The 72089-nt window shown below is 38.9% G+C and overlaps 1 protein-coding gene across 1 annotated transcript; it reads right to left on the reverse strand.

Moving 5' to 3' along the window:
* Nucleotides 1–36363: 36363 nt before the first annotated feature.
* Nucleotides 36364–54982, reverse strand: SHCBP1 (SHC binding and spindle associated 1). Its single transcript, XM_075766075.1, has 13 exons — nucleotides 54815–54982; nucleotides 52937–53104; nucleotides 52248–52363; nucleotides 50322–50530; nucleotides 49130–49222; nucleotides 46338–46571; nucleotides 46068–46236; nucleotides 44683–44803; nucleotides 41494–41625; nucleotides 40456–40574; nucleotides 39610–39696; nucleotides 39153–39294; nucleotides 36364–38385 (listed from the first exon to the last, which is right to left on the reverse strand). Exons 1-13 carry the CDS (start codon nucleotides 54939–54941, stop codon nucleotides 38063–38065), a joined length of 2040 nt encoding a protein of 679 aa, XP_075622190.1. The 5' UTR covers nucleotides 54942–54982; the 3' UTR covers nucleotides 36364–38062.
* Nucleotides 54983–72089: the final 17107 nt, after the last annotated feature.

The raw sequence follows: 72089 nt of genomic DNA on the forward strand, positions 1-72089 counted from the left end.
AAGCCTAAAGATGCAAGGAACCTTCCTTGCTGTGCACCTATACTATGGAAAGAACAGTTCTATTCCACAACGTCAGGTTACCCTTGCTTTCTGCAGTTTGGGTTTGTTTGGTTTTTACCCACTTACATAGAGCACTTCCTTGGGAAATTTGTTCAGGTTTGGGGTTTTTTTACCCGTCCAGGGAGAAGTCACTTGTTCTTAAGATAACAACATAAGTAACTGCTTTAACAAAGTTCAAACTTGCAAAGGCCCTCCATTCCAGCAAGCTGACTTGGCAAAGTTAACTTGTGGATGTCTAACTGTTCTTATGCTTGAGAACAATCAAATGCCCAAGTGCCAAACTGCAACCAGAGTGTTCAGCATCCTGCAGGATCAAGCCTTGAATCCTTGAATATAAATAAAAGCTAGTAAGGAGTTTTCCAAGCATTTAATCACTTTGGTTCTTCAAGGTGGCATAAAAGCTGGGGGTGGGGGGTGTTTATTTCTCATCATATACTACACTATTTTATTCCTTGGTTGTGGAGTCTCCTTCTCAGGAGATACTCAAAACCTGCCCGGATGCCATTCTGTGCAACATGCTCTAAGTGACCCTGCTCTAGCAGGGGACTTGGACTAGATACTCTGTAGAGGTCCCTTCCAACCCCTACCGATCTGTGAATCTGTGATTTTATGTCAACTATACTTTGCACTTCAGATTTGTGAAAAAAAGCATATGCTGTGAGGTTTTAATTTTAAATGTCAGTACATTCTAAACAGTCCTGCACTTCCACAAAAGCATTGATTTCAACTTTATCCCATCTCAGTGAGTGTTCCCTAGGAACTGAATGGAAGCAAAGCAACAGAACTGTTTGTAGATAATGCATTTAGAGCCAGTTCACATAAACTTGTATTAGGCATAATTAATATATGTGCAAACAGAGAGACCTGCCTTTCTAGATTCAGTTACGGAAAGAGCGACCTATGGCATATCTTTCCAAATCTGTATTCCTACAACTGAGAAAAAATTATGTCTAAAAGCAACAAAATATGATATATTCCTCCAGAGCAGCGATATTAACTTTCCCTGAAACTAAACTGCATGAAGTTTAAAAAAATTAGCATAGGATTAACATATTTTAAGGACTCCTAATATGCAAAATTATTTTATTGACAGCAGTTAGCTTTGTCTCTTGATGTGGTACTAGTGATGGAGAACATCAGAGGGACTGATGTTCCAGCCCCAATAACTAACAAAGATGCAGATGCTTATTAGAAGTAGTAAAAGGATAAGTAGTAAGTCTTTTGGAAGAGATTTTTCCCTCTGTCCTCCCAGCGTTTAAGCCATTTCTTTCAGACCAGATAGATGTTGGTTTAGTGATACTGGGGGGCTGGGGGATGATAATCATAAAACATCAAGTATAAGGAAAAAGAAGAAAGTCAGGATTAATGAAAGTCACAAATGGCTCAAGTTCAAGATCTCCTGATTTTTTGTTATTATCTCGTAAATTCTTTACATTTTTCTAATTATGTGTTTTCTTTGCCAAAATGCAAACTTTTTACTAAAACAAGAAGGGAGAATAAGTACATTCTTATTCAAAATCATATCATGTTTAAATTAAAAAAAATATATTTCTGAAGTTTCAGATTTTGACATTCAACATTTAGCTATACTAATTATCAAGTTTAATGCTGACATATACTGAATTTCACTAGTCAGATGGTTTCTTCCAATATGACTGTCTTTTCTGATCAGGATATATAGTCCTACATGTCTTTTCAGTAAATATTGGCAAGTATCAAATGCACTATAAATAGTTTCACAGAACACCTTTTTTCAAAAATATTGAGACTCAAAGTGATGAATTCCAGTATGAATTCCAGAAATCTGGGGGTTTTTAACCCAATATACAACACTGCAATGTATAGAAACAGAAAATTAGTCTACTACACATGAAGAAAAGAAAAAATAAGTAGTTATGTATCAGTTCTTTTTAATAGTGTTTTAACTTGAAACCTATTGTTTTCCAAAGTACTCACTAAACTAGAAACATCTCATAACCTCACAAAACAGAAGCAATTTCAAAGTGCAACCACTCGACATACAAAACAATTCAGTGTTACTATAGCAACATATTCACATTTCTCAACTTCTGTGTTGATTTTAACTGTGAATCTTAACACTGCCTGAGTGTACTTTCACGCAAATACACAGTGGTGGAGCAACATCACTCCCACAGAAGCCAACAGAGAGATTCAGTATTGAAAGCAGTTTGGTGGGTGAAAAATTCCACCTGGTATCACATGTCAGCAACGTATTTACTATACACATGTGCAAACCACAGAACGCGAGGCAACTCAACCTCTTTCTGCTTTCTAAGCACTACCTGATGAAACAGCAATAATAATCAACGCACTGTTTACCTTGCATATGCATGCTTGTAGTATGTGTGCAGTTGAGTGTAAGTTCTGGTGTACCTGGACAAACAATAATTTGAAGGTTACCATCTCACATAAGAGTGAACACAGCTATCTTTAGAAGGAAATTGCTTAAAACCAGTCATGTTTGTTTATGTTTTGTCCTTACTCAGATGCAGGTTTTATAAGCTGTTAAAGAGGAAGTTTTATACCAGAGTGCCTCCTAGTGGTTATGGAACTACAAACCTCAGCTTGAAATAGAAAACCTAACATTTAGTAAATAAATCAATACAAATATATATTTATAGATGTCTTATTGGAAATATTTGATGCATGTCAGAACCACAGTTTTCCACGGTAATACAGTTTATAAAAATAGAAACATAATTTAGGAATGAAAAGATATTACTTACCAAATGAATAAGCGAGAAAACAACAGATAATAAATACACTGTTGAACTTTGGGAATATACTTGACCTGGACTGCAGATTTACGCAGGTGGTAAAAATCAGCAATATCATGAGTTAATTTCATTGAAGAATTCTATTAGCAGTATTTATCAGAATTACTTTTATCCAGACCAGCCACGTGTCAAAAGTTTATGTAATATTGAATCATTTAAAAAAAAAAAAAAACGGTAACACAGAAGTTTATGCTTTGATCTTTCAGCCAGCCATCTGTCACCACAGTAGCTCAACACTTAATAGACCAACCCTGCATCGAGCCCAACCACACAATTTTCTTTTTTAGATCCGAAAATAAAATCTCACTGGTGAGTTACACATATAACAGCCCATTCATGTTACTTTAAATAACCATCTAAATTCCTGTTCGTTTAAGTCTTTCCTAGGAAAAGGAAGCATGAAGTAGTGAATGGATTCTGCTGGCCCCTCTTCAGAAACCCAGTAGCTCCAGTAGCGGAGCTAATCATTGGAAAGGGAATAACTATAGACCACTGTTTGATGCTGTAGTTCGTAACCAAGTCCAGGCTCTAACGCTTTCATCAGACTACAGAAAAGATTGACCAGTACAGAAAAAAAAGGCCCAAAAAGTACTTTTATTACGACTTCCTCAGGCATACCAAGCACTATTAACATCATAATCAGTACTTAGGAGTTTACAAAAGTAAACATTACAAACACCACAGTCACAACTGAAAATTCCCCAAGGTATAAAACTGCCTGAAAACATGAAAAAAAAAAAGGTCAGATTGTTAAGAGATTGTTGCATCTTTCTCAGCCTATCAACCTTATCTGTAAAGCATTTTGCTGAGACTTTGCATTAAGTTATATATAAACTGCAGGTGTAGATCCCTGGCTGCTGTGTTTAATGTGCTTTCACTAATGGCAGTAGGCTTTGGACCAACCCTCTAGCTTGCAATGTTATAGGAAGAAATGGAAACTATTAGTGAGGGAATGGATGAGGGAGCAAAGGGAACTGTCTGTTCAAAGAGATTTGTGCATCTTCACCTCACCTGTGGGCTAGTGCACCAGCACTATACTGCATTGAAGTCACTCCTTCAAATATCATTTTCTTTTCTGGAAACATAACAGACCAGTGTACAGACACTACTGGGAATCTGTGCCATATCAAAGGAAAATCAAAAAAGCTCATGCACCAAGCTGACGCTAAATTCATTTGAACGTTTTGATATGCATTTCAGTAGAGATGCTTAATGCTTACAGAAAATCTAGGGGGAGGGCTTCCTTCAAGTTCAAGTTACATTATTAAAAGTTAAGCAAGATTCAAAGCCAATTGCAAATTAATTTCCATAGACAACAGATTAACAATCCACACTTTCCAAAATCACTGCTGTGACTAGCAACTAAGTTATCATACACACACCACTGATAATTATCTTACTTAAGTCCAAAAGTAAATGTTGCTGCTCCCATAATCCCCAATGAAGGCTTTTCAATTAGGACAGCTTTATACCAGAGAATTTACCCCTCTCAGATAATTCTGTGATTAACTTATTTACATTAGTTGAAATGTAATTTAGGGAATTATGCATGTAGATAAAAACTGATAATTATAAACATCAACTGAAGTATTAGTCGTACTAGAGTGCCCTCAGGTGATCTGTAAGCAAACCACCTAGTAGGCAGAAAATTAGGAGGTTTTTTTTCTTTTTCCCCTGGGGCCACCACCACCGAGCACACCTCAGCACCTGCCACGGGCCGATCCCCCTCGGGACGGAGAGGTGCCGAAAGCCTCACGGCATCCCCAGGCGCGTACCTCGAGCATCCCGCAGCCCTCGGCCGGAGGACGAGCTCCCGCCCACGGAGCCCGCTCGGGCCGCCGGCCGGGAACGTTCTGGAAGCCGCGAGCGCCCTAACGGCTCCGAGGGCGAGGGCCAGCACGAGAGCCCGCACACGAGCCGGCACGCGCCCGCGCCCCCGCCCGCTGCTTCGAACGCTTCGCTCGCTTCGCTGCTCGCGACGAAGGCCCGCCCGAGACCGGCACTGCTCGAGCCGAGTACGCGCCGGCCCCGCCCGCGGCACCGCAGCTCATCCTCGCGGCAACCACCACCCCCCCAGCCCGCGCTGCTTAAAGGCTCGGGGGCAGCGCGCGGCGTTTGCGGTACGCGGCACCGCTGCCCTGCGCTGCCGTTGGAACCGCCCTGGGTGGGGCCCCACGTCTGGGAGCAGCAGCTCTGCTGCTGATTTGTTCTCGGTTGTGATGCTGGTGTTGCGCAAATCTCTGGTGTCAGCAGGAGTGGGTCCCCGATGAGCCAGATGGTGAGGGTTGCCGGATTTACCTCCAGCTCTCTACACAACACAGTGCTTGATTCTGACGGTGGAGAGTCCCCATCACCTCACCACAGCCCATAGCGCTGCAATAAATCACTCGTGTGCTTTGTTGCACAACATTCAAATGGCACAACGCAGCCGTTGTGCAGGCTCCCTCTGTAAGGACTTGCTGCCTCAGTCACCTGCGTAGTAAACAACGTACCTAGCATATTATTAACTAACTTCACTGAGGCTCAATGAAGAAGTCACGTAGTTAACTGCATACATAGTTTCTTAATAGCTGTCAGGCAACTAAATTTTTTTAAAGAAAGTTGTGATCTAGCTCAGCATACCTGCATTGGAAATACAAGCCAGGCCAGGTCTTCTACTGTCTTCTACAGTTGCGTGGATAGGCCTGGACCTCAGCAACATCTTCTTGCAGGAACTGTTTTTATCAGCCCGTTCATTCTCCACAACTAGTCCTCTCTCCTCTAGAAGCACCTTCTAGTGAATTCATAAATGCAAGAGGTCTTCAGTGCATAAATGTTCCTGCACCCTTCCGGACGTATGTAGTTCTATATGTATGACAATACTTAATAATTTCAGATGAGCTTTAATTAGCATACAAAGCCAGGGGAAATTGCTAATATATGACCACACCTGCAGTTCCACTCTCTCCAATCCACCCTGTTCATCAGGAGAATTACCTTTTAAGTCCCCCACAGTAACCTGTGTACTGGTGGTTATATACCCCTTCCAGGTAGAGGAATGATACCAAGATGAGTTTTCCATACCAACACTTGAGCCAACACTTTGTAAAAGAAGAATACTTGTCTAATCCTGTTTCTGTTTCTCCTCTTTCTCTCAATATATTTGTAATATATAGTGTAATATGTATTTCTTATATTAAGGAAGAGCAGCCAATATTGGTCACAGACGTAAAAGCAGTTCTTAATCAGTGAGCTTGAACAGTTGCATAGAACACAATTTCTAAGACAGAGTTCTTAAAGCTTCCTGGTGAAAGAGGGAAGGGCAGGAGTTATGAACTCCTGTATTCTCACCTTTTTGCTGGTGCCATATAGTTCAACAAGACACATGAGCTCTTCCCAGTTGTAAGACAGGAGAACATAATTTACCACATTTAGCAGATTAGTGAGGAGAACCGATAATTGATGCTTTCAAAATATTTTTAAGTTAAAACAGGAGTATTAATTTTTTTTTTTCTCCTTTCTCTGCCTTCAGCTTTACTAGAAATTTCTCCTTCTATATGCTGGTTATGACTTTTAGCTTTTCCAGGAGGTTCTCTGCTAGACTCAGAAGTTTGTCTTCTACAACCTTCCTAATCCTCTTGTGAGCTCCTACTTTTTAATCTAGAAACAATTGTAGTGGATCCATTCTATTCTACAAACTGCATCTGGAACAGCTATTTTGTAGAAATGCTAATTCCTTAATGATATATGCTGCATGTGAATCATCAAGAGACATTTTTGCCCCCTTTCATAGATACAATCTTTTTCATTGCTGATGCATTTCATGTCAATAAAGACACCTTTTTACTGATATCAAGTCTTGAGGATGGGAGTTGTTAATTTTAATAGATGCGCTGACAGCATATTCGTGAGATTCACTTCTGTTTGGCACCTTGTTTTTATATTTCATACTTAGGGCAGGTAAGCGTAATGGTAAAATCTGCAAGAACAAGGCAATATTGTGACAGATTGCACTCTGGCAACAATTACAGAGCTTGAAGAGTGTGGCAGTATTTTCGGAACATTTCATTTCAAATCCCAACGTTTTCTGAAGAGGTTTGTTGTCTGATTTGTTTCAAATCCATACAGAACTTTTGCTGCATCATCATTATACTCTGTACCACTGCTGGAGTATTCAAATACCAAAAGCGCAGAAAACAACCAGTAAAAGCAGCTGTTCAGAGCTAATCTATATCTGTTAGCACGGCAACTATGCCAGCCACAGGCAACTGAAACACTTGGAAATCAAGAGATTGATTTTCAGACATCAATGCTTTTAAAAATGGTGCATTATGGTTCTTTTGGCTTCTTGGTTTTGATACTTTAGAGATGTGAAAGACAGCATCCTTTCCTGTTGTTTGCTCACAGTCAATGTAAATTATGTTATATTCTAAAAAAGAGGTCATGCAGATTGATGGTTTGCCTTGCTGTCCTGGATGAGAAATTGTTGGGAAGGAGAAGGAAACACACCTTCCCTAAGAGCAACACTTAGAGTTGGCTGGAAGAGCGTTGTACAATACACACGTAGGTGAGCAGGAAAGGGCAGGGCAGCAAGGAGGGAGCCTGCAGCACAAGGGTAGGCTGGGAGAATCCTGGTAGACACAGGGCATGGGTACACAAGCAGAGCATTGAAGTGGCAGGGGGGAAAGCCTTTTATTAACTACCCAAACTACACTTTTTTTTTTTTTTTAATTCAAAGAAAGTGTTAACTAAGGATGGAAAGGATCTGTACTACAAGAACACAACGGGCAAGGGGAAATAATTGCCAGAATGCTATTTTCATTCCATTTTACCCAAGTGACTTGCTTTTCTTTTAATTTCCAGATAGCTCGTATTCATAAGTGGTTTTTGAGATTAGTACATTCATGCAAAATATTTCTAATTTAAGAAAACAGAATTTCCTGGCAATAGTTCTTTTAAAAAATTACTGACAAATCCTAACAAAGTTTTTCATATGCCCCACATATGTCGATAGTACCTCTAGCTGCATGTCATGATTAATGAGATGGCTCCCATCTAAGACAACAAGAAATAACAGATTTTGTTTTTACTGAAGGAAGCAAGTGAATGGTATACAACACTTAAAAAAAAAAAAAAGAAAAAACCCACGCATAAAAAAATGCAGATCTATAATTATGGAAATATAAAGAGTATTTAACCAAGGGGAAAGTTTCAACTGGGCAGTGCATGGATTTGGCAAACGCTTTGCTAGCACAAATAAATTCTGTCTTTTCAGAGCTTCATTGAAGAGGAACAACATTGCTACTGCTGAAGGAACTCTCAAGATTCTGGACTGGTGGTATGTGCATTACTTACATCAATACCAGAGGAAACGGTTTAGCTCAACTGAAATGGAAAAAAGGTAATGTTGGCCTGCTTTACTAAAGTAACTGATGAAATCCTAGCTTTACAGTTTTGCTCTTTATCAACATTTTTTGTTTAATTGCTTCATAGTCTTACTTGCCTCTGAAATTAGCAAAAGCTTATATTACTGCAGGTAGTGAATCAATGGAATGAATATCCATTTCTGATTGCTATCAGGTAGACAGCAGTTCAGTAGAACATTTAAGCTTTAAAGAGCAAGCTTAAATCTTACTGGAGACAATTACGTCCTTTGCTAAATTTAAACTGAAGAAAATGGTTGTAGTACCTTTAACAAGCTCATTGTTATGTTCAGCAGTAAGATAAATAGTGTTAGTAAAAGGTAATAATGGAGTAGCCTGGACACAAAAATACATAATACAAATACAAATTACCTACTGAATAGGTAGGTACTTTGCTTCATAGTAGCCATAATAATGTCTTGGTTTCTGTATTCCTACCCTAATTTTCATCATCCTTTTTCAAACAGGGAGGATTTCCAACAAACACTAGGTCCAGGGCAAAATTAGTCAGTGTTATTTAGAATTAAATTTTAGTTCATTTTTTGAACTGAAAGAAGGTTAAGCCAATCTAAGCTTTAATGACATACCAGTCCATAGAAAAACATGACATTAGTGAAGGCCAGACTCTCAACAGGCATCAAGGCTATAAAATACAATGCTACATAATAGGATCCCAGTCTCACAGGATGTTTCATCTTGCACGTTGTGATACTGTTATGCCTCTGCGCTTCTTTAACCCAATCAGATGGGATTTGTAGACATCTTTCTAATTTGATTCACGTGCTGTCTGTTAGGTGACAGTTTTGCCACTTGAGTGTCAGGAAGATTTCTTTAGAACTCAAAATATCCTGATGAAAACTTTTGTTGGGAAGTTCCCACAAAATCTATTAAGAGGGCTCGGAAAACTGTTTACTTTTCTTTTTTTCTCTAAGTTTCTACCAGCTGTAATATCCACCTCTGAAACCTCTTAAAATTTAAACTGAAAGCAAATATTATCTGTCTTTAACTCTACCGTTTTACAAAGGTCTTGGAGCTTACTGTAGAAATGAGGAGGTTTTAGTCATATTCTGCATTAGAAAGGATTTAAAGCAGCCACAAATGTCTGACCAATTATACCTGCAATTGTGGAGTAAGGGTAGGATTTTTGTTTCAAACAATATGCAGTATTTCACTGTCAAATTATTAAGAATATTGGTTGAAAAATCACACAAACTGGGATGCTATCAGCAAATCAGAAAGCAATTAAGTGGAATACGGATTTATATATGTAGTATGGAACTATAGAGAAAAGTTTACATTTTTCAAAGTAGTGATGCTAGTTTCACACTAAATGCACACACCAAGAAGTTTCGTTTTACTGGGACATATTCATATTAACATCTTGATCTCCGTTAATATCCAATTATTCTAAGCGTATGCTTATTTTAAAAAGGTACTTCACAAACCACTAAGTATAATTCATGACAAGGTACCTTCAAAAATATTTTAGTAGGCCAAATTTGCTACGAATGAATTTCTTGCACTTAATGGATTTTAACTAGTAGTGAATTTAGCCTGATGTGCTTTGTTGTCTTTGGATATTTATTATTTGGCTCCCTAATGTCCTTTTGTCAGTGTAGTAGCTTTCTGTAACACAAACTCTTCCAACAGCCTTTCAGAATGGCTTCCCATACCACTTCAAAATGCATGCCCTAGTTAAATTTGGAGAGAGGCCACTGATAACCAAACAAGACAGGGATCCAGATAAAGTTGCCTAATCTTTTACTGCTAATTTTTCCCCTGGTTCTATGAGAAAAGCCCGGGAGCATCTGAATCAAGTGAGCACCCGATCTATAGCAAGCCTGAATTAGTGCTGAGATATGTTGGCTAACATGCTCACAGAGAGATGGTTTGGTTAAGAAGTTTACAGTGGAGTTTCTGCCAGCTCTGATTTCCACCACTGAAAACTGGAAATTGCCTTCCAATACAATTAATTATTTTTGTCTGTTTGTTTTTCCAGTACAGGTGGAGAGAAGACTCTGAAACTTCTTTTCTAAAGCAAAAGGATAAATACCTCTGTATGTTTTTCCCTCAAACGTCTATTTTCTTCTCTTTTATAAAAAAAATTACATGTACTTGAAAGGGAGATATAAAGGCAATGGAATTCTTTCTGTAGTGTCAGATACCCTTCATGATTCTCTTATCCCTTCAAAATTCTGTTATTTAGGGTGAAATATAAAAGCAACCAGCTACAGGAAAGTCTCATTCTACTTTAAAAGCCCTACGCATTTGGCAAGTAAAACAAAACCCAAAGCATTTCCCTCCTGAAGAATTTTTCCTAATGCATTCACACAAGCTTTTGCACCATATTTTGTAAACAGTATTTGACAATACCAGAAAATACAATCATATATAATTGTCAAGAATAGATGTTTTGAGCCTTAGCAAAGATTTTACAGAGTAACGTAGTCAACATTATGAAAATTTTTAAGATACTCTTCTTTCCTTCAGATATTAAAATAGAAGTTCATATAAGTCCATCATCTGAAAATTACTACTCACCTAAGTAAGAGATTTTGTAGGAACAGACTCACAATCTTGCTTCAGCAGGGTTTTGGCATATGTAAGACTAGAATTTGGCCTATGGGAAGTGTTAAACTAATTTATATTACAGAGAACTAGTGACACAGAAAATGAAAGCAGATGCAATATCCATAAAAAAGCACTCTCATGAATATTCAAGCTTTTATTTTAAGTAATAGTATATATTATCCTACTTTTAAAAAGATATTCAACATTATCAGCAGATAAGTAGGAGTGGGGCAGAGTGCAAAATTGTGATGTGAGGCAAGGCAGGAGGAAATTCTACTTACAAAGAGAAATATGTATATCTTTGGTTTGGGAACATACATTATGAAACAGTTTTATAATTCTGCCTACATATTAATGGCCTAAATGTTTAGATTTGCATCCAGAGCCGATGTTGGGCAGGACTTGCAAAGCCTTGTTTTCCAAAGGTTTAAAAATCAGAAAATATCTATCATTCTACAGATAGATATTACACATCCAAACCACAAGAACATATGCACTCAAACACTGAAGGAAATTAGTTGGGAAGCAAATTCCTATTTTGTTAATGTTGCTTATTGTTTGCTCATATTTGCTTTTGACTTTGGAGAGAGATGCCCTCACGGGCAGGAATGAATGTTGTCAGTACTGTCTTTTAACAAAAATATCCAAATTGCATCCCAGATCCATGAGTGTCTGTTCTGTGCTGGACAAAGCTGGAAAGGGGGAAAAACAGCTTTACACATAAGTGGCCAAGTACCACAACTACTGCTATAACTTGGATGGCTTTACAGTACATCTGTGTTGTGCAAGTAGTGGCTCAATCCTACACTCCCCAAACTGACCTCATGTTCAAACAGAGGCAAACTCTGGGGTATTGCAGAACAAAGTCCTGTGCAACCCCTTTCAGCAGTATGAACAAGCCAGGGAAAACTCTGGATAAGTCCAAATTCTCATCTCCTTGTTAAGATTCCTTGTTAAGATCCCACAGAATTAAAATACAGGTGGCTTCTGAATGTTATTTAGATGTGGGGGTTACAGATCAGGGAGTATGTTATGCTTGAGCCCATTAGTTGGCCCATCATCTATAGCTGATTATGTGGGCCCAGAGAATGTTCTAACACCCTCACATCATGTTGGAAACCCTGTTACTCCGCAGAGCTCATTCTATGTCCAGTTTCCATGACTGAATCATGCAAACAGTCCTTTCCCACAATAGATGTAAACCACTTATCTGTGGAAGCAAAAGAGGCCACATTTCTCCTAGACCTATTTCACATCTATTATTCAACAGTATGGTTTCCTCTACTCTCCACAACAAACATAGCTCAAAGTTTCCTTATTCAAGGCTGCGTGGAGTAGTTCCCTAGAGAATTCTGGACACTTTGTGACAGATTGACATAGAGGCACCCAGGATAATCATCAACAGAGCTGAAGTACAGTATCATTAATTATGAATTCCTGATTGCAGTTTATCTCCACTGACCCATATGTCAGAGAACTGACCACAGCCCTAGCTCACATGGGAAATTTTGTAGTGACAGGAAACAAATACAATTACAGTCAGCCCCTACAGTTCATGCCCCTTGAAGAGAAAGTGAAAACTAACAAGCTATATAGAATTCCACATCATCGGGCACTCCTGCAGCTAGACCATTCCAGAAAAGCCTCTTTGAATTTTATCACTGCAGCTATTTATCAAATGTAACAGAAGTAAACAACAAGGCAAACTCCAAAACAAACAATTGACACAGAAAAGATTTTGCTAATCCCTCCAAGTTTTCAGTTATTGCTGTTTTCAGAAGGAACACAGAACTCCTAAGGACACTATGGCTTGGCACATTTCACGTAAAGCAAATAATTGCCCTTCAAATAGATTTTCAGGTGATGAGATCTCTATCCATACAGCTTTTCTGTTTTTCTTTGGGAAGTGGGGGGATTTTTTTTTTTCTGGATGAGATTTCACAATCTTTAACCTTCCAGCAACCCCTAAAAGTAACAAAATGTTGTTCAACTCCCAAAGCCCAGGAATGAAGGAGAAAAGACATTGTCAGAGTCGCTTTGCTCTTTATTCGCTATTTGAAGGAAGCAGGAGGACATTCCTGGATAAGAAAATAGTATAAAACACATTTGACCCTTTTACTGCAGAAGTCATCACAACTGGCAGAGAATCCATCTGTTCAGTGTAACACCAATGTATTTGCCATTCTGTCAGTTGATCACTAAAGATGTTATTTATTCATGCTTTCACGGTCCTCTGCACATACAAAGTATTCATCTGTGTCTTCAGCAATTAACGTCACATTACCAAAGGGGAAAGCAGTTTCTCAGTGGAGTGCAACTAACTCCCACCTTACAGATTACGCATTATTCCACAAACTCAGTCACATAACAAAGACCTAGCTGTGATGATGATGCATAAAAAGAGGGAACCTTGCCAAACAAGATGCCTGGCAGCCTTCTCTACTTGGGTTGTCTCTGCGGTAAGCAATGCAGAGTAAATGAGAGATATTCCCATTTCCACAGAGGAAATATAGTTTACTGATTTAGTTTTGTGCTCTCAAATAGTAGACACACAGTTCCAGATTTTAAGTTGGCATGGTTATTTTGTTAGGAATGTGTTATATTTATCTCCATCTCCAGGTTCAACAAAAACCACGCACTGTTCTAATATGGGAATAATGGGTATTTCTCTCTTAAATAGACAGTGGTGCAAATATGCTGTGAGTGTACACATTTCACTACACATTTTGAAAACCTATACTGAAAATGAACAGACTATTGCAAAAGATGGTCAACTGCATGAAGTTTTCGTTCTAAAAGAAAGCACCTGTGCTTCCCCAAGGAAACCCTTCCTAAAGCAGAAAGGCTTTTTAAAAGGGACTTTCTTCAACTAATGCATAAGAATATTGAGTGGAAATCGACCTTCCTGTGTCCTTATCTACCCTGGACTAGAACCACAGTCGATAAAGTCCATGCATGCAGAACACAAACACTATTACAATCTGGTATGACTGTTCAATAGCTCTTGCTCTACACGGCATTGTCTCAGCATTTATAAATTAATATTGGCCAAATACAGCTGCTAAGGCATGGGTTCTCTAAGGCAGAGGAATACATAGGATTCCTTAACCCAACGGTTCACTTACAAATGAGAGAAGCCTCAGGGGAGCCATAGAGCTTTTGAGGTCTTAGACTGTTTGTTCAAAGGGAAAACTACTCAATAGGGCGCTCTCCACCATTGACTTCACGATACACCCCAACATTGGCTGGTTCCAAAAATATGTTGATTTCTAGGTCTGTCTTGTTAAGCCTCTCTTTCTCTGGCACATGAGCACTCAAAAGGCTTACAGTATACAAGCTAAAAGTTTAAGTCATAGTGCTCTGCCTCAAAACTTTGCAGTTGCATTGATATTAACTTGCCTTTTGTTAAGTGTCCAAGTTGTGAGATCAGGCATGTATGACAGAGTTACGTTTTTAACTTGCAGGGTATCTAAAACTTGCAGTAAAAATCTTGTTCTGTTTTTAAAGTCAAGATGAAATGAAATATATTGATGCCATATAAAGTGAACAGAATATTTTACAAGACTTCATACATTTCTTCCAGAGCAGGAAGACTCTGAGGATCAATAATCACTGTATCCAAAAGGCCACAAAACAATTGGCAGACACCAGATGTTACCTTTAGATGTTTCATTTAGTGATCTTAAGATATTATTCCCTCTACAACCCAAAATGTCAAATATAAAACGAAGGTAATGAAATCTGAGCAATAGAAATCTTCACTTTATGCATGCTTATGTGCACCTTCCAGAAGCCACCAAGGTCATCTGTAAGGTTTTACTTAGGAGTATTTCTGGAATTGACTCTACCTGGCTTGCTTATTGCTGCCTCTATAGTACCTCTCCAGTAACAATTCACTGGAAGTATACTATAGACCTACATCAGTCACTACAAAGCTGTAAGCACTTTAAGACTTAGATACTATCACCTTTGTGATAGCCACAAAACCTGAAACTGATTTTTTTTTAAGTTCCCTTAAATGTATAAATGTTTAAAAATAGAACTGCACCAAGTCTAAACACCTCTTACTGTCACTTACTTACCTAGGAAACTAAAGATCACCAATTTCCTGCAAGAGAAACTTGAGTATGATTTTGATAAGAATAACAAACCAAATTTAAAAAGATCTCAGAAGTACATCTCCTGATGCAATTCCACTGATTTCAGGAAGTTTATCTTAGCAGTTATTTTACTTCTTCAAGCTTATTTGAACCTGTAACTGAGCAAAAGGCAAAATCCCATAACCAGAGAACAGGCAGTCTGCATCTGCAAGCTTCAGGATTCCTTATGCTCTTCCTAAACTGGGCAGGGAGCCTAAAGATATTGACCATGTAAAAATAAACAAACATAGCTCAATGTCTGTGCATTGAGTAATTTTTCATAATTACTTACAATAGTGAATCGATTTAAAAATATTCTTTTAGAAGTCCTTCTATTACACGCTGAGGCCTGATCTACAGTTAAAAGTTTTTGTCAGCATAATTATGTAATAACCTAACAGAACCTACCCCTTATAGCCATAGCCAGCAAGAGCACTTTCCTCAGTAAAATCAGTTTAATTTGAAAAACAGGGAATGTTCTTGATAGCATGAGGTGAGTTTCCTTAGACAAGTTTTCCAGTATTCCCTTAATCTAGACTCAACCTTAGCTTAAAATAAACAAATAAATGTAGAATTACCAACTATTCTAAGCCTAGAGCTGAAGAATTTTCCACAGTATCTTCACTCCCTTAGAAATATCTACATTTGCCTTTGAAAATGAATCTTAAATTTTACAAACCGCTGCAGTTTTTCACTGCTTGTGCCTATGAGCAACTTAATACCCTTGTACATAGGGGTAGAAGTTATCCCTTAATTTCATTAGCCTAGAACTAACCAGTTTAAGACCAGCATTAGATATTTTATCACTTTACTACTTTGGCATCTGCAAAATACTCTCAGCAAATAGTGCTGCCTTCCAAACCACAAGAAGCTTCAGCAGACCGTGAACACAGCTATTTAACAACCCAGATTTCTACCACACCCAACCTAGTATAACTGCAGTTATACTTCACTTCTTTTTCATGATCTCAATGCAATTGAATATGTAGAATACACTGGAAAAATACGATGACATTTAACAGATTGCATTAAATCAACCAGATTAATATGTCCAGTTTGGCAGGACTGAAGTGGTTTTACAAAGAACAAAAAAGAATGTGCGTGCAGTCGTTTCACCCCACATGTTCCTGGCACTGATTTGCTAGTTTAGCCAACTTACAGGTCTCAGCTGGAAGTGTCAGCTACCAAAATGTTTGTAACTGTGAGAGTTGCTGATGCTGGGCCAGGAACTGGAGGTGCAATGGGACCCAGGAATCGACACTTTGTCACAGAGGAGAGAGGAACTAATCTTTTTCTTTCTTTCACATACGTCTTGAAGGAGTGCAGATCCACTTCATGGCATCGGTCAGGATGATATTGATGCACATGTGTTTCTCTGTCAAGGAAAGGGAAAAGATCTTCCAGGAGTTCAAAGCAGTAGGAGGCTGAGAAGGAATTTGTACCGTTACCATTGTAATGTACTCTCTTGGGTACGTTACAGTGCTGATACAGAAAGGTATGCAGGTAGTCTCAATGACTGCAACAAAACTGCATGAGCTCCAGGGGCAGAGGTGGGAAGGTTTGCCACTGTAACTGTACACTGTGACTAAAATATGCAAGAGACACTGGGCAGTGTTAGTCCTCCAATAAATCTTTCGGCCATGCCCTAAGCCTGGCTGGATATCAGAGCTTTAACCCAAGATCATTCTTTTAAAATCATGTTTACGTTATAGTCTTCTGCAGAAAAGGACATTCCTCTCTGATTTTTTGGTGTTAGCTTGTCTTTCCTTTGTACGTGTGCAGCTCACATTATGATGGAGCCCTGCCCCCATATGGTGCTCTAAGCTTTACTAAATTGATTACAGTTAAAATAGATGGTTTTTTGGCTGATCCTCTTTTCTTAAGTAGAGTTAACACAGATTAACTGTCCATAGAAAGAGGCTTTAAGTATCGAGTGCAAGAGAAATCTCATATTAAATATTAGCAGTGACATCACCCTGTATCACCATAATCGTTTAATGTGTTGTGCTGTTTGAAAATATAATAAAAATGTACAACTTAAAATACTTCTGTGCAAAAATACTTAAGTTTTAACTCTCACTTGCATTTCATATGTGCTGTCTCATTGAATCGCAGTTCAAACTACAACAAAGAAGTAATCCTTGGGTGTCCTTCTGTCTAAGAATGAACACAGTGGACATACTGAAAAATTAGGCTGCCCACAGAGCCATATAGTTGAAATACGTTAACTCCTTTTTCAATCTTAATTTTGTTTCTAAACATATCCAAATACATAAAATGAAAGAGATGTGGAATATTAGAATGGCTATTGAGACATGACAAACTATCATAGTAGAGCATGGCATTTTTCACAACTACATTCCAAGACATAAAAAGTATAAACCTGCAATAAGTTAATTACTAATCACAAGACTTTCAAAAATACATTTCTTAATTTTGAACAAGGGATTTGTTCTGCTTTGAGGGAAAACTCATGGTCAAAGAAATAATTTCCAGCATAAGAAAGCAAATGAATAGAATTTGTACAACTTACTATATTAAAAAAACCCAAGGTTTGTTTAAGACGAACTGTTTACATAAGCAGCAGATGGATGCAAAGGACTGATTCATAGGATACTTTAAGTGAAATAAACAGTAACCTTGCTTCATTGTGATTAGTCCTTACAAAACACATTGATGAGTATCTCACTAGCTGTCGAAGGCACAACAATAAATGCCTGTGGAGTTTACATAATTTACAAATCCACATTGCTACAAGTTTTTTTAAATATTAATTTGCTTTTCTCCATTTCTCCTCCAGTGACTCACAGAGCTAAGACTACAGCTATTTATGCCCTCCAAAGATATTCCTGGATACAAGCATGAAAAGCATGAATGAAGCTAATGCTAGGGGAAAAGGAGCATGTTTTGATTCTTAATGTTCCCAGTCATGGATACTCAAGTATTGCTGAAACATCACAGAGGGGTTATTCAAGTGAAATTAAGCCACAGAATGTTTGTCAATGCTTCCATAAGAAATGCACTTGCTTAAATATAATCCAATTTCTAGATGACGATTTGGCCCAGTTTTGGGAAAGATTCTCACTCCCAATTAATTTCATTCTTCATTTATTTCAGTATATAACAATGTCTATTAGTTTTTAAAACTACACAGAAGTATGTTTTTTAAAAATGTTTTGAAACCACTACTTTTTTTTAAGAAAAAGGATCTTAAATGAATAATTCTGCAGAAACATAGGTATTTAATTTGACTGATACGTATAGTTGATACTCCACTGCCTTTTGGGGACAGAGGGCTGTTACGAATGCATTGAAATAAATGCCATGACTAACTTAGCTGGACTTGTATCAATACGAGAGAGTAACCATGACAGCCATTACATCAGCAATAGAGTACATGCTCATGTTGAACTGGAAGGAAACACTTTTTCAACCTGGTTTTACATAGAAGATTTAGGTCTGATGACATTTTATCTCAGGTGGAATTTGGCCAGGAGTATTAGGTAAACTATCCTGTGTCAGTAGAAATTACATTATACCAGTGTAAAGATTTTTGGGTGAAGACTTAGACATCTTCCCAAGTTATTTGTCAAAGCATTTTGACAGTAGCCAACCTCCTACAAGAAAGTACCGTAGCACACTGAAATGCAACTGCATTTAGTATCCAGTGACTTGTAAGGATGCCAGTCTTTTTAGCAGTCACTACATTGTATCATCTATTACTATGCAGCACACGTGCCACACGCTGTACACTTGGTATTGTAATTTAACTCCCATGCATTGCATGAGTGTCATTTTCAAAAAGTGTTTGCACATGGTGGAGAAGCAAGAACAAGCAAGCCAGCAACTGTTCTTCAGAACACACAAATTTTACTATGGTAAACCACAACAGCAGTTCAGAAGCCAAGAATACATCAAAGATTATTATACCATCTGGTATTTTTAGATTTTTATTCAAATTTAAAATCATATAACTCCCCACCCCCCCATCCTCCCCCCCCCCCCAAAAGAAAAAACATCTTACATCATGTTCCTTTTTCCTTAACATAACCTTCTGGCTGAGCAGCAAAATGCCCAGCAATAATACTCTTTCATGCTAACAGTTTAGACTTTATAACATTATAATCGGGAAAGGGTCCCTGCTGAGAGAAGGGATTGTGACAGATGGCATGAGATATTGCAGTAATGTTACTGACAAAGCAGTAAGCATGTGCTAGAAGTTCAAAATCTATTCAATATATTCCAGTTGAAGCAAGTTTAACAGGCATTAAAGCAGAAGCTTGATAGTAAAGTTATTTGGAAAAGAGATGTTTTCTACACCATTAGGAATACATGTATGACTTTTTTGTTTCTGTTTTCTGGATGAAGGCTTAAAACTTCTGCTTGGGAAATAAACAAAGGGCCAGTCTACAAGTTATCTGCATATGCCAGAAGAGGATTAAGAAGCCTGGAGCCAAACTTTAGAGCACTGAAAGAACAGGTTAATTAAGGTAGCGTAATTGGTAAATATTGTGGATTTGATACAGGCAAATGCTCCAAATAGTTCATAGAATCACAGAATGGTTTGGGTTGGAAGGGACCTTAAAGATCATCCGCGCCCTGGCCATGGGCAGGGACACCCTCCACTAGATCGCGTTGCCCAAAGCCCCATCCAACCTGGCCTTGAACACTGCCAGGGAAGGGGCATCCACAACTTCTCTGGGAAACCTGTTCCCGTGCCTCACCACCCTCATCATGAAGAATTTCTTCCTAATATCTAATCTAAATCTCCCCTCCTTCAGCTTAAAGCCATTGCCCCATATTCTATCACTCCATGCCCTTGTAAACAGTCCCTCTCCTCCTTTCCTGTTGGCCCCTTTAGGTACCGGAAGGTGCTATAAGGTCTCCACGGAGCCTTCTCTTCTCCAGGCTGAACAACCCCAACTCTCTCAGCCTGTCCTCATAGGAGAGGTGCTCCAGCCCTCCGATCAGCTTCGTGGCCCTCCTCTGGACTTGCTCCAATAGCTCTGTATCCTTCATCCATTTAAACCACTACTGAGAAATCCATACACTTTTGCTGACAAATCTTAATTCATCTTAAAGAGACAAGTAAATGTATCACTAGATTTACCAAAATTATTTCATTAAGGCGTTAATTCTGTATGGATTATCAAATGTTCACAGATAAAAACACTGGTATTATATCTTCATACCAAAACACTCTTGTCCAGCAAGTGGGAACTTAATCAAGGATGATTACCTCTGCTGTGAATTCTTCTACAATCCCTTTGTGTGACCTTGGAAAAGCTATTTTACCTCTCTGCGTATAATTTTTCATTTCCCCTCTCTACTCCTCTTTGTCAATCTTGTCTATTTAAAATACAGAAGTTAGGGATCAATCTGTAAAGAAAAGTATCGAATCCTTGGAAGAAAGCTACATAACCTATTGCAGAAAGAGAAAATACTACAGAAAATGATTGGCATGCTAGCAGCTGCGTTTTACACAATATCACTATTTGTTATCTTAAGCAAAAGCTGTAGTACTTCAGGGGAAAAAATACATAAGCTTTTCTAGAGAACACAAAGGAACTAGGCATGAGGACAACATAAAGGATTTTATTCCAGAATTGTTTAATTATATTTTAATTCTTAGGGGGTTTATTTAATATATTTGGGGAGGAGGTTAAATCTCAAAGATCTTTTTCTTGCACATTCTTGTAGAACTGAGGTGCGCATTCTGCTTGCCAATCAGCTGTACTTTTGTACATTTCCAGAGCTATAAGCAAGTCTGTTGTTTAAAAGAGAAACCTACTGAGTGATGGCGAAAGACACCTAACAGCCTAGAAAGAGTTTGATCACATGACCACCAATGATTATTCTTATAACCCTGCATACGAAGGTTGAGCAATGGTGATTGTTCCTACTTAAATTGCAAGAAATACCCAAGTTCCTCCCCACTGGACTTCCTGAGCAATTTTTACTCCCTCTCCATTTTTAAATGATGCCCTTAATTGTTCCACTATTTTTGTCAAAGACTAGAAGGACTGTAATCAGAGTCCTTCACTATCACTGCCGTCACCTTACTGAAACATTATCATTTTATGAGACATTTTGTTCCCTTCACACAATCCTGCAGTGCTCAGTCATCCTTGGAAGCAACCCCAGAGCAAGACAATTGGGTGTCAGTTTTTCCCAGTTCTCAACGTACCTAATAAAAGATATGTCTTCTTGCAAACCTTATACCCATCAGATTATAATACCTCTGCTACCTTGGGGGCCATTAACAGCATATTAGTAAATAGCTCTGTGCTAAGTTCTGAGCCAAGAAAAGATGAGGAAGGGAACACTACAGTGGCTGAGTGCTCTTTTTTTTGTTTTGTTTTGGGGTTTGGGAGGAAGGGGGGGGTTGGTTTGGTTTTGAGCTTGCTTAAAGACACAGTCTACTAACTGAATAAATTAACTGTGAAGAAATAACAGCCCCAGGGGTGGTTAGCAGAGTTTAAATTGTCAAAGTTCACTTGGGGCTTTTCCTCTTAGTTGCCAGGATTCCTACTCCAGCATATACAGGCTCTGTCACTGAGATACATTTCCAACAACTTTTTATTCCAGCTAAATGAACACAAAAATAAAAACAGTTTTCTGTACTGTTTCAGTTCATTCTGCCTCCTGTTGCAAGCATTCAAGCATACACAATGCACAGAAACAAGACTAGCTTTTTGCCCTTTGCCTATTTGGGAAACTAAAATTTCTCCAAACTAAAGCGTACTTTATTTCAAATGCCAGTTGTATCCTACCAGCTATCTAATTCCATTAAGCTCTTTGCTAAATCATTACCCAAAAAAGATGATCAGCAGCAAGCCAGAATGTTCTGTCTCAGAAAAGTAAACTATTATATTTAAACAAATGTTACTGAAACAAGAATTTCATGTCCTGAACTTTTGGGTAGAGTTTTACAACAATTTTAACTTATTGCAACACTATAACTTCCATAGTAAATCAGGTGGAAAGATTGAAGTGGAGATGCAGATCACATACCTGAGAATAACAGAAACATTACTGAAATCGACTGAAAAAAAGAAAAAAATCCAATGGTTATAATAAAAGAAAAATCTTTTCCTAGTTACAGTAGTACAGTTGATAGCTTGATTCCAGAAACTAGATTGTTTAAGAATTATTAAAAAGATAATAAAATCAGTTAATGCTAATGTTGATCATAGCTAGTTGCTGTTTTAGAAATTATAGGAATATTCATCAAAATGCAAATAAAAAGGATATTTTTCAAAATTAATAAAGATAAACATTAAAAAGAAGCAAGCAGTCAGGAAAAAAAGAAGTCAACAGGATCATTAAGGAATATGAATACACTAATAGTGACAGATGAGGCTGATGTTGCTCAAGGCCTGAATAAGTTATTTGCTTTAACATTCATGAAATAATTTGGAGGACAGCCCTGAAACCAAAATACATTTTCATAGGGGAAGGTGACATGGTGAATGAAATCTGAGACAGTTTTATTATTCCAGAGCTCACAGAATAGTTCCATAATTAAGACAATGAAAAGCTGACATTGCATCAGTTTACAATGAGAATAACAAAAAATCTGGGTGCTCCTAACTTGCTCTTTTCTAGTAGGAAAGATGACACAACAGCAGAAACTAGAAGATGAGAGTTCACACAGACCTATCAGAAACAAAACTGATAGCTGTTGTCTGATAGCCAACAGCTGAGCTGCTGGCTAAAATAGTTCCTCATTTCCTACCATGGAGGACAAGAACATTGCTTGTGCTATTTCTACTCTTTGGAGAAATATCATAGATATCACTTATCTAGCTTCCAATAAAGTGGTTTAATAACTAAAACCAAAATTATAATGACTATTTGCTGACAGACACAAACAGCAGGGATGAGCCATGCTCCCTGCAGGCCACCTTCAGCCACAGGAACTTCATCAGAGTAAAACCACAAAAACCAGCTGGCAGGATCTGTTCAGGCTCACAAAAGGCCTTTGACAGAATTCCTCAACAAAAGTCTGTTAGAAAACTCAAATAACCAGATGACAAAAAGCAAAATACTTGCTCAAAACCAGAAACTGTCCAGGGGATATAAATTAAGAAGGAATAATTGGTTTACTGTCGGTATGGCTAAAGAATAACAGTAATGCCTCAAGAATCTGTACAGAGCTGTTTTCTAAAGCAATTTGACAGAAAACATGAAAATTTCATATTTCGCCAGCCTGTTAATAAAAAACCAAAACAAAACCACCCAAAAAGCCCACAACACCAAACAACCCAAACAGATCATCTGGAATAGAGTTGGTAAGCAACATCCAACACCACGGATTTGTGGTTTCATTAGGTGATTTGACCATGTCCTACACAGGGAAAAGCTGTTGGGCCTGTTCCTCAAAAGTGCAACAGACTGCACTGTGGAGTTATGCCACTATTGCTGAAGAGATTCTGACAAGTGTTCTCTGATTGCTGCGGTCAATATGTCTAGCTCTGTTTCCAAGCTGCAAACATGCAACTCTGTCATGAATTTATACACCTTCTCCTGAATAAAGGAAATGTTCAGGTAAGTATAGCTAATTTATGATAATCACAAGGTGAATTAGGCAAACATTAGATTTTTCTATCAAAGATTACTCCTGTTCTTTGTGAATGAGCAAGGTCATCCGGGAGGCATCTTTCACCTGTCAGTCTTCTGAATCATGGTGTTGAGTTGGATTTGTTTGAATCCACAGGCCACTTTTTTTTTTTTTTTAAATAAAATGCAAAAGTTTTCCATGCACATTTCAGCATGAAAGCCATATAACTCTCTATTCTTAGCACTGATTGCAGTACTTATCCAAGAGAAACATCTGCTAGAGCATAAATACTGCAGAATAATCTTCTTTGGGTTAACATTCTGTATTGCCATTATGCATGGTTTTTTTCCTAACCAGATAGCTATAATAATTTTAAATCAATCTAATGTCATATGATTAAATATTATGATTAAATGAAGGAGAAAATTAAGCTAAGACCATACAGACCTCAAGGCTTCTGCAGCATCCGTTCCCTGTTGTAGGTGCAGAAGGAGGGACTTGTTATAGATGTCAAGAAATTGAAACTTTCCACAGAATCTTGGAATATCAGAAAGATCAGCTATGACTTCACGTGCAGTAAATGTAGTTTTTCATTACATAACACTAAACTACTTTGTATTGCATTGCATGCAGATGAGATATCTAAATTAATTATAATTTTTGGCAGTATCTATCAGGTTTTTTCTAGGATGGCTCACTTCTAATGGACAAACAGCAGAATCACATAGAACAAAGAAGGTATAGCTGAGTCAGTTCTGCTGTTACTAGCAAATCCTTTCCCAAATACAGACATTAGGTCATTGAGCCATACGTATGTGGCTCATTTAAGCTGGGTCTTTATGGACAGCTAACCTACACACAAGAAAAACATCTGCATTTATCATGCCCTCGCATATTTTGTAGGAACTGTTCAGGCTACAAAGACCGTCCCATTTACCTGTCAAAAGTGACCACTGTTTTGGTGGAAAGCCCCTAGCAGATTTGCAAAGTCAATGGTGAAGTTTTCTCTTGCTGTGAACTGGCATTTTTCGGTAGCTAAATATTTTCCAAGGAAGAAGGCTCAATGTAAATCTGCAGTGGGTGTAGCTATCCCTTCACTCATTTTCATTCTTTTGCTCCGCCAGAACTTGCCCTCCACTGTACCAGGTATCTTCTTCAGTCCAAGTACTATTTCAGTTAATGACATTTACTCTGTGCAGCATGCTGGCATGACTTTCTCTTCGGTGCCAGAATTTGAAAGACCTAATTGTGTCTTGATGTATGAAAGAAGCTTTACAGGTGACTGCACTTTTTACGTCCACCCACTTTTCCTGATGTTCTCACCTTGATTTAGTACATGGTTTTAAAAAAAATAATTTTAAGATATGTGTTACAGGAGGGAATGAGCATAGATACAGTAGTAGTGCTTATGACATTATCTCTACAGTCTTACACACAAAAACAACTGAGATAACTTAGAGGATTCGGGAAGCGTTACAGCAGAGCACTCACACAAGTGAAACATGCTGTGTGCTTCCCAGTGGACTGGTTTACATGAGGTTTAAATTGTTTGTGTAGAGATGTTACACTAGCATGTTTCCCATCTGAAGCAAAATGCAACAAAATAGAAAGCCTCTGCCATAGTGAACTAACAAATTTAAACCAGCCTCCTCTGCCTGTTGCTATAGTAACCAGCTGTGGTAAGTGCTTTGCAGAAATTTCAAGCACAGGCTGTATGAATTGTTTATGTAATCATATTTTATATGCAGACAGATCTCTGCCTTAATAAAAAGAAGTCACTGTACCACAGGAGAGATATGTGCTTTACTGGCTGCATTAGCAGAACAGATGTAATACATGACTCTAGTAAGAATAAAGCAAGAGTCTGAATTTTCACTATGAATTTTTAACAGTTATGGCACTTCATTACTCTATGATGTATCTGTTCTGGGACATGAAATAGAGCATTCTGTCTTTAGGGCTGTCAGTCAAGCATATCAGCCAGCATTAAATTCATTTTTAAAACATCTAGATTTTGTTTCTTTTATACAGTAAACGTTTTCCAAAATTACAAATATTTTTATATAATCATAGAGTTTAGAGAAAATAAAAGCCCTGTTAGAGGGACATCTACAACCTTGAGTGAAACCTTAGGAACGTCCTCAGAATACATAATATTCAGTCAGGTATGACTGTTGTGTCTGCGGAGAGAATTTGAAATCTGAAGTCCCCCACAGATATTTTGTTCCCCCTTTAAAAAAGTTGATTGCTTGTCAAAAGCTCTAGACTTTCCTGCTTAAATCTAAGATGATGCAAAATAGGAAAGTTACAGCTGTTTCCCTACACCTGAAATGTAGTATTAACCTCTTATCAGCATTGTGAGAGATTTAAACCAATGCACATTACAAAATAAAACATCTAATTTGAAAACATTTAAGCAAGACAACATGACTTTAGCCTATGTTAATTCTAAGCACCTTACTAACTCACCTAAAAATATAGTCTCACAAAAGAAATGCACGTATAGCACAAAAATAAAAAGGCACGTATAGGATTTTGGTAAGATATGTCACAGTAGTTCTGTGTTCATTTTTTCCTACTTTTGGCTGAAGCATTTCAGAATAAAATTAAGAATAGAACTATTCATACCAGGCTAAGCTTTATTTTTAACTCTTGACATAATTTGGTATTACAGTAATGGATTTAGTATAAATTTAGATCAAACTCTCTTCAAACACTTTACTCTTGAGACAGTTCACTCATTTTAATTTTCTGCACATTTGGGGGGGATAACTTTGTTTCTATGGCTTTTCTTTCACTATTTGGTTTTTTTTTTCCCCACTTACTGACACACTTTCCAGGTTAGAAGCTTACTGACTGTTAATGATTTCATCATCTATCATTTCATTACTTGTATAACTTTTTAAAAAAAATAGACTACTGCACAGGTCAAAAGGTTGTCTTGGTGCTTTGGTTAGCAAGAACAAACTCTCACAATCCAGTAGCGGACTCTGAAAGTGTTCTCCATTTCATTAACTAAGCCATAACCTGCTTCCATTGGTAAACACAATAGCATGGATTGATTAATGACTGGTTCATATTTAACACGTGCAAGAAATGCTATTTTTTACTTCTGATTTTTGCATACTGTTTTTTCCTGTCCAAAGAAGAAAAATCTTTTCCTTCTACTCCATTATTTTCCTTTTACACTTTGCAAATAATCTAGATAAAAATATCTTGTCACCCCTTTCTAGTGTTTCTGCTGAATATTTATTGCAAGATCCTTCAACATACGGTGTTTAAAGTCAACCCTTTTGTTCCTCATTTTCTTTGTAAAGTAAGATTTGATCTTTACTTATTGTGTTCTGAATGGAGGAATCTGACAAATCTTTACTATGGATTTCTTGTAATTTAAACTTCACCTTTAAAGCAAATTTTTTATTTCTAACCTTTAAAGAGTCTCCTTCCTTTTCAGTTTTTAAAGTTTGTTCCTTTCTGTCTCTTTGCTAATTCTAATTTAGAATCTGACGGGTTTATCTTTACAGCTCTGAATGAGCTTTTTCTCTGTTAAGTTATTTGTAAAGTTGCTATAAAGTTAAAATAATCATTCATTCTATACTTCAGATGTAACTTCTGAAACACTTCACTGGCTTTATCCAAAACCTGTGCTTCTAAATAATTCAGGCACTTAACTCTAATGCAATCACATTTTAAAAAAACAACATGCGAAAGTAAGGCCAGATGGCTGTTTCTGATAATGACCAATAGCAAATGTATAGAGAAAAATAGAATTAGCAATTTTATACAAAGTTTTGTAGAAAAAGCATTAGTACAGTTGCAAAACTGAGAGTATGTTTCCTTGTTGTACGATACAGCTTAAATTAAGCTGGCTATCCAACTTATAGTGGAATTATATTCTAAGAAGCCACCAAACATCACAGGAAACAAAATACAAGGTGGATTCTGAGAATGCTTCCCATATTAGCTATTTCTGGAATTAGGTTGGGAAGAGAAATGGTGAATTTCACCATAACAAAGGGCCCTTATACATATTATTGGTCTCATCAAGGTTTCTATCACTGCATTTTATGTACTACAATATACATTTATCAGAGTGAAAGATAATTTCCTCTATGCCTTTACTATAATTTCTCCATACCATTAGTCTCAGACAAGTTTTCTCACTAATATAGCAATACAAAGAAAATTCTATACAGCATTAAAAATAATTATTAGTTTGTTCAAATTACTCTCAGTCAGTGAAGGAAGATAAACACAGATGATGTTTAAATTGAAAACAGGAAAGTAACATCCTTAAACAGTAGGAATGATCAAAGTTACCTTGATTGAAACGTTGAAATTGATTTCTCATTAGGAGTAAAAATACAAGTACTTCATATACCTAATGGGAAAAAACAAAATCAGTGTTCATCTGGGGGGATGGAGAGGGAATTGGCAAATTCTTTATTGATTTGAAAGAAATTGCAATTTGAAAAGTCGAAGAGACTAATTTACTGTATCACTTAACTATTATTCAGAAAACAGCAAGAGTAAGCCTGATGCACATGCCCAAAGAGACCCAAAAAAATTATTCTAATGGAATGTCCATGCATAAATGGATACACTGAAATAACAATCTAAATCTGGTTAATTCCACTGCTCTCTCGGAATTTAATTATTCTAATTAAAATCATCAAGCATCTACCCACCATGAGACAATTACAGGCTTGCTTCTTCATATCCAAAAAAATTTGCAGAGCTTCACAACTGAAAAGCAATCTATTACTACAGGATACAATACCAAAAAGGAAAACATGATTTGTCTAGGATATCACCACCACCCCACCACCCCCAAGAAAGGAAATGGAGCATAAGACAGACATATTTGAATGGCACATACTTGAGGCAGTCATGTGTTTTACACTATGTTTCCACTTAATTAGGTAGCGCAAAGGAAGGACTTTAAAGACCAAACAAGCCATGAGATGCAAGCAAGAGAAATGCTTTCACACCTCCTGTCATCCCATTTTAAGGCCAAAAGGTTCTTGTTTTTTATCCCTATATTTCAAACAAGTCTAAAAAAAAAAAAAAAAGACAAAAATAATCAGGAGTTCTGTTTGCCCCCCCAATGTAAATACCAACACTCAGAACCAGTGAAAGGATGACACACTCTCCCAGGCTGCTTTGTAATTCAAGATCCACTCTTGCAATACCTTCTTTCTTTTCCTGCATGACCTATCTTGCTTTTTTTGTCTTGTTTCAGCATGAGCACGAGCAGAATTTTTGAATTCAAAAGAGTAACATAATGCAAAAGCTATAGATGGGAGAGAGTCTTGAAACCCAGCAATGCATGAACATGAGTTTGTAAACTGGTATCGAGGCCTGTGAACAGCATTAAAAGCATAATCAAAAAGATTTAACACAACCACTGGTATAGCCCCTCAGAGAACTTAAACAAGAAGCAAATCATATGTCACCATCACAGTTCTGAGTAAATCAACCACATTTTCATGCTACCTTCCTCTGTCTATAAACATATACAAATTTAAGTGAAACATAAAGATGTATTATGTCCCCCATACAGAATGTTCACTTGGTGCAAACACTAACTGCAGATGGACTCAAACTTAAAGAATGTGTTTGAGACAGCCTGAAAACAGAACCTGAATCTCATTTTAGAAAGTATTTCTAGAAGGACTTGTCTCAAAATAACCAAGTCCAAAAATCCAGAAGCTTTTAGATAGAGGAATGGGAACTACACGAAAAGTGGAGATGCTGGACTACAACATCTTGTACCCCACGCAGGAAGGGGAAAAAAGAAAAAAGAAAAAAAGAAAAAAGTGTATCAAGCTTCCTTTTTGTGTAAGTGCATTGCACTTTCAAATACTAATTTCTACATGTATAGAATTTGTTTGCAGGCCATAATGACAATAAGAATTATTGTGTGCAACTATTATAAAGTGTAGAAACTAGGATAAACTGAAAGACATCTTTGAACAGATGAATAAAGCAACACCACTGCAAAATCGATGGCATCATGGAGTAAAAAGGAAAGGTATTTGCAGGCTGCAAAGAGTGTCTTGAGACAATAGACAGCTTGACACGCAGCTATGCACAAATCTACATTGACAGAGATGTAGATGGGACCTAAATAGACTCAAGTACTGGAAATACCTTCCTAGAGTCATGAAACAGTCTTTATAGTTTAAATACCACTATGAAAACAATATTTCCGTCACAATCTCATTTCTGTTTCAGAATAACAAAAAAGGGGTTGGAAAGCCTTAGAAGCACTGAGCATTAGGCCGCTTCATTTCAGAGAAAAGGCACGCTGCCAGCCAAACATCAGCCTTAACCCCGCAGTATTTCTCTCCCAAACTGCAGTAGGCTTATCAGTGAATAACATTTCCTTTAAAAACAGCTGCACAGGGTGACTTTGTGAGGACTAAGAACGTGCTAATATGGTAAATACCTGTGACAAACATGCTTTGCACTATTAAACAAGCACACCAAACCTGGAGAAAAGTGTTTGAACAAAAGGGCATGTTTTAAAATAAGCTTTTGAAGGAAAGATCTGAAAAACTCTTTGAGGACTCTCAAGTAAAGTGGTACTTCTGTTATAGTACTGCTTTCAAGTTTTAATTTTCTGCTGAGAGATTAAGGCCTTACTAGAGCAGCTAAAGACCATCCAATCATTTACCAAAAATGACACAAGTGCATCATACAGTGTGAGTGACTCAAACTGCAGTCTGCAGACCATGAAACCTGCCAGTGGACCTACAAAGGAGTCAGTGAAGACCAACTAGAAACAAGCACAATGAAGAAGCTGAAATTATAGTCTGAACACTTTGTTGATGTTTCTGTATAAGCCACAGGGATGAAAACATTTGTAAAAAGGAGGAAAGGGTAACTATTCCTGCTAGAGCTGGATGATCAATTCACTAAGTAAACTAAAAAAATCTGCTTGTCTGTGGGCATAAGGAGGAACTCTGAGTTCAGGTGCTTTTCAGAAAGTTAATCTCTCGGTGCTCAGCAGTGAGAAGTCCAGCACCTCCAGCCTATTACCCTGCACACATGACATTGAAAAGTGCATTGCTGAGTTGGCTCAATACCTATCAAGATCTGGCCTGTTACACATTTCAGTGATGAGACCTTTGTCTTCCAAGGCATTTGTAATATTACAAGTATTTGGACAGTGATGTTAAGAGCTGCATTGAAATTTTATCTACTGGACACATACATTAATTTCCATTTCCTCTACTGCCTCTTTTTCTTTTTTTTTTTTTTTTCTCCTTCAAATGGATCCATACAGTGGTTAATTTGTATGGCATCCTCTAATCCACCAAAATTACTAGTCTTCTCCATCTTCCTTTCTTTCCACCCTTTCTTTTTAATGAAAGAAAAACCAAACCCATGAAAACCAACACACGTCTTCTAAACTGAGACTACTCAATCTTACGGGTTTGTTTTGGTTTTTTTCCATGAACTGGGCCAGGGCAATCCCATTTTGTGATTATTTTAGATGCAGCTGTGGCTGAAGCTTTGGCCTTTTATTACAAAATCCCAATTTGGAATAATTATCCTCTCCAGTGAGATTTTTTTTTTTTTTTTTAATACAAATGGAAGGTTGAAGTTAAAGGAATGTTATTAAGAGCACAATTTGGAACCACATAGCACTAAAAGGCTTAAAAGCAAAATATTTTTTGCAGATCTTGCCTTAGCAGAGGCGCATCTAGAAACAGCTCTAACATCTTCGGCCGTGACATTCACCTTTAATGGCAACAATTACCTCTACTTACAGTCAGCGTCATTTTGGTATCTTCCCACAGAGCAGATCTGCAGCTTTAGAACTGCTAGCTCAGACACCTATGGCAATGTAGCCATGCAGCACAGTGATCTCTGTGGCCTAACAAGATCAGTCTAGGGCACTGGGTATTGAAGCAGTAGCTAAACTGCTGCAGCTACCCTGCCTACAGGTATGTTAGAAAGTGAAAATAAAGCTCCATCAGGCAAATCACCAGGAGCTGTAATTGCACATTTGATTGTCCACAGTCATCAGCCAAGAAACATTCCTACATCTGGGCTGGCACCAATTTCTGCTTGCAGCAAGAGTCCAGCTGACGGGAATCATGCAGACCATCCCCTAGGCCAGCTCCTCTGCCCTCAGCTCAGAATCCCAGGTTTTCAGTCTTTGCAAAATCAAACAGGCTATAAAATTCCTTCTCACATCACCACACTTGCATCTAACCAGAAAGAAGGATAGGATGGGATGCACTGCTAGCTTTCCAGTAGTAGAAGACACACTATTAACTGGTGTAAAAATGAGCTCAGCTAACTGTTGGCCTCCTTACCTTCCTGTAGGCATTGATCAATGCCTTCTGTCGGTATTACTCCCTATCCTGCCTTATCTAGTTCAAATATGATTCTAAAAAGTGGACTTCCAGATACACCAAAATGTTGTTAAGAAGCCATAATCCACCCTTGAAAGCAAGGCAACTCTCCTCTTAGAAAATAGCTAGGTCATCCAGAACAACATTTGCTTTAAAATTTAACACATTAGAACATTGATGTCTCAACTCCACCTGCTACCAGCATGGTAAATACTATGATTTACATTATTACTAAACAACTTTTACAAAACCTTTTTATCCAACAACAGTTTCAAAGCAAACACACTGAACAATTTCTCATTCTCAGAAATTCTGTAAATGGTGCATTTGCTTTATTAGTAAATAGATGGAGCAAACCAACAAAATTGCATGACAGTCCTTTAAATTGCACTATACAGAAGCTATATCTAGCCTATAAAATGTGAAAACCTGCCAGTTTAATTTCAGTTCCTATGTTTTAACCCTCAATGTTTTTGCATACTACCCACAAAGTCTATGCTTGCAAACAAAAGCCTACATTAAGTAGTTTCAGCAGAAGATCAGGCAAAACATTATTCTAAAAAACCCTCCAAGCCAGCTGGCAAAATTCCTTTGCACTGGAAAAAAAATCTTCAAAAAAAAATCTTCTCTGACACACAATAACATGCTGCTGCTGGCAAGCCTGCTGCAGTGTAGCACCGAATTATCACTTTGACAACATACAGATGTCACGTTCTCTCATCTCACATATTAAAAGGAGCGAGGCTAGATTTATTTCAGCCCTCCTTTATCTCAGAATAAGGAATAGGCACCTTACAGCATTGATTGCTCCCCTAATTGAGTGATGGAATTTATGCAGTAACTTTTTTTCTTTGCTCCAAAAGTTAATTTTGTTGAGCTGATTTTTATCACTTTCCCCCCCACTCCTCCAAGAAGATACAAGGTCTGAGCCCATACTCTACGCTGACTCTTCTCTGGTGAAAACAGTATGAAAGAAACCTTAAAGTTAACAACATAAATTCTCAGAGGCATTCCAGAAATGATCTTTTAGTTCCTAACTTTCTTTTCTGAAAATTTTATGAAAAGCATTTCCAGATTATTTGTAGATCAAGTGCTGAGGTAAAGCATACCTGCTTGAATGTATTCTGACTAGGATATTAGTGAAATAATGGCAGTTGAAGTGTGAAACTCCAGAGAAACAGCTGGGGGAGGGGGGACTTCTCTGTTCCTGCACAGATCCCCCCTAAGGGTGGGGAACAGGAGCAGAGATGACACCAGCCAAAAGCAGAGAACAAGACAGACTAGCCAACGGCACTAGGAGCAAACCACTCACATTAGATTTACATTCAAATTTTACTTACCTTTAGATTCTTGCCCTGATCAAATCAGACCTCTCCCTGACCAGCAATTGCCAAGCCCCTTAGCCGCTCACTCCAAGGTTAAGATTTCAGTCTCTTGGCTTAAGCTTTCTATTTTGTATAAATAGTTAAATATTTATTGGAACAGAGCTGAATGTGATTCTCACACATTCCAGGTGAATGTAATAATCACCATTTGGACCATTTTGGAAGCAGTCTCTTTTTAATTTTATACTTCTGTTTTACTAAAACAGGCTTGTGATTTAATCACCACATTATCCACAGGAAAATGTGACTGCTGTAAGGCATAGATAAAACAAACAAACAAAAAAAATCCTCCTGTGAAGATGAAGGCAATAGCGAAAGACTGCTAGCATTAAAAAAAAAAGTTTATCTCTCTACTACTCCAAGTGTGTAAAATTTCAAGTATACTTCAGAGCAGGAATAGAGTGTTCTGTACAATAGCTGGCCAGGTAATCCCTGATACTTTTGAAACCAGCCTGAACAGCGAGGAGTAAGGCAGTGGGGTTATCTGTAGCAAACATAGAGCTTATCTGAAGCTCTGCAGTTCCCCTCCTTATCTGAAGGGCTGCAAGAGACACACTGATTGATTACAGGGAACGAAGGTAGTTATTTCAGACTTGGCTTTGCACCCCCCAATTCATGATGAGGGGTTTCCTCCTGCTGTAACTCTCCACAAGCTCCAGGGACAGCCTCAGTGTTGGGGGGAGGACGGGGCTGCCTCTCTGCCTCTGCTGCATCAGTGGCTGGTTGTCCACAAAGGCAGGAAGATTTAAAATTAAAGTAACAACACTTTTGAAGAACAATGATGTAATTTTCTGACTAGTTAGGGGATGACTTAACAAACAACCTAGCTGCTACACAAGGTAGCGTAGCATTGCTTGTCAAGTTGGCACTTCAAACATGTCTCCCTGTTCCCTGGTGCCCTGGCCTTCATCTTCTTGCCTGACTACAAGCATCTCTGTGTGATCTAGTCATTAAAACACAAGCTTGCTCACCACAAAAGCCCACAAGAGCCCAGCCAAGCAGGCAAGCACACCAGCAGGTCCCTGGGCCTTCTGAGGCAGTGCCAGGTGGGGTCACAGCCACAGAACAACCCCTTGCACCTACGCGACGTTGCACCTACGCAAGGTGCCAACAGCACTATGACAGGAGGTGAAAGGCATGGCTAAACCCCAGCCTCTGTGGACTTCTCCAGTGACAGCCCTGCATCTACATGTACTGCAGCGATACGTTCCCATTGGGCAAGCGTAGGCATGGGGCATTGAGCCATTGTATGCCATTCCCAGGGAAAAATCACGGGAAAGTCTATCACTATAGCAAAGAACATTTTCAATTTCTCTACTGCTTATGAGGTATTCTAGGACTTTTTCCTCCACTAATGCAAATTCAGAGTCTGTCATATCTTCCCTTACACCAATAAAGTTCCTCCCAATATAAAATAATTTATACTGTAGCAGCTCTTCAGTTTAACATAACTAATAAATGTTTTATGAAAAAAAGAAAAAGGTGACTGGTGAGCTAAAAGTTATGCCAAAGCTTGCAGCACTTTAGCTTTACTGCCCATGTGTTTTTTCATGAAAAAGTGAATTTTTTAAAATAGTGTTTAAAGTTGAGATAATATATAGCCAGTTATTAATTTTGCTTTGTCTAATTCATCATTTACTGAGTTTTAAACTAGAAGCTCCAACTCAACTGATTTGCCTCAAAAGCTGTTTCGTATACTTTAGGCTCACAGCTACCTTTGTAAAATCTTTTGCCTAGAATGTATCTTTTTTATTAACCTAAATGAAGACATGTAAATATCAGTGCTTGATTACCAGAATCTGTGTTGTCTAGGAATCTTTTAAGAAAAGTGCATTCAGAAAACAGGACTATAGATCCAATTTGCTCTCAGAAAGGTGAGATTAATACAATTTGTCATGCATTACTTACAGGGTTCAGGTATGATAAGCTGGAACAAGACATGCTGCATGCAGCTTATTCCTCCTGGAAATATTTGTATGGCAGTAATTTATCTACTCAGTAAAGACATGAAGGAACAGGGAAAAGGTTAAAGACAAAGCTCAAGGTTGCCAAGATTTGAGAACAGAATAAATAGTGGAAAGGCCAAACAATAAAATGGGGCCAGGACCAACTAGGTAAGCCATGGGGCTTAATTGCACATTTAATAAGCGTAAAATGTAGTAAGTCCAAGAACAACAGGCTAGATACACAGGATGGGGAAATCTCATGCTGGGATAAGTTATTTTGCAGCTGCTTAAACATTTCTTGAAACTAAATGTTTTCACCAACTTTTGTTAGACAGATACACAAGAAAGCATTCTGGAATTAGTTTCTCATTTAGGAGGCAGGAAACATTGACAGAGAAGAGAGTAGATCAGACTTTGCTATAACATCAAATACCATTAAGAAAAAATTAAGAAATTTAATAAAATTTAAAAATGTAAGGAAAAAATTTAAGAAAAATATTTACAGAGGATAAACTGAATTTATAATTTCAAATATATAATCCGCCGACAAAATGCATTGCTCCATGCTGAGTGTACAAACCTTGTGTTAGGCAATGGTTCTTTCCCTTTCTATTTAACCATTTCTTCTTCTGCACTTCTAAGGGAAATTAAAGCTGCAAAATAAAGAAACTTACACTTATCAGTGACATAAGTGATTGGAAGGACAAAACTCTGAGATGAGAAGGCTCCATTCAAAGCTTAGTCCCCTGAGGCTCAAGTGTCATCAAGAATTTAACCACCTTTATCATACAATTCCTGCACAAATGAAATGGCTGGAGGTTGCACTAGCAGCCTCATCTTTTCACATTTTGCTCCTTGACCTACTGACAACCTGCACAATAGAATCACCAGTGGCATTTGGCACAGGAACAGGCGAAACTGTGCTGGTATTGAAAGCAGAAGAGTTACATTTTTATTGGTATATTTATAAATGTAAAGCTGAATTTTAGAAAAGGGAGGTAAGAGGCTGTCAAGAGATAAGCCAGGCTTAAAATTAAGTGCAAGGGAAAGAAATGCTACCTACACAACACGAAGGCAGCTCACTCAGGAGAATTACGGTTTTGAAAAGATGAGAGGAAAGAACCACAAAATTAGTTTTTAGCCCCAGTCCTTTAATAAGGATTACACTTGGGAAATAAAGGCATAACATCAAAGCATGAAACATGACATGTGGCCTGATGAATAGCTCAAGATACTAAACTACTGCCAGTCTTAGCATTAGCCTTTCACTTGACTCAAGTATTTCTTTAAAGTCACTAAGTGGCAAACATTTATGGGTTTGTGCATAGTGAGATACTGCTATGGTGTTTATGTTCATCAAAATGCAAAGTTTCATCCCGAAGTGTCCTGAGAAGAATAAAACCAGAAGCAGTGGGCTAGGAAAGCTGCAATGAATTCTGTAGTGCACATACTAGAAGAAAATGCTTGTAAATTACATCTTTCTCTTTTCCTTTCTATCAGCTGCTCACACTAAAATGAATCATGTACTGAAGTGAATTTTGATTGTCATCTCAATTTAAGAATAGCTTGAGTGAAAAATCTGCATCAGACTATTTACATCCACTTCTAGGCAATGCATTCATTTCTAGTCAAGGCATACACCTGCTAAGCTACTTTCAGAAATTATCCCAAAGTCAATTCGCTGGCAACATGCTTTTCCCTTCTTAACACTATATTTGATTCTGTTTCATAGGACATCCTGAATCACTCAGGAGTTAGTATGTTCCCACATACATTTCACACACCAGTTCAAAAACTGACCTACAACTCTTGAAGACAGTAGAAAAGTTTGAAGAAGGCATCTGTATTTGTAACTAAAAATCAGAGAGGCACTGAGAAGGAAGAGTCCTCAATCAGGCAAGTCCTTCCAGTTTTTCCCTCAAGTAAAAACTAGTAATGTGCAACAGTAAGCCACTGAAGTGCCTTTGTTTTACTGAATGTTCCACAGTTGCGGGATGATAAAATTGCAGTGGAAAGTAATTTTTAAAATTTTCCATTCATTTCCAAAACTGCTACAAGTGGCATATGGTTTTAAAGTTTTTAGAATAATGCACTGAAAGGTACGGTATGAATACCACTAAGACAGACATCTATTTTGATTTCCCTCTATTCAGATTAATGGAGTTTAGTTAGATGCTGCCTTCCTTAAGGAAAAGGTACACAGGCACTGGTAGCTGTTGAAGTAAACAGCTGGGCACAGAAAGACACAGAAGACTGAATGATGCTACACTTCCAAATATTAAGTTTTCTAGAAAATCCTTCAAGTATGAAATGTGGCAGCCAATCACGACATTCTTAAGGAAGAGAATTCCACTAGCTTCTGTTCAATGTAAAAAACTAAAGTATGTCAATCTCTTACAGCAGTCAGCTGCAGACTAATGACACTTAAAAAAATGGAGGAAGATGTACCACTAAGTGCTGCACATTTGTTTTCCACTCTTCCATGATAAGTCCTATCTATATTTTCTTTCTTTGAAGATTTTCTTTACAATGAGAAGTTAAATAAATACCTTTAAAAAATTAATCAGAGAGCTAGCAAAGCAGCAGCACGTAGATTAGCAGAATATATGCACAGTCTCCATGCTAGAGTTCTGTTTTCTATGATGTTATCCATATTTGCAGCAAGGAAGCAAAGTTTCCACATGCAATATATATACTATTAATAAATATTTGTCACATTTTAGTAACATTATGGAAGGCTAATGGAAAAGGTGAACTCCTTGGAAAGCAGCAGTAAAAATAATAGCTTGTGCAAATCTCTTATTGCAATTCCATTAGGAGTCAGGACAGTCAGAAAACAAAGGTACCAAAACTTCCTTTCCCATTCCATTTGAACTGATTGCCCACAATAGAAACAAACATTTCTTGTGACATTAAGTTGTCATCAGCTTCTGTGATTCCCAGTTCACTCAGTCTTTTCTTGTGCATCTGGCTCTTCTTTGCAGAAGTAGCCCCGAGTTCATTTGCAATTTCATAATTGCCTTCAGTTTGTTCAGAAACCTCAGCTTGCTCATAAAGCTCCAACTCATCAGTTACACATTCAGGTAGTTGTTCTTGCCTGAAGCCCTCTAAGCAGGCCGTCCCATCACCTGCCTGGGTAGGCTGTGTATTCCCTAAGTCAGGAAACAATAAGAATGTCATCAACAATCATGCAAAACAGCCAAATCATTTGAGACTCCAGGAATTAAATTTTCTTCAAGCTTAACATTTTCTACCTCATCCCACTCACTTTTTGGATGACTACTCAGTGACAGCCACATATTCAAAATACAGTGTAAGATGCTTAAGGAAAAGGTTTCTTCTTGAGAAGACTTTAAGTTGCCAAGTAATAGTGATATTAGAGAAAATTACAGTGGGTTTACACATTGCACTTAGTGACAGTTCTTCTTGAATAAGACATAATATGAGAAATACAGTTGTCACATTTTACTTAGTGCAGAGAAAAAAATTCTGTGCTGGGAGCACATCTCAGCTCTAATGCACAAAAGAAAAAATGAGCAGAGAATTATCATGAACCAGAAAAGCTGTAAGAGAAGCCATATCTGCTTTCTTGCTGGTCGCACTCTTGTTTCTGCATGACCCAAGGAGGCCATCAGTCATACAGGCTCTGCTTAGTAGGGAACGCAGATCAGGTACGTAAGGACTTCACAATGGAAGTGCACACACACCATGAAGCACAGGCATTCACAGTATTTCTCTGCAACAAGTTCATTCTTTAGGAAATTTCAGTGTTTTGATAGTTATGAATATTTATTTCAGCTAAATCAATCTAGACATTACTAGAAAATTTAAGAGACTTGATTATGAATTATCAAATCCAAAAACCTGGGTATACTAGATTTACTTGTTTTAGGAATTTCTTCTAGGAAGAGAAAAATACCTTTTGTTCTGTCTGCTGAAGGATCCTTTACATCAGAGGGCATTGTTGGTCTAACCAGGACTACACCATATCCTTCATTATTATGGATCATATTATTGACCATGGTTATCTTGGGCATGTCATAATGTTCATCTAAAAAGTTCTACAGCAAAGAAATGGAAATCCATCATGTTATGTCCAGCTAAAGGGATGCAAAATATTTCAGTTTTAGGTAGAATCAGTACTACGTATTGGCTAGAATTTTATTAATTGCCTATGCAAGTGACATTGCAAAAGACATTTTCTTTCTGGCAGATAAGAAATAAAACAAGTATACTGCTTTAGTGGACCAACCCAAGGCAACAAAGGTTCTTCCTTAAGGCAACAAGGTTATAAGCCAACCTAAACACAAATTAATTGCATTAATTCTAGTAGCCATAAGCTTTTGAAAAACAACAAAATTCTGCCTTGAACTGACCTTTATAAGTATTCCCTCCTTGCAGTGATGTATGCCATTGTCTAACAGGGTGCATGTACTACCTGGATATATTTCCACACCAGCACCCTACAAGATAAAATTGATGGCAGTTGACAAATAGTTCAGGCACATTTCCAATTTAACTTGACAACTCCATTGCAGATCTTTGTGTTCATCTACCAGTTTGCACAATGCAAAATTGTGCTACCACTCCAGCTTCATGACTTTGTTTATCAACTCAAGCAGCTATACCCACAGCTGAGGCCCCATGGATAATATTATTGCCACCGGTCTTTACCAGAAGCTCTAGTAAAGAGTAACTGCACAGTCTTGCATTACTTTCTTGTTCTTTAGTCATCCACCTCAACACTCAAAGCCCCATCGTTCTTCAAAACGTCCTAATCACAGTTCAATTCTGTGTTTATCATCCTTTTGTAAGAATCAATGGACAAATGTCCAAAAAGGCATTTCATTTGCGTAACAAATGCAAGGTTTAGTGAGAAAATCATTTATGGGCAGAGAAAATAGAAAATCACTTTAAAAGTATTGTAGGACATGAATCAGTCCAGCAACTCAGCACAATTATTTCACAGATGTCCCCTGTTACTACATCATTGTCGTATTATCACGCCCCAATCAGCATGAGACACTTCACTAGATACTACTGCAGGCTACAAGATCCTGGGACCAATCTCTTAAACCCAATAACATGTAGCTGTCCAAAATGAATGTGTAAAGGTTCTCTCAAGAACAACAGAAGTCAGCCTGTTACTGACTGTATTATTCCCAAGTAGAAACCTTTATTTTAATTTAGGAAATAAGCCAGAGTTAAGAATTTGTTTGTACCTTGGCACCATACAGATCTGAGTTTTTCATTAATAGCTCAGCTGATGTTCGTATTGTTATGCCTGTAGTTTCACATTGTAACACACAATTCTCCAGGGTGGTTTTCCCATGATGGACATCTACATACACAGAAAGCAAATATTGTTAAATAAATCAGTTATGCAAAGGCAAACCCCTCCTACAGATAGATGAGCTTGTAGCATTTTTGCAGCATGAAAAAGTTACTATTTTAATTTTATCCACTTCAGGTTAATTTTACCGATTTGCTCATGTGTGGTTTGAACTCATGCTATTTTTCTAGTATAAGCAGGAACACTCCTGCAAGGGAGCACTAGTCAAAATTTTGTCTTAGAGGTTTTTTGGCACTTTATTGAAAGTGAAAACAACTATTCATTACATTCCTAAGAGACTTTTGAATTAATAAGATATTAAATACATATATGCAGGTGTTAATAAACATTTTAACATGTTTAAAATCAAATGTATGTTGAGACAAAGTATTAATTGGCACCTTCTGCAAAGACAGAAGGCCACGGCCAATAAATTTATCGGATACAATTTAGGATTATTGGAGCCTCAGTCTGGCTGCACTGTCAGCAAAGTTCTACAGTACTTCTACAGCGTATGCCATTCCTCAGTGGAGACCTGGCTTGGTTCAGCTACAGCTGAGCATTGCCATGGGGATTCTTTCGTGGAAAGAGGAATTATCTCCTTTTCCAGGTAGCCTGACATAGGCTGTGCAGCAGTCAGTCAGGTTACCTTAACAGCAGAAAAAATAATCAACTCAAATGATCTTATCCAAGTATAAAACACAAGAGCCACAATAGCTTGAAAGTACAAAGAGTGAAGTTATTTTGATGTGCACATTATAAGCAAGTAAAAAAAAAAGGGGGGGGGAAGCCTTGATATTTTTACCTGTAGGGCTCCTCTCCACAATATTTTGTTAAAACTAGCAAACTCTAACACTGGATCCCAGCTTTAATTCTAACAGTAAATTAAAAAAGATTCACAAAAAGGTCAAGATGCTTTTATACTTACTTAAAATCCCCTCCACAGCATCATGTTGCACTAACTTCAAACTGGAGATCCTTATATTGGCTCCTGTACAGTCAACAAAGTTGTCTCCTTTCCCTCGTTTTTCTATCACAATATCATCTGGTAGGCCATAGCCTTAAAGCAGAGGTGAAAGATGCAAGTTCGATTAATAACTGGTAACAGTTAAGTGCTCAGTACATAACAGACATTTAAATTAAATATGGAGGTTTAAAACTTGAGGTCTAATATCCTGAATAGGATTTTCCACCCAGTGGCCAGGCTATACCTTACATCCCCTCTGTACCAAGGTCCAGGCACTCAAAACCGAACTTAAAAGTTACCTTATTTGAATGACACTTGATAAAATGCAAAGTTATTTAGACAGTTGAACAAAAGGGTAACTGAGCCCACATTTGCCAAGGCCAAAGTTCTCACTCCCAAAAGTTACAACAGAGCAGGGAGATGCAGTAAAAACAAGGACACACAGGCACCTGCAGCCTGCTTTCAAAGTACAGAAGTTCGCTAGAGCAGACAGAGGTTCCAAAGAGCACAGGGAAAAAGTAGTCACCACAACACAAGGAAGCAAGTGTGGGGGACTTGATGTTGTTTGTAAGATTCATCCAACTTCCCTATTTAAATGAAACTTGGGTCAAAATTTAATGTTTCTATTTTACATGGGCTTCCAGATTAATTCAGATTAAAAAGAAACTTTCACAAGCATATGCCAACATTGATATACTAAGCCATCCACAGCTGTCAGCATTCAACCACTTACAGAGAAATTTATGAGCATGTAAAGCTTTTATTGCTTGTCACTGACAAGAATCATGATAAGGAAAGCAATAATGCAATGTCTATTAAAGCAGCATGAGTCCTATCCTCCTCTGAAGGCACACACAAACTCAGATAAGAAGCGCCTGAGCAGGATGCTAGCTTTTAACCAAGTACATAAATAAATACCATAATGTGCAAGTAGAAAGGTTAAAAAAAAGAAAAACCCACCCAACTTTGAACAAGACTTGGCAGAAAATTTTAAAGACAGCGGATCTAATGCAAAGTGATTGGTACTTCAACACACCATACTATCTAGAAATCTTTTCCCACTGCTACTTATTTATGGTCATCCCTGGGGAGGAGGTGGCATGGGGCAGTTTACTTCCAGTACGTAAAAAGAGAGCACCACGGGACAGCAAACAGCAGATCTAGGTTAACTTCACACGACTACAGAAAGAGGTTATTATCCAAGGCAAGAGTTTTAGGAATAATTGTCCTACAGACTACCTGTAGTTTTTCTAATCATACTTTTATCTTGCTTTACACTTCACCTCTAAAGCAGCAGCTCTTATAGTAAGGAGGCAGCCAGTGACAAGACAAGGAATAGAGAAGTAAAGATTCACCTGCTGTCAAGTGGTGTTCAATATGCAATGTGGTCACAGCTGTATGCCCTGCCTGTAAGCTAAGTATTCGAGAACTAAAGGCAAATGTCATCCAGTAACACTGATCACAGATATTACACAGGCTGATGCTACAGGTTCCCATTCAGCTTGAACAACTGTTGTACAAGCAGAAGGGAAGTTCTTAGGTGCCTTTGCTACATGTTTTTGTCAAGTGTTTAGAAGTTATCTTTACCATGATTTCCTGCAGCTGCTATTCCTTTAACATTATTTAGTCCTTGTAAGTTTTTGTTTATCCCTGACTTACTAATCCTCATACTTTCAACCTCAGTATTGACTTGCACAGTGGCTGGAAAAAAAGAAAAGCTCTACTAAGCAAAGTGACATTATATCTTTAATGAGTCACCTCTTCATCCCAAGAAAGCCACCAAAACAGCCAGCTGCTCAGATTAGCACCAGCAAAATTTTTCTTGATGCTCTTACTTCAAATGATTTTGGCTGCTGCTACTGCTATAAAAACTTCTCTAACAGGAGTCCCTATAAGAAGATTAAATATGCCAACACATATTCATTATTCAGAGAGTGGATCATACTGAAGATACATATTTATATGCCTTGCTCCTTAAAATAGAGCAGCTCATCCTTTAATAGGTGTGCTATTGCACCATTTATATTACTCTTTCCTCAAAGCTAGGAAAACAATTGTTATAAATACACAATTTTAAAACAATGTCATTCTTGCAAATAAATAAAGCACTTTGAGGTCCTTTATCCTGCAGGTGCATTGTCTATCAGGATGCATATCTCTATATATATATGCATATATACAGAAGAGAAGGGTGAGAAAGAAAGTGACACTCATAAAACAAGGGCAAGAAAAATAAAGTCCAGAACAGCAGGAAATTAAACTCTCAGCCTACTTCCCATTAAGAAGGTTTGACAAGATAAAAATGCAGCTAAATAAGCATCTGAACAGCTGCACAAGCCCCAGTGATACACAGACTATTACCTTGCAACAGCATGCATGCCTAAAGCAGAGGAATCACACTGAGAAATCAAGAATTGTGAGGAAGAAATAGCAACATATCCTAGATAAGGCAGAAGTATTTCAAACACAAATATTTTGCAAGAAAAATGGAATCACATATGCTGTGTCTGTTCCTACAGAATAAATACATATGTTAAATCAACAGCTCCCTCCTCTACTCATGCACTTCACAACGCAGATTCACACTGGTGCCCCTACACACATCGCTGACATGCAGTAAGTGCCATAAACTACATTCTAATAGCACTTGGCTCTCTCCCTCTGTATTCACCGGTGCTATACTGGTAGTGTGTCTCAAGAGTCTGAAGCAGATCAAGACATGCAAAGAACCAGGATACCTCTCAAGTACTCTTAAGGTACTGGCTTTAAAAACTGAAGCCTCTCAGAATGACTTTTGTGCTTCGTAGATGTAAAAATACGAAAATAAAAATCATGTTTCTGTTGAATCCTATTATCTATATAATTGGGATATATTATATAGATAAAAAATAACTAGGAGGAAATGATGAATTTGCTATTAATCAGCAAAATTTGCAGTTTATTTGCAAAGTAACTATGGCTAATGAAAAAGCTTACTCCATCCTGCATTTGACATGGCTCTAAAAGCAGAAATAGGAACACTTTGAAGAAAAGAGCAAATGCTCCTCCCAAACTCTGCAAAAAGTAAACCCTTATGCAGAGCTAGTTTAAGACACCCACTGTTTACTTTTTTTTTTGGGGGGGGACACCTTTATGCTAGCAAACCTCTACCTTCTAGTTCAACTGAATCAGCAATGCAGAACACGCCATCTACAACATAATGACCAGGACAGATGATGACTGTATCTCCTTCGTAACAGGCATTTACAGCTGCCAGTGGATCATTGTGAAACTGTAAAAGACAAACAATATAATCAGCTCCTGAAGAATGCTACAAAAATGGATGGATTTATTCCCTTAAAGCTTGCTTTTCAATTAAATGTTGCTGGTTTTGCTTAAAAGAAACCCTTTGTAATGGCACAAATAATACACAATTTCTACTTTGAATTCAAGAATCATAGCACTCACTGGACAAAAACAGCTTTAAAACATTCCTTTGATGTTTGTGTCATGTCCATTCCCCCATCAGAAAACTGGGGCAGAGAGACAGATTGAAGAGCATATGCACCGGAAAGCAAACCTCAATATGGCCTTGGTTCCAGGCCAACATGTGAATTGTGCCTCAAGTGACTTGCCAAGAATTACTGAATAATTAGATGACAGAAGGTAAAGAAAATAAAAACCACAAACAACTCAGCATCTAGATTTGAGCTGGTCTGAACACGGGCATAACCCTTCACTCCTGTTGCGAGTGACCCCAAAATAGAGTTCAGATATTACAGTGGCAAATATGGGGTCCACATGGTCCTTTTCCTTGCCCAAAGAGGGCTGGCTGATATCCTTCACAAATATTACTGGGACATTCTGTATTGAAGGATAACAAATAGCACAGAAAAATTGCACATTTATTGCTTCCCAGCAAATTCCAGGGTAAGCATAGTGAGCATTTTTCAATTGCCAAGTCAGAAAATCTAATTGATAGCCCAAGTTAACCCAGGACCTTCTCTGTGGCTCCATTTTGCCCATTTGTAATTCATAAACTTGATCAGAGTACAGCAAGCAATTTCATTTGGGCCCAAGGAATCCAGACTGTTCTTAACTGCTGAAGTGGGAAGTCCTGTCTAAATTCACTAAAACTGAACATAACTGCTTGAAAATAAATGTATCTATCTCCTACACAGAACTAAAGCAACAGAATGACATTTCTTTCTTTAAACTCTAGATCATTATCAGTAACATCAAAAGATACAGGTATTTCAACATTAAATATAAGTATTACACCTTACCATGTTGTAGAATTATTACAGAAGGTTTATCTCATTTCCTACACACAGGAAGGAAACTGCTTGTATAGAATATTCAGCAGACACGAATGAAAAGAAATTATTTGTATCATCTAGTCTTGCCACTTATTGTTTAAATGACAATGCTTTTTTTGAACTGACAAAAAAATAACACTGTGCAAATGTAGTATACGTGATAAATTAACTTACTCTTCCACATTGTTTCTTAAGGAGAAAAATCTATTAGCAGACAGACAATGCCTGTTACTGTACCTGTATTTCTAGTTCTTCACCACAAGATTCAGGACAAAGTTTATCCCTTATCAATGACTGCAGCAGACTTGCCATCATGATTGAGGACACAACATGAGTGACCTTTGTACCCGTTGGTCTCTGTCCTTTAGCTTGAAGACCACTGGATTTTTGGTAAGCAAACACATACCTAAAAGAAGAGCAACAAAGCCATCAGTTCTTTCTTCAGTAAAAAATGTCCATGTCGAGTTTCCCATAGGGCCCTCCTCCTTGCACAAACTCGCCAAGTACCTCAGCAGAGGATTCTCAATTAGTTTTAGCTTTTGTTTTAAGTGCTCTATTTCCTCATACAATTTTAGTCCTTCCACCATGGTGACGTTTTCTACTTCCGAGTCCGAATCACTGCTTGATATGCTGTTCCTCACATTTAAAAATTTCCTGTAAAGCTCTTCACATTGAGACAACAGGTTCTGGTAATCAGCTACAAGCCCAGAAGGCACACGGTGTTCAAGGATGTCATAATGCCTGCAATTCAGAGCAAGGGGTCAGTATATTTTGCATTTACAATTTCAAAAGATCAAATACAAACCCGGAGAGAACCTGAGGAGTTCTGTATCACTACTTTAGTCAAAATTCTCTGCAGTGTATATCAACACAGCTCAATGTTTTTGAAAGCAGCAAAACCAAAAGCTTGAACAGACACAAAGATTACTTTCTAAATAGTTGCCCAGCCACTTTGAAAGATTATACACAATTATCAGAAACTCACTCTAAAACAGAGGCATAAACATTAAAAAAATTCTAAGAATTTAGAGGGTAATCAGATATAAAAATCTATTTTTAAGCAGTTACTAGAAAAACTGAGAAAATCATGTCTGAAATAGAAGAAAAATGCTATAATTTGAAGTCTCTATTAGCATCAATCTGAACAACTACCTGAAAAAAAGCACAGAATAAATAAGGCAGGCATTATCAACACCAGATGAAGATGTGAAGGCACTGCATAGTAAATTTTGCGCCATCCCAAGAGTATCTTCTACAAATGAAACTGCAGGCCGGAAAATGCCAGCCCAAAGTTGCATTGCCAAAGTGAGAAAGATGAGGGCATCTGCCAGCTAGACAGTGCCAAGATGTCCAGGGCTAATCATGTAGGACCAATCACGGTCACTACAAAAAAGCTGGACAGCAATTAATGATACAAATAAAACAAGATTTAATTATCTCGCATCATTTTTCAAGGGAACTTATTAAACACAGTGTAAATAGCTTCAAGAGGCTACATGAAATCAGAGCAAAGATGTTCCCTCAACTTTCAGAGATTCTTTAAAGCGTGCACTTAAAGCATGTTGCAAAGAGCAAGAATATCTGTAGTCGAAGCAGTCAATATCTATACAGTTCCAATGAACAGGGTGTATAGAAAGACAAAGATCCTCACAAAATTTTAGCAATGGGGATATCAGAGGCAACAGAGTAAGTCAATGCAGCGTGATTAACAGCAGAAGAATTTATAGCAATATAGAAATATAAAATATTTGGCAGAAACTGAATGTTGTACACAATTTGGCCCTGAAATGCATGCTCTACATTTTAGAGCTGGTCACCATGAAAGCACACAAAACTAATTGTTTTTTCAAGCTTTAGTTAAACAGCTCATACAGCTTTAATTGCCTCAGAAGACTAGTACAAACTAATGGGCAGTGTAAAGGTACTGTCTGTTCTCATTAAAACAGTGCACACCAGAGACCTGAAAAGTCTAAAGCATCATGTTTCCATGCATTGAAGATTAATGTTATTTCTGAGCTGACACATCAGTGCTTGGATCACAACATAGGATAGCACCAATATCAGCGTAGCTTGGGGGACAGGCTTTGTATCAGGCATGGTATGGGGAAAATAAGAAAGGATAACAACATTTACTTTTCTACTCGAAGATACTGTTTAAGCATTTTGGAATCTCACTAAAATGTCTGTAGGGCCATGCATAGTGTTAAAATATAATAAAAACATTATCCAGTGGCACATCATTGCATTCTGGTTTCATTCCATGTAAAGTCTCCACAAGGGTCCAAAACTCAACAACAGAAGAACTATTTGCTGGTGCATACAAGTATAAATACTTCAGATACGTGTACAATTTCCATATATAACACTTCCCATAACTTGTATGATCTCAGAAAAATACAGGCATATCAGAGTCCTCAAATGTCACTTTGTGTCCTGTTTGAAAGAGAGGCCCAGAGCCACCTTTATAGTGTGGATAAAGATAGTAGTTTTCTTTGTAAAGCACTTGCTATATGCTTATATTCTAGCACATGTAATGTATTCTAAACAGCTCTTCAGGGTAGGTTATAAATATTCACTGATGTAGTTCCCTAGTATCATAGCAGTATCAAACCTGGATCTGAATGACACAAACTTCCAGATACTTATGATGCTAAGTCATAATAAGTAAAGAAAAAGAATTGAAAAATAACACTCTTTCATGAAAGACATAATGAACAGATACAATGTCAAATCTCCAAGGAAAGTCTACAGTAAAAATCACTTTTCAATTATTCATTCCAGGTATGTTTTATGGTGTGCTTTGGTTATTTAGCACCCTCAAAAATATAACCAGACTGTGTTCTTGTGCAATGCTTCAGTTCCATATGGCTGGACAGCATTAAAAACCCATCTTCAGAAAACCTAATGCCGACTAATCCTGCTAGGGAAAGAAATACGTATATTCCTTCTCAGCATGACCAATTTACAAGTTTTTGTTCACATTCAGTTCCATTCTCGTTCTTATTCTATGCCCAGAGGTATCAGAGTATACCACGTTAGCTTTAATTAGGATTACAAGTCCTACGCCTGCTATTTCCTATAGCTGGATTTGGAGCGCCATCTGATGGAAGGTCAAGGATTACAGGGGAAAACTGGGTTCAAAAAATCAGCTGTCAACCTCAGTTGCACCCTCTTTCCGTACAAAATTTTGAGCATCAGACAGTGAATGCTGCTAGGACAAACTTGCTTTGATTTACTAGTGAACAGTTTTCCTTGAAATCTATTTGTGTGTCACGTAGTGCCAAAGGCATTACACTTACAATCTCAGTCGAGGCTCAACGCATCGCACAAAGTAATCAAAATCATCCTCCTCCTCCTCGTCCCAGGTCCTCCAGATGCACTGGTAGAAGAACCTTTTGAAGCAAAGCAAGCATTTAAACATGCAGGGAGGCCACATTTACCTGAGCAGAGACAACAGTACTGGAAACATGACTGTAATCAATTTGAGAATTCATCTCAAAGCATCACTTCTCTCCAATTCCGTGCTACTGTTCTGTAAACTATTTAGTATATACAGAAGTTCTCTTTCTTGTCTGTTGTTTAACTGCATAAGAGTTTTATTTTGTTTTTCTAAGTTCAAAATTCATAACAGCCTGAGTCCCACTGCTTTTCATTAAGAGACACTGAACAGCTCAAAGCTGGATTTGAAAACGAGACTTACACTCTCAAGATCCTGAGACTTTTTGGGTATTTTGCTTTTGGCCAGACATCCTTCAGCTAAGTTTTCTTTTCCACAAGGAGTTCGTCACCTCCATCATTCAAGCTTAGATCTGTATTACTGTGCAGTGCTCAACAGAATGACTCTCTCCTCTTTTCCTCCTGCACCTTTATAAACACAGCCCATTTTCTAGACAGGAAGGTCATTCCTCCCATTTCAGTGTTTTCATCCAGTCCTACTGCCTATTTGTAGATAGCTTTCAAACAGCATGTAGTACATCAAAGTGAGGGAGATGGAAAAGAGACACAGAGACATAATGAAGAAAGGAAAATAGAAGTAAGATGCAAAGAGACATCTGAAGAAAGGGCAAATTTAGGGGAGAAATGCAGAAAAAAAGACAAATGAGACAAAAGAAGGAAAAAACCCACCAAAATGTTATAGAAGAGAAAGGAGCACTGCACTAGAGCCAGCAACATGATACAGCCCAAGAAAATCTGGGGTGGAGAAGTGAGGGAAAGCAACACAGACTCCCCCCCTCTCCTTTCGAGACAGAAAGCAGACTGACAATAAGCTGCAGCTAAATGTACCTCATGATTGTGTGATTACCTGTAGCTGCAGAGGACACCACAGATTTTCTTTGTGACCAGTCTCCTCATAGTACTAGGCATCAGATTTACTTGGGAAAGCTTGGCTTGGGGAGCTGCCAGCATGACAAGAACTCAAGGCACCACCCATTGGGTACTACCAGAGCACAATTGTTCAAGACAAAAATTAAACCTTGAGCATTTTCTTACCTGACATGCTCTACAGCTAGTGCTGTCTGATCAAACTCTCCCGACTCATCATACACAACCCACAACTCCTGCAGTGGTATCTGACGCTCCTTCAGCTCCAAGAGTTCCTGCATGCACTCCATGGTAAAGGTGCTAACCCGTGACTCACACAGGAAAGGCTCACTGAGTTGCACAACTGCTTTCAGAGCTGAGTACTCCACATCAACAACCTGTTGGAACAAATAGTTTTTAAGATTTCTCTAAGCAGAACCTTAGACACAGCTGAGGAAGGCTAACATGATGTGCATAAGTCAGCAGGCCATACTGCAAGTGCCAGTTGACCCACACAAACCAGTGCATGTTGCATAGTACAGCAAAGGCAATCTATTCAGCTGAAGTGACGACCCCAGAATTAAGCTTCTCAGAACCACGCATGTAGAGTCTTTTCCTCATTCAAAACTTCACTCAAATCCCTCATAATACTCATACAAAGCGAGTAAGTTGCTTCCCTGTTTTGTTTATTTGTTTTGTTAAGAAACATGCAAAAGCAGCATCCTCAGATAAATCAATACCTTACAGTTCTCAGGGAATCCTTCAGGGCTCATTTTTCAAAGTGCCCACAAGACACAAACAATCCAAAGAGGTAGTCTGAGCCACTGAAAACCATTTTGTCACTAATTGGGCTAAAAAGCTGAGGGGGTATAAAGTTTTGCCCTCTTCAAACATGTAATGAAACTCCAAGTCCGAACATCTAAGGTTTGGACAAAGACATACGAGTTTGACATTGGGAGACCTAGAAAAGGAGTATCCCAAACCAGAAATCTTCAGTGGGCCTATGACAGGAGTATGCAATGCAGAAGAGCTATGATTAGTACCAAGGTGGGTTAGAAGGAAGAATTTCTTCCGATAAAAAAACCTGACAAATGATCAGAGCCTGATATTTGAAAAGACTACATTACAACAGCCAGCTCTGGACCAAGTACTTAATCCCTCTTTGCCCACAGACTTCTACCTCATGGTTCACTTGCACTAACTTGGCGTCCCTCCTTCCCATTTCAAGCAAGGAGCCCATTGAAGACATTGCTTTTATTTAGGTACTGTCCTCCCACCAAATTACTCAGACTTCAGAGAGAGTGTCCCTGAAATTAGCACGTGAGATGTTTTTGCTACATAACCTGCACATAGGTAAAGTTATATAGGCTCTATATTACCACTTTTGGTTGAAAAAATCATTTTCCCAGTTCTAGAGAAACTCAAGTAAAGCCAAGTGACTGTGCAGTGCCCTAGCACATAGAAAGCATAAGTAAATGTTGTATAAACTTTTGCTATAGCACCAATGAACCAATCTCACAAACACAATAATCATGCGCTTTGCACCCTGCTAACAATTCAAAGTCCAAAAGACCACAAATGACAGGCTGATAGTATCGACTGAACAGAACCAAATCTCTCTTATTTTCAAGATATGAACACCACTTTATGAGAGTCTCAGAGAAAATGAAATTCACCTGCCTCACTGACAATGCTGTAAGTCAACAGCAGAATTTTTAAATGGTAGATGGGCAAATACGAAGGTTGAAAAATGAAAAAGCCAAAAACAGAAAGTCTACTTGGTGCTTGGCTTTCCAACATTGTAATGTGCTGTAGCCCTAAAGAGCTGGTTCTGAGCAGTTGTGCCTCACTGCAATGGTGGCATTTCATGCAAGTATCACATCACAGACTCCAACCCCATGGTTCTGGGTGAAGGAAGCACACCAGCGCACAAGACACACGGTGTTTTGGAACAAGGCTTCCTTAGAAAGAAATTCCTATTGCTCTAGTCATCACTAACAATTAGATATGAAAATGTTACTATCTTTACCAGCTCATAAACTTCATAAATGACCTGTTACAGAGGTAAATTATGTTAATTGGAGACAAATGCCTGAAGAACTGCATTCCATTTACCTCAACAAGGACCTCAAACACATTAGTGCGCCAGACTGCCTGCCATCCAGATGGTTCAAGGACCTTCTCCAGGTACTCAGCTGTGAATTCTTTCACCTCAGAAGCTTTGCAGTCAGCTAAAAAGAAATTGAAGACAGTACAGTTATGCAAGAAAAGAAAAGTCCTCCAGATCATTGGAAAATGAGAGTTACCACAGTTGAAATGTTCCTCTACCACAGCTAAAGTTGGACTACATTCTCTTCTGCTCATAACTGCCAGCATTTTTGCTGTCTCTCTCAGTACTTAGAGATCTGGAGAGTCATCTGTTTTGTGCTTCTCTGGAAGAAGAGATCCAGTATTCAACCTTCCAGCAGTATTAAACAGCTAACCTGTGCCTTATCTTAAACAGTCTTACCAGACACAAAAAAGTTCTATGAAGAACAGTTAAAACAAGGCACAGAATCCCACCTTTTTCTTTCAATCATTCAGATTCTATTTACTTATATTAAAATAATTGCCTCCTGGTCCACTAGCTAGAGCAGCTGAGGTTACAGCATAAGTGATGGCAGTACACTACATCTTTTCTAGTCACTGTTATTAAGAGCATCTCATAGTTTAACAGGGAATTGACTCCAATTAAACTGGATGATTTAAAGAGTCACTACAAGAAACCTGACTACATGTTATTTTTCTACTAAGAAATTACTTACCCAAGATGTAATCCTGGTAAGCTTTAAATCGCTCGTAAAACAAAAGGTGATCAGTGTGAAAAATATCTGGAAAAAGCACGTTCCCATCTGGCACAGTCCTTCCTAAAGCTGTCCCTGGTTTGTCACGACTGCCGTAATCACTACAGGGATCATCTTCCTGGAGCAGATCTGGGGAGAGGAATGGGAGGAAAGCAAACCCCACAAACTGTCAGTTCAATGCAATCATCACTCACTTTTCTACTGCCAAAGAATTCCTGTTCAGCCCAAGATCTATCATGAACCTGCTTTCTACAGCAGATCTTAAATTATCCTTGGTGAAGAGACTAACTTAGTTACTTGGTCTCTTCAGAATATTTGCCCTGTCCCACAAGAAGATCTGCCACCTCCCCTTGGCTGCAGTTACATGCCAATTTACTTTGTTCTATGTGTAAGATCTGAAATCCTTTAGGTAATTACCCATTCCTGTACATATTAGGTCTGGATGATGCAGACAGCACACTAACAAGGCATGATATCAAGCAATAATCCAAATGACTTTCGAACATGTATAAAATCAGCTGATCTCTCACACAACTGATCCAAAATAATGCGCAGAATTGCTCTGAGCAGAGCAAAATATAAGATGTATGATAAAACTGCAGATGCTAGTCTCAACTAAAGATGCATTTTCACATTTACCTTTTCCTTTTCTCATGTCTTTTCCTGTTCTTCAGTACAAAAATTCTTCCTGTATTTTAATAAACTAACAAATAACAGAGTCTCCACATCTGAAGTCTCAATGGAAATTCCAAGCAACATAGCAACATATTTATACAGAAGGGACACAGCATTGTCATTTCTAGCCTGCTTAAATGGACATTGGCTGAATCTTTACTTTGAAGGACTCAATACGACGATAACACCCCTTTGGAAGTCTTAAAGTGTCTCCACTTGTGTTCTCACTACAAACTGAGCGAACTCAGTCACTGTTGGTCTGACAGTGTCTCTCAGGCCTGGTCATCCATAAGTTCAGAAAATATTAGAGATAACTGCAGTAAACCAAGGGTAAGCAATGACACTCAATAGATACCAAAAGCACCACTATTCCAATATTGTGCTACTAAGGCAGAGGACAATGGAGTCACTTCCAGGAAAGCATTTTTCCTCTGTCAGTATTTCAAACACATACATGTTCCTGAATACTAATTTAGATGCCTGAGACATGCACCTAAGACGCACACCATAAGATCATAATCAAAAGGGGGGAAAAAATGTTTATTTCCAAAAACATTCCTACATCCTCTTGCAGGGCACCATTTCTAACCCTGTCCCCACTCCACCCACCAGCAGCCTTACGAACCGGGGAGCGCTGCGCCGCTGCCTGGGGACAGCCCTGGGCACTGCAGCCTCCGTACCGGCACCTGTACGGGGGCTGACCGGATACAAGAAACGTTTTCCCCATTAGGGCGGCCAAGCAGCGGGACAGGTCGCCCGGGGAAGTCGTGCAATTTCTACCCTTGGAGGTATTCAAGCCCCGGCCGGAGCAGCTCCGGGCAACCTGGCCCGATCTAACAGCCTCTCGCCCCTCTGCAGCAGGCTCCAGCGTCGGCTCCCGCAGCCGCAGAGCCGCCCCGGGCAAACCGCGCGTCCCTGCCTCCGCTGCCCTAAGGCGGGGCGGACGGTGCCAGCGGCCCTGCCGCGGCTCGCCTCTCCCTTCCCGACCCGGGACGGCCGCAGCCCCACGGGCGGCTCCTGCCCCACACCGGCCCCTCAGCACTTCCCCGGGTAGCCAGGCGGGGAAGCGGCCGCCGGCGGCGGCCCCGGGGCACGCCCGGCCGTAGGCAGCCCCGCGCTCTTCCCCCCCGCGGGGCGGCCGCCCGGGACGGGGACCCCCCCTACCTGGCTTCGCCTTCTCGGCGCGCTCCTGCGGTCCAGCGCTGCTCCCGGCCGGCAGCGGGGCCTGACCGCCGTCCTGGGGCCCCGCCGCCTCCGCGCTCTCCGGCAGCTCCGACCCCGGTTCAGCCATGCTACCGCCCGCCCCGCGCGGCTCCGCCCGCTGAAATTTCAAACTTTCCCGGCAGCTAACCTTCTGCAACGTCACCGGCAGCGACCGCCCTCATTGGCTAGCGGCAGCCGCGGGCAAGTCCTGCCGCAACGGGAGGGCGGTTAGCGCCGGGGCCGGGCCGGGGCCGTTGCGCACCGCCGCTGGGCGGGCTGATGCCACAGTGCCCGCGGGTCGGGCGTGCCGTGGGGCTCCGGCGCTGCACTGCCGGGTGTTTCCATTACCCGCGCAGCGCCCGGCGGCGGGGATGACTGTGATCCGTACTCTCCCGTTTTCCAGAGGGCTGGCCGGGCTCCCTCTGGAGCAGAGTGGCAGCCGGAATGGTCGGAAATGGAAAAGAATGCTTGAAAACTTCCAGCTGTCAGTCATAGCCAGACTGACACCTTGGGTCTGTTCTTACTAGAGAAAACACTGAGGTGCCGGTGAGGATGGGCAGCGCCTCTTCCAAGCAGAGGTCAGCTTCCAGAGGTGGTTTATCCCTACGGAGAGGTGATGCCACTGGAAGACATGCTTTGCTTTTGGCTCTGACCAGTTGCTACACAAAAGGCACCTGATAAAAATTTAAAGCACAGGTCTCTTCCCCTCTGAATTTCTCGGTGCTTGCGATGTTGTGTCTCATCCATCTTAGGATTAGCATCTCTCATTTCTGTCTTGACATCTCTTCCCATCCCTTTCATGGCCCAGCTTTTCTCTTCAATCCACTGTTTATGTTTTGAGCTCTTGTTACCACAAGTGCCAATAAGGATTACAGTCAAAATTATGTAAGTAAGGTTGAGCTAAGCACTTGGAAGACATGAATATTTAACTGAGTAGATATTTAGCAAAGATGAGGTGACTGCAGGTCATTACAGAATCTGGGGACAGGCAGGAACTAAAGAAAAAAAAACCAAGATGCTCTAGAAAGAATATGCAGCCCTCTGTGCAACACAGTTCCAAAGAAAAGGAGGATCAGTGTCCTGTGACAGACCACAACCCTGCAGATTTGGGCTAGTACAATTCTGTTCATATAACATACCTCTGCCAGTGCTGAAGCCAGGTATATATGTAGAATTGGTACTGTAGGCCAGGCTTTAGAGAGCAGCTCCTGGCAATTCAACCACTTAGATCAATACCACACAAAAACTATTTTTGACCTGTATTGGCACCACAGATTGTTGGTGTTATCAACACCTTTAGCAAGTGTAACAGTACACAGTAGAAATTTTAAATCAGAAAACATTAATTTCTCCTCTAAACAATGGCTATTTTTAAATGGGTTTGAAACAATTGCTTCAAAACATAAATGGCCACAAGGGGGCTGCCTCAGATTTCTAACACCACGATTAAAGAGCCACCAGGTTCATGTTTACTTTCCAAATATTAATTACTTTTGCAGCAGCAGCACAATGCCTGCAGCAGTTTACGCATTCCAGGTAAACCAAGAGCCCTATCCATCCCTACATTACATGAGTCTGGGTTGCCGTAGATCCACTGAAATCGACCCTTGCCCATCACAACTCCAGAAGAAAAAAAGAATATCTTAAGCCCCAAGTCTTTTCTGCAGTATGCTCTCAGAATTTAACTATTATACTGGGCATCCACGTTTAACCGTACTCATGTAGTTTTCATCTATCATAATTAGTTACAAAATTACACTAAAACATCTTTTTTTACACCAAAAAGCACCTTTTTTTTTTTTTAGGTCAGCCTTCTTCAAAGCAGACTGTGTTTTTAAATGAAGTATCTGCAAATTGCTAAGTTTTAAGTAATTAAGAATTGGGATTTTGTCCCTACTAAACCTGCAATACCATTGAACATCCACCATATTTAAAGAGTAAAGTGACACGGTTATTCACATAAATTCTTTGCTATAAATCCACAGAGTTGAGATTCTGCAGTAGGCAACACACATTTGTTAGATTCACACAGAAGAATGTCTCTGAGATGAAGGAAACTTCACTGAATAAATAAGGGTTTTGAATCCATCCTTGGCAACACATACTAGCAAAATCGTATTCAGGCTGTACACTGAGTCAGGAGGAGTGGAATGATGGTCAAAAAGAGGGGGAAAAAAAAGAGTAAGAAATAGTCTAATGGAGAGGAAAGATAATTGAGGAACAGCAATAAGAACTTTCACAATAGGAATGGGAAGGAAGAGAATATTTGGAAGGAAAAGTACTGGAAAAGGGATATTCCACCCAGATGAAGAAGGTCATCTTTTGGCACTTAGATCTAAGTTACCCTGGTGGGAGGTTCCTTGTCTTGTACTTTTTTCATCACCTAGAATGAAAAGAGACTATCAGCATGAAAGGACAGAAATAGCAAACACAACAGGAGAAACAAAACGAGAAAGGCCGAATAAAAGGGAGGAAAAGCAGAATGCCAAAGATAGCCTGGAAGATACGTGAGAAGCCAGAGTGAGTCTCAGAAAAAAATCAGAAAATGTTTTTGTGACTACAGGAGCACGTGAACAAGCTTTTTTCCTGAACAAAGGAGCTAAATAAAGGATTCAATAAAAAGCATGAGGTGGATAGAAAAGGAAAGAAAAGGGGTAGCAAGTGAAGAACAAGCAAAAAACTTCATTCCATTATATAGTTTAGATACCTGTTAAATCTCCACTGTTACATATTTATGTACATATAAGTTTATGCATAGAGTAACTGTATAACCATAGTAACTATATAACTGTAAAGTTATGGGTATGTAGGTTCCCCTATTATTTGTTCAGATTTTTTTTTCTCTAAATAGATGCAGTGAATTCAGGGACTTATCAGGGCTCAGAATGGGAAGGTCAGTTCTTTCACACCTAGGTGAAACACTGGCACCACACTGTGAACAGGACAATCCATTTATCCCTATTCAGTTTTCAGCATAGCTGGGGGCAGAATGTGTTCTACTATATAAGACACTTCCACAATTATCAGTTAATTATCCACAGTTCTTGCAACAGAGCTGTTTTACTTCAAAGAAACACAGGGATTGCTGCTGCAGGCAACTAAGTAGGACTAAGGACTGATCAAGCTCCATTGTGTTCAAAAAACACCACAGTTGGTTTCTTTCCCCTTGTATTGGAAATAGAAACACAGTCCTCTTACTTTTGTGAAACCTTCCACTTTCCAGCTTGAATGTGCATGCACAATGCAGACCATGAGTTATTTTCTTGAGCTTAAACAGTTCTTTTTCCCTCTACAAAGTTTATCCATCGAATTTATTCTTGAGCATGAATTAGCACTTTCCTGAGCCTCTTTTGGTAAGTCACAGTCACTCTCTCCTTTTGCACAGCAGGCTCTCCATTCCCCTCATCTCACTAGTTGCCCTTCTTTGCTCTGTTCTCCAAGCCTACTTGTTTCTTGAGTAAGAGTGACCAGGTCTATCTGCAGTGCAGAGGACTGGCAAGACTTTACATCGAACATTAACACTCCTGAGTTTGAAAGGATGAAGAGAAAGTGGTTCCCCTCGCACTCTCTACTCAGCTTTTGAACTGAAATCTCAAATCTACTTTTGAATGAAATCTCATTGCTGTTATTCCTGTCAATGAGATACATGCACTCCAGTCACCTAGATGCTTCTAAAACCCCTAGCCTTATCTTAAGCCCCAAATATATTTGTTCAGCTGCATTTCCCTTGAAATATTAAAACAGTGAAGAGGACTAGTATGCAGAACTCTGACTTTTGAAATCTCACATAGACCTTCACTTAAAAGCATTATACGGCAAATACAGTTTGTAAATCACAGAAGACCATTAATTGCTTTACAGAATTTAGTGCAAGTGCAGCTACATAAACCTAAGGAAATGCAGAGAGGAACTAGTGTCTTAGTACCAAAAGATAAATTAATTTTGTTTTGGTATTTCACTAGTTTAAACTGAAGGAACACAATGGTAAAACAGGTCCCACATGTGGGATTTGGCCAGTCTTGGTATCCTGACAACACACATCACAAGCAGTCAAATTACAGTAGCTCCAATGCAGGTGCCACGCAGGCATCAATAAGACTGTGTTGGCTCAGAGCCTGGTGGTAACCCACACCCCTGGTTAAGAGAAGCAGCAAGCCAGAAGGGCTGCTGAAGCTGGCATACGCAAGTCAGCCTACAAGCCCTTGTGGAGCAGGACTGACGTGCAATGGAAAACCATTGCTGTGTAAAATAAAGCTGAGCTGTTGCTTCCATTCTCCACAGTGCAAGTCTGATGGCTGACCATTAAAGATAAGAGCATGCAGTTCACAGGGTCAGGATAGCCCTTCCTTTTTTATGTGGACTTATGAAGAAAAACCACTCATCCACAGAAATATGTGTAGGATAACAAACTCACTTGATTACTCTGGTCCAGAACTTCATTATGTGCACAGATTTCACTGGAGCAACGTCTGTTCATGCCAACTGAAAATTTGATTCCAAAGTTAAAAACCTGAAGAAAAAAATAAGAGTGTTTTACCCAGTGTTCCTATTAAAAAAAAAAAAAAAAAATCTTAATTCTAATTCACTGCTGGAAGATAAACCTCTTGATATTAGTTCTCTTTTATGGACCTACATATATCTCAGTTGAGACCACAGGCTATTTCTGCTTTAAGATGTCTTAAAATAATATCTTCTTTGTCATGTCTTATTACAAGGCAACCTTGACATACGAGTCAAAAGATGAAATTATGTTATTACATGTAATGAAAAAATTGTTAGTTAATATAAGGCTTGCAAATTGGAAAATGTCTCTCAAATGTGTGGAATAAGTAGTTAAGACAAGCCAGCAGAGATGCAATAGTGATGGGAAAGAAACAATAAATATGTACAAAAGAAAAAAAATCTAAAAAAAAAAGTGCTACATAAGACAGTAAAAAAATTCTGTGTATTTTTCCTCATCTTGACACAAATTTTCTTTGTTGCCATGGCAATCACTTTAGTCTCTCCAGGCTTCCATTTGCTCAGTATAAAATGCATATAATATTTTTTACTGCATATGTTTCATTAATTCATTTGCAAACCACTTTTATGTCTGGGGATGAATGGTGTCACATAACTATAGATTGCTGTTAATTAGTTGGGTTATTAGCTATAGCTGTTCTTTGACAGGTATTTAATCAGTTTTTAGACTTCCTTTTATAGCTGTATAAACTTAAACCTTTGTAAACCTAAATAAATTGAATCTAACCAGAAATGGAATTAAACTTTTGAAAACCTGTATAGTTTCATTCCCTCAGAAAGTCAAATCCAGTTATTTTTTATGAACTGTTTTGGAGCTTCACATGTGAGTTCTCTCCTCATCCAAATGTCTACATTTACCAAAGATGGAGCCATATCACTGAGATCAATGTATCTGACTTCCAGAAGTCAGAAAAATTAGAGCTGGAAATCACCTGCTTGCATCACTGCTGCACTCTTTATTAGTGGAGGATGCTTTCTCTAGTGTTTTCTCTAGTGTGTTTTGAGTAGTTTTCAAAATCTTCTCAATATTACCTTCTTCAGGAAGGTACTGAGTGGCCTTAGAATTGGTCTAACAGCCACTTTATGTTTTAAAATTCCAGTAACAGCATAGCTTATTTGGATTTTCCTGTTTATAGACCCTGCTTTTCTTGCAATTCACCTCAACAGCTTCCAAGATTCTTACTACTTTGCCTGCTGAGTGTTGAATTTCTCTTAACCACAAACATGCCTGATAGTGCTAACTCCTTAATTTTCAGAAATGCAAGTTTCAGCTGACTGACCTTGCAAACTGAACCTTTGCTCCTCTTATCAAGGAGTTGGTAAAACAGATTTTAGCCTTTTTGCTTATTAAAGAGGATATTGCAGGAGTCCACACGTTTTGAAGTTCCACTAAAGAGCAGGCAAGGTGCTTCAGCAGGAGTAGAATTTGGTCCAGCTGATGACTGATCTAATTTAGGTAGGCTTTTGTTTAGGTTTTTGTTTGTTAGTTTGTTTTATTATTTCACAAATATTGAGATGTATCTGCCCCTCAGCCATGCTTTCATCTCAGGGAATGTTCGATCTAGGTATTGACTTACAAAAGGAATCTGCATAATGATGGAAAATTCAATTCTATGCATATTATTTGACTAAGACCCATCTAAAACAAAAGGGCTATTGATCATGCTCCCGCAGTATTGGTTATGTCATGTCCCTTCTCCACATACTCAGCTCTGGAGGAAGGTCTGAAAAGAGCAGGAAGCAGTCCTTTTTTAGACATTTCAAAGTTGTCAAGACCCCCAGAAGAACAACCAAGCATTACACAAGGTGTTCCTCAACTGACTGCAGAGATACCACCGGAACACAGCCAACACCAAAATGTTTTCTCTCTTTGGAGACAAACAATAGGCAGGCAGATTTTCCAACAGATGTTAAAATTGAGGGACAAAAAAAAAGTGGGAATAAATAGAGACTTTTGGCAACAGTGGAAATTGTAAACAGGCTTCAGCTTTATGACTAACACTGTGAGATTTATTTATCAGACATTGTATAACAGAGTAAGTGCTGTATTTTGCCCTATGACTGTCAAAATTTTCATTGGCATTAGTAAGAATAGGCATCATTGCCATCACTGGCCCCTTAACTTTCTATGCCTGTAGAGCTGCTGATCACATCTTTGAAAGAATAGCAAAGATGCAGTGAATAAAGATAAAGATGAAATCATGACTACTGCAGATGCAGAACGCAACAAATCATTAGGCATAATTATGTCAGGAAGAAGGCATGCTTGAAAAGAATGAAAATTGCTTGCACTAGTGATTTTGCATGATTATTGCACCTCTTCATTCACTGTAAACAAAACAAAATTAAATTTACTAATGATGCAAAAGAATGCAGCTGTTGGTGATGGGATATGTTGTTTTGATCAACACTTCCTTTCGTTTCAGTTAAAATTTTGAACATGGCTGTTTAAAAGTGATTCTCCTATAATTTTGTGATAGCTCAAGTATTTTAGGTTCTTTTTTTCCGAAGGACAGCTGTGTCGTTAACATCTTGACAACTAATGTGTAGTAATGAAGGCACTCAGGTCTTAAAAATTAGCTACTGAAGTGTGTTGGAAAAGAGATCAATTAGCATGAAGTGATTTCTGACAAACGCTTGTCAGTGGGCTTATGATTGTGTCTTAACAGATGGTAGTTTGAAAGGTTGGAACTATCTAAGTGTGCTACTTCGACTGATCGTCAGAACAGTGATAGGCAGCCAGTTCATTCTGGGCATTATAAGCCACAACAAAGTATGTGCAGGCACACTGGACTTTGCCAGTTGCTTTTCTGTTGTTGACTTGGTTTTCTGTGCTCTGCAATCTGCTTAGCAGTTAGTGCGTAATCACAGTAATTTTACTACATACTACATAAATGTGTATATATAATAATGATGCAACATATAACTACATACATACTCAAATGATAAAGTCAACTCTTCTTCTAATGGAATTCCTAAAATATTTTGGAACTCTAAAAATATGGTCTTTCAGGAAAAAAATGTTTCAGACAAAATACAGGTTTCTGCTCAGTACAGCATATACTGGAGTACATTTTAAAGTCTGTGGTTTATAAAACAATACCATATGTGACCCAGTGATCCATAACAACTGCAATCTATTAATCTAAATAAAATTTATATGAATCTTACCTTTTATAAGTAGAATGGCATGTAAGTTTGTATTCATAGGTGAACACATTTCTAGATGCCAAAAAAATGTTAGTAACAAATGACTAGGATGAAAGCCATTGATTTGTGTGGTTACCATAGTTTGTTGTGGCAGGGGCTTCTTTTTTTTCTTTTTTCTTTTTTTAAGTAAATAGAATACAATATGGAGCTTCTGGGAGACCAAAACCATTTATAAATTTGATCAAATTCAATTAACAGAACAGCTTGTATCAAAAAAGGAGCTTTTTTCCCAAAATACCAAAACATATTTTGCTTATTTAGTAAAATGTTTTAATTAAAATACGACAATTAAAAGATGCATTTCAACCTGTATATACTATCTTTAAATTATAACCATTATTTATTACTTTGGGTAAGTAGTCTAAAATAAAATATTATTTTTCTTTTGAATAAACTTTTCAGTTTTATCCAAACCAATTTCCTTTCTGGTGGCCCTTTAAGTAGCTGGAGATCTTACCCTTCAAAAAACCAGGGCCTTATTTATTCAAAAAAATAAAAATGATACATTTAAAAGTATTTGAAGCCACTGTATTTCTTTCCTTTGTACACATCACCACTCTGTAATAGTGTCTATACCATAGAACAGATTTTCACTGAAATAGAAAACACATCTTGTCCAGCTACCAAAAAGAAGAAAAAAAAAAAAAATCCAGTTCTTGATGTTCGTATGTCTTTTTTCAGATATGCCTTTTTTAGATATACCTGTTTTGTTTGTAGCAAAGCAGAACACTATGTGCTGATGAGAATCCGTTGCTATGTCTGTACAGTCAGGCTTCTTCACCAAATAACTAAAGATTGTCCTTAAATTAAGACTACTGCTAATCAACTGTCCCCCTTGTTAGCTTTCCTCCTAGCTTTCCAACACAGGAAAAAACACATAGAAAATACCCATCATTGCAAGCAGACACGTATAAGTAAAAATCCTCAATGTGAAAAAATAGTCTTAATTATTTCAAAAGTGTGCAAAGTCAGTAATTTTGCAAGTTCCCCTCACACACGACATTATGTGGGTAACACTGTACTGGACAGCAGGATCTCCTCAGGCTCAATCCAGTTCAGAGCTTTACCTACCGCATACAGCCACTGCCACTATGCAACAATCCTTACAGAAAATGCACAAGCGCCTCAAAACCACAGCGGATCAATCCTTACCACACCCTTGTGGGGCCTAGAAAATCTTATTTGCACAGAGGACCCCATTTCCCAGACCATCAAATGCTTGTGCTCCACCGTCTCAATTAGTAGGGGCTCTGCTCAGGTAACCCCTGAACAGCATTACAAGAGAACCAAGTATTTTAAAATACAGCATTAAAAGTTTACTTTTCTAGTTCCATGTACTTTATGTGATCATTTGCAACTCAAAAGAAGACAGACAGAGACAGCTTCTAAGCTTCTGAATTCCTCAAAACTGGGGTGATGTGTGAATTGAGTACTTAGGATTATACACAAGGAGAATGGACACTAAAATGGCAGATTAAATGCCCTGGTAACAAACACAATGTAATATTGATGGAAAGAAAACTGAGACACTCAGATGCATCAGTGCTTTTTGAATGAAATGTAGCCACTCAGCAAACCAGCCTCAAAGAGCGGCATGTCTCCAAAAAGAATGTGTGTGCAAGGAACAGGACAGAAGACAACAGGCAAGTTAGCATGTTCTTGCATACACCAAGAAGAGGTCACTGAAATATTTGTGGCTTGCTAACCACATTTTTAAAAAATGAGAGGGAAACAGAAGAGATACTTTCAGTGTGTGACCAAAGTGAATTAAGGTCTGGAAAGACTTTGTGCCAAAAGATTCTGAAATTGAGCCTGTTAATTCAAGCATTAAATTGTTTTTAAATGTTAAAATTAATGGCTATTTCACATACATAATAGTGCACATTGTTCTATGAGGAGCTGGTCCTCTTTTCTGAGAGAAGACAGATAACTGTGATGAAAAATATATTATGGAAGAATTTACAGCCAGCTCCCGAGCTACAGAATGTGACATTACTCTTCTAATAGGAAGAGTTATCATTCAGATTGTTTGGCTTTGTCTTTCTTTTTCTATTATTATTGCACTTTCATTTAGAAACAGAGACTGATCACTAAGAAGAATTTGTTCTCCCACTTCCTTTCACTAGCATAAAACATAATTGCTAGCCTTCAACATCAGCTGCTTTTGCACATTCCTGCAGAAAATACTGCATTTGTTTTTTCTCCACTGAGAAGACAGATGCAGAGGATGCCCAGGGTCACATCAATCTAATTCTCCAGCTGATGACCAGTGTCCTCAATGTACCAGGTAGCACGTGCCAGCTGTGCTACAGCACCTGAGTCATGTCAGAGCAGCTTACTAGCACAAAAAGAACATTAATAAATAATGGCAACATCGCAGTTTGATGATGGTGAAAGGGTTGCTGACAGCAGTATGAAGTCCAGCTGGAGGCAGTCACAAGTCGTGTATCCCAGCGGTTGATAGTGGGGCCGTCACTGTTTAACCTCTTCATTAATGGCCTGGGTGATGGGACAGAGTGCACCCCCAGCAAGTCTGCAGATGATACAAAACCAGAGGAAGTGGCTGATAGATGGAAACGCCCATCTCATTATATGCTTTAAACAAAAATTCTCTTGTTGATGCAAGGGCAACTCCATTTAAACTAATACCAATATAAGAAAAAATACTTGCATTGTTAAAGTTCTATGAAAATAACAATAATAATAATTATTATTAGATAGCTAACGCTCTTAATTATTATATTTTAGCTCTTTGTCTTTTACTACTTCCTTTCAGTCCCCCCTCCTCTGATATCAGTGTTCTTTGAATAGGATAGACGTCATGCTATTTGAAATAAAGGACAACTTAAAAGCAAAGATTGTTCCTTAGATAAAAAGCTCAACCCCATACATGGTAGGACAGTGGTCCCATCTGTTGTTGGAACAAAGCTTTGGGGAAGCAAACAATAAAAATCCAATTAAAGCTGCATTAAAACACATGCAGTAGAGGGTGGCCTAATTCCCACAGCTCCCAGGCAGTATTGCCCTAGTGTACTCAGCACCTGTTCAAAGAGCTGATGTCACAGGGAAGCGTGGATGTGCTCAGCTGGGTGGGAAGTGGCTGGCAGCACGGTGTTCTCAGTGAATGAAAAAAATTTCTTTGTATTCATGATGATGCTGATGAATAAAGGCTAACTGGCTAAGACATGTCCATCTCCTATCTCATCTTTAACATACTAAATATGCGGCTTCCTGCTAGACAGATAAAACTCCAGCACTCCCAATCTTGTCTATAAAAAGCATCTTTTACTAACTTTCCTCTATTGGTATCAACCATTCTGCAACACTAGCATGTGCTTTATGTTTGACTTTATGTTTGTCCTGGTTTCAGCTGAGAGGATTGATTTTCTTCATAGTAGCTAGTGTGGGGATATGTTTTGGATTTGTGCTGGAGACAGCGTTGATAATATAGAGGTGTTTTTGTTCTATGGACCTATTGTTGAGCAGTGTTTACGCGGGGCCAAGGCCTTTTCTGCTTCTTGCACTGCCCTGCCAGTGGGATGGCTGGGGGTGGACAAGAAGTTGGGAGGAGACACAGACAGGACAGGTGACCCAAACTGACCAAAGGGATATTCCATACTATATGACATCATGCTCAGTTTATAAGGAGCTTGGAGGAAGGGGGGGGGGGGGGGGGGGGGGGGGGCAGCGGCGTTCAGAGCAATGGCGTTTGTCTTCCCAAGTAACCGTTACGCGTGACAGAGCCCTGCTTTCCCGGAGATAGCTGAACACCTGCCTGCCCATGGGAAGTGGGGAATGAATTCCTTGCTTTGCTTTGCTTGTGCGCGTGGCTTTTGCTTTACCTATTAAACTGTCTTTATCTCAACCCACGAGTTTTCTCACTTTAACTTTTCTAATTCTCTTCCCCATCCTGATGGGGGGGGGGGGAGTGAACGAGCAGCTGCGTGGTGCTCAGCTGCCCGCTAGGGTAAAACCACAACAATGTTGCCTATATAACTATATAACTTATCCAATATCTATCCAAAGAGTTCAAGTAGCCAACAACTCCACAGATACACAGTAAACAATTCAACAACTGTTAGAACATATCACAAGTTCTTCAGCACTAATTTATGATGATATATAATTAATCAGAAGAACACTAAGAAACAGAATTTAATGAAAGACATAATGAATGCAGTGTACCACAGAAGAACTCTAAGAGGTTATGCTTCTAATATAACGTAAGTTCTTTATCCCAAACCTCATTACTTATATTTTCAATCACAGCATGAGAAAGTTTCAGTTAATACCTAGACCTTCCTTTTTACTTTAGTGACAACTGCATGTCTTCTTGTCTATGATGTTCAAATACTCTTTTTCTATATATATAAAATGCCAGCTGGTACTGTACATTTGCTTGTGGCCTGTGCAGAAAGCAGCATGCCTGAACACTGCATTGAACGCTTACTGCATTTTACACTTGCTTGGCCTTCTACTCAGTTCTTTGACTAGTCTACTTGATACATAAACACTGTATGCTTTCTTGGTTTATTTGTATCACTAATCGTTGTCCAGCTTTTTTGGAAGTGACTGTGATTGGGTATTAGGTGATTGGCTCTGGAGTTCTTGGCACCATCTAGTTGGCAGATGTCTTACTCTTTCTGACTTTGGCAATGCAACTTTGGGATGGTGTTTCTGGCCTGCAGTTGCCTTTGTACAAGATACTCCTGGATAATGGTACAAAATATATCGTGCAGTAAATCCAACTGTGTCCAGCAGTGTGACTATTCCTGGAGTGAAGAAGATTAAGAAGCCAGCCTGGAAGAGGTAACCTCTGCAGGAAACAGCCATTTACTGAGAAATAAGACATGGTTTTCAAATTTATTCTTAAAGTAATAAAGAAATCGTGGCCACATATAAATAAATACTAGCAGGCTTTGTCCTCCAAGTTACTCAATGTGAGGAAAAAGAGTAGCCAGGATGGAAATTCACTAATAAGCCATACACCATGTCACACACAGCTTCTTCAGCTATGAGATGGAAGGTATGTCTGCAATGACACTGCATTGCTAAGACACCTAATGCAGGTTGGTAGTTGGCTACTGGAAGCTGTGCAGAAATTAAAGGATGGAACTCTACAGCTAAAGAAGTCCATCACTATACCTAGACTGCTTCTCACCTAATGTGCTTGCAGTACAGACATGCACACAGTCATCTTTTTTTTTTTTTTTCTTTTCCACAGATCAGATCCTTTATTGTTCAGTGTTCCAGTTTCATGCAGGTTAAAAACAAACAGCACCAGAAGCAACACTTGGGTTTTAAGTGGGATCCCAATCTCATCGGCTTATTCTGGGGATAGAAGTAGATCCTTCAAAACATGAATGTTTTGTTGGAACCAAAACAGATGGGAGACACAGACTACTGAAGTAGCAGCTGGAAAAGGCAGCTGGTTAATTTAAGGCAGGCAGCAGCTCCGGTTGTTTTTAGGGAGTCTTGTTAGTAAACTGGAACTAGAATGGAGATTGCTCAGGATTTGGTGGTGAATGTGCTATTCTGCTGCCTCTGCAGCTAAGAAGAGCACAAACTGTCCAGGGAGCATCTCCCCTGACACTAACTTAGAAGCAAAGTTTGTGCAAGATTTTGAATAAGAAAATGAGGCTGCTATCAACATATCAAATGATGAGAGCAAATTAAAAGCAAAGCCTATGGCCATAGGGAACAAAACAACACTTCTTTTTCTTAGTTTCATGTCACAAATGACTAAGTGGAAAAATACTTTAAGATTACACCCTCTGGTTGGTTTTATTACCACTGACCTCCTGATTGCCAAGAATCCCAGCCATTGTGCATCTCTACTTCTATGAAAAGTTCTCATGCAGACATAATCTTTGCATGATAACTAAAGAAGAGAATCCTAGGAGAAAACAACAACAACAAAAGAAACAGAAGGTGCCTAACGGCCACACAGGCAGCTTCCACAAATGTTGATGTATTTCATGGGAAGGCTATGAGAGCTTTTTCTTATGGAATAGATTCTGCTTATCTTATAACCTCTTACTGTTTAAGCATTTCTGTTAAGACTGAAAAGAAAAAGGTGGTCCACAGCCTGAACAGATGCATCAGAGCTTGACTCCAACTGTAAGGAGCCCTTGAAAATTTGCCCAGATGATGAAGAGAATCTAACATAGGAAAAATTGCCACTAACTATTATTTACAATTGCAATATCATTTGGCATTTACTGTAGCATCACCTCTCAAACAAACCAGCACAGTCTAAATCATGATCACTGTAGGTGCAAAAATCTTTGACTATTTTTTCCTGAGGTTAGGTTTTCACCAAATTCACTGGTGAAAAGTTCACTAGTAAGATAGAGCAGACAAGAGCAATTGGAAATTGGTGGTGGAATACTTAAAAATACCGTATTCTAATAGACAACTGGGGAGAGAAAAGGAGAACATTTTAAGCAAAGAGAGAATTGTTATACCCTTTTCACCTTGAAATTCTCCAAAAAATTGTTCACCCTGTTCATGGAATAAGTAAGGCTATTGCTATGTCAGACAAATGCTTCTGAAGGGATATCTGATGGAAGAAAAACCATTAATGTCTATGATGAGATGACAAGTTCATCACACAGCTAGAAGTGCACCACCTGTATTTCCATTCCATTTCAATTTTATGCTTTGTACAAAAAGATGGGGTTCTATGCCTTCTATGGCCTTCTGTGATGGGGTTACAGTGTTGGTGGATAAGGGAAGGGCAACTGACATCATCTACCTGGACTTGTGCAAGGCATTTGACACTGTCCCGCACAACATCCTTGTCTCTAAATTGGAGAGACATGGATTCAATGGGTGGACCACGCAGTGGATAAGGAATTGGCTGGATGGTCGCACTCAAAGAGTTGTGGTCAACGGCTCAACGTCCAAGTGGAGAACGGTGATGAGTGGCCTTCCTCAGGGGTCGGTACTGGGACAGGCACTGTTCAACATCTTTGTCGGCGACACAGACAGTGGGATCGAGCGCACCCCAGCAAGTTTGCCGACGACACCAAGCTGTGTGGTGTGGTCGACACGCTGCAGGGAAGGGATGCCATCCAGAGGGACCTTGACAGGCTGGAGAGGTGGGCCCGTGCGAACCGCATGAAGTTCAACAAGGCCAAGTGCAAGGTCCTGCACATGGGTCGGTGCAATCCCAAGCACAACTACAGGCTGGGCAAGGAATGGATTGAAAGCAGTCCCAAGGAGAAGGACTTGGGGGTATTGATTGATGAGAAGCTCAACATGAGCCGGCAGTGTGTGCTTGCAGCCCAGAAAGCCAACCGTGTCCTGGGCTGCATCAAAAGAGACGTGACCAGCAGGTCGAGGGAGGTGATTCTGCCCCTCTGCTCCGCTCTTGTGAGACCCCACCTGGAGTACTGCGTCCAGCTCTGGGGGCCACAGTACAAGACAGACATGGAGCTGTTGGAGAGAGTCCAGAGGAGGGCCACGAAGCTGATCGGAGGGCTGGAGCACCTCTCCTATGAGGACAGGCTGAGAGAGTTGGGGTTGTTCAGCCTGGAGAAAAGGCGGCTCCAGGAAGATCTAATTGCAGCTTTCCAGTACCTGAAGGGGGCCTACAGGAAAGCTGGTGAGGGACTGTTTATCAGGAAGTGTAGTGACAGGACAAGGGGGAATGGGTTTAAGCTGAAGGAGGGTCGATTTAGATGAGATGTTAGAAAGAAATTCTTTCCTGTGAGAGTGGTGAGGCACTGGAACAGGTTGCCCAGAGAGGTTGTGGATGCCCCATCCCTGGAAGTGTTTAAGACCAGGTTGGATGAGGCTTTGGGCAACGTGGTCTAGTGGAGGGTGTCCCTGCCCACAGCAGGGGGGTTGGAACTAGATGGTCTTTGAGGTCCCTTCCAACCCAAACCATTCTATGATTCTATGAAATAATAAAAGTTGAACTCATCATCAAAGGAGAGTGGTAATACTTTCTTCAACTTATCATAAAAGCTAGTTTTCTTACACTACTGTAAGAAAAAGAATATAGAAGCAGAGAAAATAAGGCAGATGCCTGAAAAGAATCAAGACACACATTACCTTCAGCGTTAAATTATCCTTCCAGACCTAGATTGTATTTACGTATAAAATCAGCACAGCATGGGTGCATGGCTAGTTTTGTTATTTAACTCCGTTATGTCCATGTAAATCTATGTGTACCTAAAGTATTTTGTCAAAGAGGGGCTAAACAATTTATTGAACTGAGACCTGAGTATGCCTACAGGAAGCCCAGATTGGCTTCCACCCTAAGTATTTCAATATGACATCACCTAGATTTTGCAGGGGAACAAGGTATAGAAAATGCCATCCTATCACCGAAGGGATGTCTCTGCAAATAAAAAAAGCATATAATGTCAGGAATTAGTTTTGGGTTTTTTTGAACAGAAGTGCAGGAGAGGTCATCCTGAATGTGGAATATGGGAGAAAAAATAAGAAACTGGGAAGAGAACGGAAAGCAAGAGGAAAAAGGGCTTGTAGTGTTTTTTGAGTATTGTGAGCAACATTCACATCTTTACCAGCAAAATGCTCTTCTGCAGAGCTTACAATTGTGCTATCCCTGTGTGTGGCTGACACTTCACCTTTCATGCTTGTGAACCAGATGCTGCATTTATGTAGATGTGCCTGTGATCTGCATCACAGCAAGCTCCAGAATTTGTCATATCAGTGCACAACTGTGGATTTTAACCTTCTTCATAATGAAGAATTCAGCAGTTTCTAATCATACCAAACTGGTAAGATTTGTTCAGAATTTTGCTAAGTTTTTTCTATGTAATTTTAAACAATGGTTTAACTGTGGTAGGGTAATTTGGAAAAACAAGAGGCAGATATGTCTCCTTTTCTCTGCTACTATAAATTGCACATTTCAAGTGTCCCATCGTTTTTCTGGTGGTTTATTTTGTCTAGGAAATATTTATATAGCTACAGAAATGTAAACAGAACAATAAAATACCTTACCAGTTTGATTTCTATTTTATTTTTCCCTTAACTTAAAATGAGGTTGATTACTGGAAAAAGCGTGAATATCTTAAGAGACCTTATAACACGCAACAAAGAAAGCTAAGTGCAGGAATTTGATCTATGACTAAACTAGATACGAATGAGTTTCCCATTATTTAATACAGCAAGTAATGACAGTTTGCTATCACACTTCTTGTTCCTAGTCATCATGAACCTTATCAAGATATCTCATAGTATGAAAAGAAAAATCAATATAGATCTGACTTTTCTATGACTCCAGATACGAAAACAGCCAAAAGCAAGCCAGCCTCGCAACAACCAGGACCCTGAAGTTATATACCCTGGCAAATCAAAATCCCTGCTCCACATGTGTGGACTAAGACTTCAAGCCTACATTGGGATATGCACAGACAGGTTCCCATTCCTACTCAGAGCCTGCTACATCAGTGGGAGTGTCTGTCCAACATAATAGCATGAAATCCATGGAACATTATCCCCCAGTCTCCTGAAAGGCACTTCCTCTTTC

Source organism: Balearica regulorum, chromosome 13, assembly GCF_011004875.1.
Source record: "Balearica regulorum gibbericeps isolate bBalReg1 chromosome 13, bBalReg1.pri, whole genome shotgun sequence".
Classification (NCBI taxonomy): domain Eukaryota; kingdom Metazoa; phylum Chordata; class Aves; order Gruiformes; family Gruidae; genus Balearica; species Balearica regulorum.

Coding starts and splice junctions, on each gene's coding strand:
- SHCBP1 (XM_075766075.1), bottom strand. CDS start 54,941: ATGGCTGAACCGGGGTCGGAGCTGCCGGAGAGCGCGGAGGCGGCGGGG. Junction 46,572..49,129: donor GTTGAGCCTCGACTGAGATT/GTAAGTGTAATG, acceptor TCTGAATTGCAG/GCATTATGACATCCTTGAAC. Junction 40,575..41,493: donor TGCTGTGGAGGGGATTTTAA/GTAAGTATAAAA, acceptor CTGTGTATGTAG/ATGTCCATCATGGGAAAACC.